General features: G+C 37.6%; 1 protein-coding gene across 1 annotated transcript; it reads right to left on the bottom strand.

The window, feature by feature from the left end:
* Window positions 1-20,415: 20,415 nt before the first annotated feature.
* Window positions 20,416-60,541, bottom strand: LOC105445796. Its single transcript, XM_030993388.1, has 15 exons — window positions 60,169-60,541; window positions 42,001-42,281; window positions 40,401-40,466; window positions 36,474-38,068; window positions 35,332-35,873; window positions 31,326-31,368; window positions 29,368-29,903; window positions 28,993-29,032; window positions 28,221-28,744; window positions 27,189-27,237; window positions 25,514-26,034; window positions 25,139-25,178; window positions 24,385-24,890; window positions 23,550-23,655; window positions 20,416-21,140 (listed from the first exon to the last, which is right to left on the bottom strand). The coding sequence occupies exons 2-15, from the start codon at window positions 42,275-42,277 to the stop codon at window positions 21,042-21,044; spliced, it is 4,944 nt and encodes a 1,647-aa protein (XP_030849248.1). The 5' UTR covers window positions 42,278-42,281; window positions 60,169-60,541; the 3' UTR covers window positions 20,416-21,041.
* Window positions 60,542-72,089: the final 11,548 nt, after the last annotated feature.

The raw sequence follows: 72,089 nt of genomic DNA, 5'->3' as shown, positions 1-72,089 counted from the left end.
CGTGACGAACTTCGGATCACTTCCAACTTTGTATCTGTTAGAGCTATCTAGTGTTCTAGATACTAAATGAAAGGGGTTAATCTCCTAACAGTGTTTTTTTTTAAGGTCACACAATCATAACTTGTTAAAAAAAACCTCTGAAAACAAATGGTCTTCAACAAAGCTTTGAAACGGCATCAGATGAGGTTTTTCTCATGTCTTGTTTTAGGTGCTTCCAAAGCTTTCGGGCAGCACAACTAAAAGCGCATTCTCACAAAGTTCTTTGAAATCCAAATTAAGATGTGCAATTGGGGTATTTCTTCATTTTCAAGTAATTTTTATTTGTGTTAGGTTATAGAAATTACATGACAAGTGCTAATGTGATGAATAACTGTTTATGTAGGCCTACCGTTTGGTTTTGAATGGTATAGAGTGCAGATTTAGTCAAGGTAACTGTTACTTTGTTCTACATGTATAATACATACTTTCGAACAACCTGAATTAACAATAACACCACCAAACAGACAGACTTGACAACTTTACATGTATATGGACATAAGGAACAACTTTGTCTTCACTTTGTTCTAAAGAGGCGTGATAGCTCAGTCGGTAGAGCAGTGGTCTCGTAATCCGGTAACCCGGGTTCGAAACCATGGCGATTCACTAGTGCCCTTTGGTAAGGTATTAATCTTCATTACCAGGTCTCTCGGAGAGGACCTTAAGCCGTCCGTCCTCTGGTTGCTTAATAATAACAAGCATTTATGCTTTCTTAGCAGTCAGGTAAAATAACCACCACTACAACTACTACATAACCAATTGATATGCTTTGATTTTCTCACATTCCTTAAAATACAACCGTCTCCGAAAACCACATGTACAAACCCACACCCAAATTAACAGACGCACACCAGCTTACAAAAACAATGCCCTTAAAAAATTGCTCATAATATACGTATTATAAGATTGATTTATATATCACAGCTACTCATTTACAAAAATACTCTATTGTGGTGTTGTTGATATTATTTGCAAACATTTTTTAAGACTATCTATGAACTACTCGACTAGATGAATTATAATTTTTTTTAAATCTAATATTATTATGATGGTTTTTGTTGAGCTTATACTCTATAGATCTATTTAATTTAAATTTATTTAATTCATTTCATAAACTTTTTATTTTCTTCCTTATTATTTTTACCCCAAATATTTTGTTGTAGACCACTAAAAGCAAAAGTTAACAGGGAGCCATGCCTAATAGCATTTGTATGTATGGCGGGCATCTTATCAAAAGATCAATTATTTAACAAATATGTAAACGCCCACTCCTCATTATCGAAAAATTCGGAAAATTCGGAGTAACTAGGAATCGATTTCACATAGCCTATAATAAATAAACAACATTCTGGTGGTTTTAAATATTTTCCCTTTGATCGAGTGCATACAAGCGCGTTTACCACATGAATTCACCTACGAGAAAAGAAGAAAGGGCGTGTTTACGATGACAAAGATGACAAAAAGGCACCTTTGAGAATGGAAAACGGGGCATTTGTCGAAGAAAAAGGAGCACTTATAATATTTTAAAAGGGGCATTTACCTAGGCTTAAAAGGGGTATTTATGAAAATGGGAAAGGTCTCTTATAAAAAAAATGAAAAGGATCCACTTGTCAGGAGGAAAAGGGGTACCTATTAGAAATATAGGGGCCACATATAGGGCTCTTATAAAAAAAATTAAAAAACCCGGGTGCACTAATCACAAGGAAGAAAGGCACTTATCGGAAAGGAAAAAAGGGTCGTGTCAAAATAAAAAGGGCCAATTATCTAAGGTGTAAAGGGGTACTTATTAGTATTGGAAGGGGTGCTTCTTACAAGTAAAAAGGGCACTTGTCAAAGTAAAAGGGCATAGTCAGAATTGAATAGTTCAAGTTCAAGTTTATTTATCTTTCTTTCATAACACATTACAAATATGACATGAATATAACAAGTTAACAGAATATGGCGTTACAATAGAAAGATGAGCTGACCTTGGTTGAAAGCAAGGTTTGTGGATTTAAGAGGTCCCTCCTGAGTAGCTAATGAGTTTGTCTAAAAAGAACAAACTCGTCAGATAAGAATAATGCGTACATTTAAATGCTTACAAACTTAACTAACTAAAAAACTGACAAAAAAATAAACATAAATAAGTACAATAAATTCTACTGACTACTAAATAATGGCTATAAACAAGAGGAACAGGAATATACTACGGCCAACAGGACAGACAGATGAATAGATGTGAGAAACGGGAGTAGAATTATGCTGACCTATTATAGCAAATAATTTTCTTAAATATTGATCGCAACTATAAATCTAGACGATATCGACTCAAAAAAAGTAACTTCAGTTTGCGCTTAAATACATAAATACTGACCGGTTGCGCTAATCTTGGTTCAAGGGAATTCCAAAACCTAGGTCCAGTGGACCCTAAAGTAGTTAGAGCAAATTGCGTTAGAGGTAAGTGATATGCTTGCGCCTGTCGTGTGGAATTACTATGACCTTGGAAATTTTTCTTCAATATTCTAGCCAATTAATTAACGGTCACCGTATTTTTTTTTAAAGTGGAGCTAAATTGGTATGGTCGTATTGGCTAAATTTTACACATTTTGGGGTCTAAAATTACCTTCATAGCAATTTTAGGTCCCAAATGGCACCAGAAATGTCATAGATAAGAATAAGACCTATAAGCATGCACTTTGAAGGCATTTGCGGTCTGAAAACAGAACTCAACTATTCCTCTAAACGTATTATGTCCCATATGCAGGCCAAAAAATGAAAAGGTTGAATTCCAACGGCATTTGAAAAGAAAATACTAATATAGAACTTCCCTAAAAATTAAGTGGGACTTAATGACTATTAGTTGTCGAATCGACTTAAGAGCTATAGAGCCAGAAAGTAATGGTCTGATTTTCAGACTATTGGACCGAATGGTCGTACGTTTTATGCTGAGCAAAGATTCAATCAGTTTAATTTGGCCATTACAAGAAGTGGGTTATTGATCTAGACAAATGCTCATGTACCCTTTACAGCTCATTTCATGTATGTTATTACCAGAGAAGAACAAAGCCAGTCAGTCACTTAATAGTGTCTGAGAGTGAAGTCTAGCAAGTAAACGGGTTTCCTTGCATAATTCGAATATTAGGACGCCTAAATTTCACAGATTGGACATACATGATATATTCATAATTTCTGCAAAGTTTTACATAATTTGATGTTGGCTGCAAAAGGGACATAGTATCTTTAAAGGAGGGCGAGTGTCATAGACATTTCCACAAAAGGTGTCCGCCACCACTCACACACACACACACACACACAAACACACAAACGAAGGGTGTGGGAGTTTGTGTGTGTCAATGTGTATGTGAGAGATGGGTTAATATTTTGTCTGGGCAGCCTTCATGGGCACAACCACTGCCATGACTGCAATTTTCATTGATAATATCAGCTGCAACTTTAATGATATATAATTATATATAAATATTGGGTGAGGCTTGGGCGGTGAAGGTGGGTGCAGGCGCCATGCATGATATGGAGGATGGGGTTGAATGAAGGCGGGGACGAACTGATTGTGTGCGTCAATGGAGGAGAGAGGTAGAGGGGTAGAGTGGGTGATATAGAGATAAAAAAAGAGAGAGAGGGGGGGAGAAACGGTTAAATTAGTAGATGTGAATAAAAGAAAGAACAATTAGAAAGAGAGAGAAAAACTAATGAGCAAGTGGGAAAGCGAAAAAGGAATTAATTTGTGAGTGGGTGAAAGCAAGAGAGCTGTTAAGTAATAGAGAGATGGGTGAGTGAATGTGAATGAGAAAGAGGGGGAGAAAGGTAGTAACTAAGAGATTAAAATTATCAAGTGAGGGAGAGTATGAAGGGGCGGGAGTCAGAAGAAGAGAAACAGAATGACTGAATGGATGGCTGAAGGAGGGAGAGAGAGAGACTGTCACTGCGTACCAGTTATGCCAAAAGCGATAGAAATTGAAATATGTCATTTTCAAAAAGTTATGAAAACGAGTGTCAATATAAGGGTATTATCACTACCTCACTGCACTACACTATACAAAGAATCAACTACGCGTGAACTATTTGAAGAGCTATTCTTTTCAGGGGCATTGCTGCTTTTCTATTCTTCCACACTGCGGCCAAGTAAAAATGATTCCTAGCTTTTCGTTCCTGCAACCATTTTCTTGGCGCCCGCTTCTTTTTTTCTTTTTTTTTAATTTGTAGTTTTAGTTTAAGATGAAAAGTTAATTCGGTAATATCTTGGATATAGATCTAAAACAATTTTAAGGGAAAAGGCATAGAACTGATAATTTAGAAGAAGAAACAATCATATTCCATTTCATGTATCAAATTATCATTTGTAAGTTTATTTATCGGGAAACTGAATTTAAGTCTCAAAACATGCTTGGAACTTATCACGGTATCATGAGTGGCCAGTCCCATCTGTGTCAAATGGTGTAGTCTGAAGCAAATCTCCTGAAATCACTAACGGTTTGAAACTGAACCCTGATTATTAATATTGATATCATTATTATTTTTGGGGGTGAGTTTTGTCTTGAGTGTTTTTTTTTAAACAAGAAAATGATACAGATGGTCATAATTAGTCTTAAAAAGCTGTAAAATATCTCAAACTTCAGTGCAGCGCATCGCCGACGACCCGCCAGCGTCTTCCGCCTTAGCTGTAGGGTGTGCGAAAGAGGGCGTTACAGACTGAACTTCAGGGAGGCTCTTGATTTGTTCACACGACGTGTACAAACCACAACTCACATCAACACACACACACGCACACACACACATTTACTTACAATAACAAAGCCTTCTAAATTATTCATAATAATTATACATGTACTACTAATACGATTGATTTACATTTCGTTTCTACTCATATACACTCTATTGTGTTGTTGTTATTATGATTTGTTAACTTTTTGGCAACAGTCTCCAAGACTATGAACCACTCATCTAGATATTCATAATGATGATCTATTATTATTACAGATCTTCTTAATTTAATAAACGTTGATTTTTTGTTTCTTTATTATTTTTACACCAAATATTTTGCTGTAGACCACTAAAAGCCAAAGTTAACATGGAGCCATGCCAAATAGCACGTTTACGTGCGGCCATCTTATACAAATATAAAATATAAAAGAATATGGAAACACTCACTCATTATTTTCGAAAATATCCCTACGAGAAACTAGGAATCGATTTTACATAGCATGTACTAAAATAGACCTGAATTTCTTGGTTGCAAATATTTTTTACCTTCGATCGAGTGCATGCAGGCGCACTCACTCAACGAATTCACCTACCAAAACGAAACAACAAAAGAAAGGCGTGTGTACGGAATGGAAAATGGGGCACGTATCAAAATGAAGGGGCTTTTATCAAGGTGTAAAGGGGTCTTGATGAGGAAGATTTGGAGCTATTATCAAAAGGTAAAAGGGGCACTTATCAGAAGTAAAAGGGGCCCTTATTAGAAAGGAAAAGTGTTGCGAGTCAACGTGAAAAGGGCACTTATTAAAGTAAAAGGGGCAACTCTCAGAATTGACTAGAGTCCATTAATAGAGGTAAAGGCGGCACTTATCAGGGTTGGTAAGTGTCATTTATGAGAATATTAGAAGAAAAAAATTGAAAGTTATCTTATGTAAAAGGGGGCACTTTTCATAACTAAACAGGTATGCACTTCGGGGGTACATTTTAGGGATATCCCCCCCCCCCCCCCCCCCCGGTTGGCCGCCTCTGAAGTTAGCGTCAGTAAGTCTAGTTGAACTTGATCCAGTTGAGGAAAATAAAAGAAATATAACAATGCCTCGCTCGATATGTGTTTTCGTGAATGGTATCGATGTGGAACGGCAGAGGGGGCGGAGTCTTTCAAAGTGGTAGTACATATATCAAAAACGGGCACTCACTGCAAAAAGAAGAGAGCACCAAGAAAGGCTAACCTCAAAGCAGAAAGAAACCATGTCTTAGACATTGGTGGACACCCTTGCATTGTATCAGGGATAATCTTCAGAATGTTCTCTTTACTACTTCAGCACCATACTTTGCAGATGTGTATGATTGTCTGAAGTAGGTGAGCAAAATTCATAGATGAAACCCCCAATCCTGATGGGGTTTTAAGCACAGTTTTATAATGAGAGAATAAATAAGACCTTATAAAAAATGGTATTAATGAGATAGGCATACCATAATAAATTATTGCAAGCAAGCTTTACACAATCACACAAACGATCATACTAACGAAGGATGCGGGCATGTGTGGGTACCAATGTGTATTTAAGGGGTGCATTACTAGTATTTCTTTGCAGCCATGCACATGGCACAACCTATGCCATGATTGCAAAGTGCGATACACCTTTTTTCCGAGGGGGCGGTGAAGGTTAAGGTCTACACCGGCGCCATGCATGATAAGCTGGAGAGAGGCGAATGAAGAGAGGGATTAACTAAGTGTGTGCATCAACGGTAGAGAGAGAGAGAGAGGGGGTAAGTGAATGTGAGTGAGAGAGATAAACAGGGAGAAAGAGAGTTACTAAGAGGGAAATTGGAATAGTAAGTAAGAGACACAAAGAGAAGGGCCGGGAGACAGAGAGAGAGAGAGAAAGAGAATGAATTAAAGGATGGCTGAAGTAGGGAGAGAGAGATAGACTAATTGTCATTGTGTACCAGTTATTTCATAAATATGTCATGTCAATACTTATGGAGAAGAGTGTCAATAAAAGATGTTATCACTACCTTAGTACACTGCACAATAACCAATTATGCGTGAACCATTTGAAGAGCTTTTCTTTTCAAGGGAATAGCTGCTTTCGTATTCTTCCACACTGACATGGAAGCGAAAAGTATTCCTGGTTTTTCGTCCCCGCAAGCCCACCTCCTTTTTTTATATGTTTTTTATTGGTTATTTGATATATTTAGTTTGAGTTAAAACAAATTATTGGGTGATTTCTTACACACGGATAAAAAAAAATACGCGTAAATGAAACGGCATAAAACTGATAATTAAAAACAAAATATAATTTTATCTAATAAACTACCATTATAAGTATTAAGGTATTAAACGGGGAACTTCATTAAAGTCTCAGAACATGCATGAAGTCCATCACGATACCATGAGTGGTAAGTCCCGTCTGTGTCAAATGGCGTAATGTCAAGTAGATCTCCTGAAAATACTAGCAGTTTTTAAACTAAATCCTGATTATATTTTAAATTCATTTGGGGGGATTTCGGAATTAGGTGTCATTTATTTTAAACTGTATATGTATGCCTACTGTTTGGCATTGAATGGTCCAGAGTGCAGATAATTTATTACTTTCTCTATAATACATACTTTCAAACAACCTCAAATTATTGTAACAATCAACACCGCAAAACAGACAAGCGTGAGAACTTTAAATGTAGGGTAATTGGAGGGAATTGGAGACCCTTAAGCACATTTTTTATTTTGTATTTATTAACATTTATTTCCTTCTCAACAGCACAATATAAAACACAATGTATATATACATGATATATGTAACAATTATTTCAACATAGAGTATACAGTAATTAATTCAGATACGGAAGGAGGCGAAAACCCGGAAAGCGTAGCTTGAGTTGGGAACGCCCATAATAAATTAACACAGTTACATACTGTACATACACATGAACAATGTTACACATACAAACAGTTTTGTATTCTCTTCAGTAACTTCTTCTCTTTATTTGGTATCAAAATTGTGGTCATGATGTAACTGATTAATAAGATAACAATGATTAATGGCGTTATCACCAAAGGTCTCTTATTACCTACATGTGCAGGTAATAAAGGACAGTTACAAATCAAGACATTTTAAGTACAATTTGAATGAAAATGGAATTGTTATAGAATAGTTCAAACAATTTTGAAAGAGATACATGCAGCCAATGATTTTGAAACGATTTTAAAACAATGTGACCTACTTGGGATACTCCCAAAACCTGTTTTGTATACAAAGGTTTACAGTCTATATAAACCAGCTCACTGATCTCACATTTGTATTCGTATTGTCCAGAAACCTCGTGAGTCTTCTCATTCTACAATACATCCAAAGTTGGCCACCTAATATTCAAATGTGCATCTTCTTTTTTTATCTTCATATATCAAATTGAAATCCAACTACATTGTACCACATACATCTGTGAATCTTGGTGTACACCCCTTCTTTCTTTTTTCTTTTCTCTCTCCCCCCCCCCCCCCCCCTCTCTCTCTCTCTCCTCTCTCTCTCTCTCTCTCTCTCTCTCTCTCTCTCTCTCTCTCTCTCTCTCTCTTTCCCCTTTTACCAATTTTTGCTCCACCATATTCATATTATTATTTATCCATTAAGGGTAGTCATGCTATCAAGTTTGCTTACTTTGTCAACCCTCCTGTTTGATGTTTTCGATTAGTTACTTTATTCGACATTATATTCTTCTGAAATGTGTAAAATTTGCAGTGTTTTGTTTGTTATATATTTGTAATAGGTCAAAAGAAAAAGAAAATCAAACAGAAATAAAATAAAAAAATCAAATATGGCCCAAAATATTTCTGTACATGGACAATTAACCAACCAGCATCGGGTCATTGACTGTCCTCGGCGTACTCGACATTCACAACAAACGACCCCTATCTTGAACCTGATGTCCCCCATTGCCTGTACACATTTCTGATCAGACACCATTCATAATGTGCATTGCAACACCCATTCACAACAAACAATGGCCATAAGTTTTCTGTGATGGGTGGCACACTTCATAAACTTCCTTGATAAGAGCCACCTCTAAATATCTGCATACACCACAACTTTCAGTGAAAATTGTGTTTTATGGTCAATTTTGCCAATTTTCTCGGAGAAATAACGCATTTTAGTCTTCGAAATGAATTGGATATATGCAGTAGTTTCGTCAAAGGCAACACATGGCTCTATAGCAATATTGAAGCCAACACGGACAGACAGTGATGTGTTCAAGCTTGGTGGTCTCCAATTCCCTCCGTTCTCCAATTTCCTACACCTACCCTATTTGACATAAGGAACGATTATTTTTCTCTCACTTTGCTCTGAATTGATATGCTTTGATTTCTAACATTCATGGAAACACAGCTGCCTCCAAAACCGCATGTATAAACCCCACACTCACATTAACGCACACACCGATTAATTTACAATAACAAAGCCCTCTAAAGTTTAGGTGAAAAGGCCACTTCTATTCCCTAAAAATATATCATATTAAAAACTGTATGAACTACTCACTTGGTTTGTATAATCAATCGATGTAAAGAAACTGTCTTGAGTAATAGTTGAACTAAGAACAACTGGCTAAGACGTCAAAGGTTGTCGTCCGTAATAACATTCCGGGTACTAAAATTCTGATCAATGCGTATGACGTTCATTAAACGGCTCAAACTGGTGTAAAGTGTGAGAATGAAGAAAAACTTAAACAAGAGTCTTTCGAATCAAAATTGCAGCCAAATTCTGAAGTGTCCGATGTTGCTTGCATTGAAATCTGCTCAATCGCCAACTGTGATGTAACTTGCTTTTAGTTGAGAAAGTATGAAAGTTATCAAAAGTCGACTCCCTACATGAAGCGGCCTACGAGGAAGTACTAGCATACAGCGTAAACAAGTCTAGTTGAACGCGATCAGGTTGAGGAAACTAAATAGAAATTTAACAATGCCTCACCCGCATAAACAAACATTAAAGATATAAATATTCGTGATGGGTTTCAATGCCTTTTACTGCAGGGGTACCGGAGCGTTATTCAAAGTGGGGTGCACCAACAACAAAAAGGGCACTTTAAAAAAAAGAGAAGCACCTACAAATGATGTGCATGACTCTAATTTTATTCGGTATAATTTACATATAATAAATATTATGGGCAGATTGAAAAGGAAAAAATTAGACTGACAGGTCGTCTTCTGTGCACCTGTTTAACTAAATGCAGTGTTTTACCCAGATTCTGGCGATTAAAATGGGTAATTTTCTGAATAAATCAGGCTTTTACGACCACTTTTACGGAACTAATTTTATGAATCCGCGAACTGCCGAATTCTTTCTTCCCTTTTCCTTTCCTTTCCTTTCCTTTTTTTTTCGGGGGGGGGGGCGGGCCCGTCGGCCCCCCCCCCCCCCGTGGATCCGCGCCTGACAGGTGTAAACTAATTCATCATCAGTTTGCACACGATTGATACAAATATCCTATCTTGCAAATATCACGTTTTCATACTCACTATGGTTAATCATGCACTTGAAAAGCCAGCCAATTACAAACCTGGGAAAGGGTAAAAATGAGAAGCATTGAATTCATAATCCTTGTTTTCAATTTAGTATTCATTGTAAGATCTACTCTTTGGAATAAGCTAGTTGTTGTAAGTCAGTGGCTCCGCTCAAAAAGGGTGGGTGGAGGCATCAGAGAATGTGCATTTCTCCGATTCTATTGCGAGAGAGAGAGAGAGAGATAGATTAATTTTCATTGTGTACCAGTTATTCAGTGCGCCAAAAGTGAAAGAAACTGAAATATGTCATTTCTCGAATAGTTATGGAAACGAGTGTCAATATAAAGATTTTATTACTACCTCACTGCACTACACAAGGAATCAATTATGCGCGAACCATTTGAATAGTTATTCTTTCAGGAGACTGCTTTTGTATTCTTCCAGACCAAGGCCAGGTGAAAATGATTTCTGGCTTCTCGTCGGATTTTACGATCACACAATCATAAATTGCTCAAAAGCCTCTGAAAACAAATTGGTCTTCAACTGTAAACGGCATCAGATGTTTTTTTTCTTCATGTTTTACGTGGTTCCAAACCTTTGGGGCAGCAAAACTGAAAGCACTTTCTCCAAAGGTTACTTAAATTTGGGATAAAGCTTTAGAAGCAGATTGTCCTTTGCACTGCGTAACTTATTTGAATATTGATTGTATTACATCGAAAGTATTTCAGCCATTTTTTTTTTTTTTTTTTTTTTTTTTTTAAACAAGCAATTTTATTTTGAATGCAATTCTTGGCTTTACTGGCGACCAATTTAACTTAATCGAAACGGGTGTAAAATGGGAACATATTGAGGAATTTCAATGGACACAAGTCTTGCAGAGGCATTCTGAACACGATACAACATCATTATTGGTGATTCTGGCAAACCAATCGTAGTAATCAACAGCTTTCTTTGTTCATATTTGGGGGGGAATACTACATTCAATATATTTGGTTACAGATTTGTCATAACATATTTTTGGTAAGATAACTGAAAATTTCTTTCAAAATTCAAATTAAGATGTGCAATAGGGGTATTTTTTCGTTTTAAAGTCACTAATAATTGTGTTAGGCTATAGAAACTACATGACAATTGCTAATGTGATGAATAATATATGGAGGCCTCCCGTTTGGTTTTGAATGGTAGAGAGTGCAGCTTTAGTCAAGATAATTTGTTACTTTTTTCTGTAAAACATACTTTCCAAAAACCTGAATTGTAACAATAACACCACCAAACAGACAACTAAACAACTTTACATGTTTAAGGACATACAGAAGAAAAAAATTGTTCTGAATTGTTATGCTTTGATATTTTTCACATTCATTAAAATACAACCGCCTCAAAAAAAAACACATATCCAAACCCACACCCAAATTAACCAACACACACCACCTTACAAAAACAAAGCTCTTTTAAAAACATTTCGTAATAATGTTCTACTAATAAGATTGATTGATATATCGCAGCTACTCATATACAAAAACACTCTGTTATGATGTTTTTAATATGATTTGCTAACTTTGTTGTAACTATATGAAGACTATCTATGAACTACTCGACTAGAAATATCACGATGAAAAAATCAAATAGTATTATGTTGTTTCTTTACCTTATACTGTATAGATCTTACAATCTTAAATTGTTTTAATTTTACCCAGGACATTTTGTTGTAGACTACTAAAATAGCATTTGTTTGTGGCTTTGTGCGGCCATTTTATCAAAATATATATATATATTGTTTATAATATGGACACAACCACTCCTCATTTCCGAAAATCCAGACGAGAAACTACGAATCGATTTTACATAGCCTATAATAACTAGACCAGACTTTGGTGGTCGTTCATATATTACCTTTGATCGAGTGCCTGTAAGTGCGCTCACCCAACGAATTTACCTGACCAGGATTTTTTTTTAAAGGGGGGGGGGTATACGTACGTAGTTGTTAATTATATAGCTATTATTACTACTAGTGCTAATTCAAGTCAATTAGTAGTATTCTATGTTTTCTTAGATGAGAAAAGGGGCAATGTTGAGAATGAAAAAGTGACATTTGTCGGAAAATGGAGCACTTATAAGATTTTCATAGAGAAATTTACCAGTGATGAAAAGGGGCATTTATGAGAAGGGGCAAGGTCTCTTATAATTAAAGATAGGGGCCATTTGTCAGAAGGAAAAAAGGCTCTTATCAGAGATGTAAAGGGGTATTTATGAGAAAGGGGTGGAGCTACTATCAAAAAGGAAAAGGGGCACTATCAGAGTGGAAAAGGGGCACTTATTAGGGAACATTCGTAGAAAAAAGGTGATCAAAATCAGATTTCAATAAGGGCATTTATGTGAGGAGAAATTTCGTCTTATCTGAAGTAAAAGGGGGCACTTTTCCGAAGTAAAAATGTGATTTGGGGGGTACCCCCCCCCCCTCCCCCGAGTACCGCCTCTAAAGTATTAACAAGCAGCGTCAGCAAGTCTAGTTGAACGTGTTCAAGTTGAGCAAAATAAAAGAAATTGAACAATGCCTCGCTCGCATGGATGAATATTATAGAAATGTGAATTCGTGACGGGTATCAATAGGGACTTTTAGATTTGTACGTCGACATAGTGGACTGCTACGTGTGACGTCCTTTTAAGGCAATGTTGCGTCCTTTTAAGGCACTTTCAGTGCCTTAAAAGAACGACACCCGTAGCAGTCCACTATGTCGACGTGTAAATCTAAACGTCCCTAATGTTACGCAGTAGGCCTGGGTGCAGAGTCTTTCTAAGTGGTGGTGCACAGTTTAAAAACGGACACTAACCGCAAAAAGAAGGGAGCACCTTCAAAGGGTGACCTCAAAGCGGAAGGAAAACAAGTTTTAGACATTGGTGTACAACCCTGCATTGTATCAGGGATGATCTTCAACATTTTCTCTTTACTGCTTCAGCAAAAGACTTTAAAGATGTGTGTGATTGTCTGAAGATACAGATGCTACCGAGCGAAGCAGACGAGAAAAATCATAGATTAAAACTTAAGATGAGAATGAATAAGACCTTACAAAAATAAGAGGTAGGTCTAGCAAGCTAAGCAAGCAAGTTATGGGGAAATTCGAGGGAAAAAAGCTCTTTCTCTCGCTTGACATTAGTGGCATAAATATTATGTTAAGAAGGCTATGAAGTTATGAACAATCTATTGTTTCGGGGAAGACGAGGGGTGATAAAAACACCTTGTGATAGGACAATTGGTAATTATGTCACTTTTTACCAAGAATGACATTTGGTAATGTATATGCAATTGACTTGAATTTGAAAATCCATCCATATTGGTTAAATCTATATATTCTTGAACGAAGGGCAATGGGTTACCTTGGCACTCAACGAAAGTCAAAAGGACATGGGGTTAAAAAGATTAAAGTTTGCAAGATCCTTTTTTTAGCATTTTGGTAGAATATGTGATCATAATTTAAAGGGGCACAACCTCATATACTAATCCTAATAAGTAGAGGGAACTGGGCATTTATTACAAAGGGGCAATTGTCAAAATAAAAGGGGCAGTTATCAGAGGTAAAAAGGGTCACTTCTCATACCTAAAGATATATAATATAAAACAGAGTGAACTACTCACCTTATTTGTATAATAAATCAGTAGGCCTTTAAGTGCAGGTCAATGACGTCACTTTCCGCTTTTAGTTTAGGTGTGTACTAAATCCCCGCTCAACTCGTAAGACGGTCTAAACGGCTCAAACTGTTGTAAACTGTGAGTAATGAAGACAACTTTAACAAGTGACTGTCAAATCACAATTCCTGCCTAATTATACGGATTTTGCTCGGATTAAAATATCCTCATTCGCCAAATGCCATGTAACTTGCTTGAGTTAAGAGAGAATGAAAGTTCTCAAAAGTCGACTCCCTGTTCCGAAGAGACCGACATGCAGCAGCCTATACGAAAAAGTAATACATGTATGTAACCTATACCAGCGTCAACAGGTCTATTTGAATGCGATCTGACAACAAGTATTGAGGAAACAAAATTAAAATGCCTAGCTCGCATGGATTAACATTAAAGGGATCCGGTAACTTTGTCTCAGATTCTGAAACAAAATTCTGGATTTAGCTCATGATGCGATGATAACTATAAACCTTTAGGTCAGTCAGGAACCCCATGACTTTTACAAGCCGATCGCCTGTCTGATTATCAAGATATTTATGATTGGAATTACAAATTTTGAAAACCGTTCGCCTGACGGTTTTCATAACACTACAGTCTACTGGGGAAAACGAGTATGGTAAAACCGGTCACTCAAAGATTTTTACTTTTTGAGGCACTTCTTGATCATTTTGAAGCGCAATTTTTTTAGGAATTCAATATTACAACATATCACAGACACTGATAACACGTAGGGCCGTGTATCTCAGATTTAACATTGTTAAACGATCCCTTTAAAGAGATATGTATTCCCGATGGGTCTCAATGTTGCACTGCAGAGGCAGCAGGTCCAGGGGTGGAACCCTCGAATTTTAGCAATTCATAATCTTCAAGATAGCCGCTTTGATATCCTCCTTGATTTATCCCTTGAAATTTGCACTACCCCTACGGCTTTTTAAACTCATATCTGTCTCTCACACGATCTCTCTCTCTCTCTGTCCAATGTTACACGATATTTTGTATTAACATGCCTCATTTTCACAAAAAGGAGGGTAAAATTATTGCAAATAATCACAATTTTTGTTCAAAGATGATCTTTGAGAAGGGGCTTATTTATTTACATGTAGGCCTATATTTGTCAGAACATGCCTTTCTATACAATCAGACGATGACGAAGTGTCGATCGCTGGCCTCTTTACGAACTCCTGTGATATTTATCCGAAATTGTCGGTTCGAGCCGCAGGTTTTCGCAGATTTTCTAAAACCTTTTTAGAAAGTATATGGTAGCCTGCACCTTTGACAATGAATAGGGTGAATTACACAAAAATTACGTCCGGTTATTCGAGAATTAGGACTTGACTATTCACGAAAGTTCTTGTAACCGGAATACTCAATGGAACGAAGTAAGCCAAAATATCTTATCGTCCCTTTAATTTTTGCAAATTCACCAGTAATACTTGTTTAAAGTTACCCAATAACATATTATATTCGGAAAGGGTAGAGGCCTCAGCTTTGAGCTGTTACTTGTCATATTTAGCATATGAAAGCAATTGAGGAGCCATGCTTTTCAGGGAACATTTTTTCTCTGATGTTGTTCAACACTTGCATAATAACAATAATATAGCTCACAAATTATTGTTCACCTTTCCCCAGAACTCAACCTTCTCTTTAAATACTCACCATGTAATATTTTCGTAGTTTTTTGCTCTTTTCTTCTTCGAAAATCTAATCGCAGCCTGATCTTTCTAAAGCGAGGAGCATAGTAAGAGGGCGCTCGACAACAATCCCTTTGTAGTGCCGTTGATTACAGGGCAGTATGGCCAACCCGGATCGAGTTGGGCCGAATATGGCTAGCACACAACAAAAGCACTATTAAAAACCAAGTTGGTCTAACTCTGGGTATAGATGTTTGTTTTTTTATCCTTTCAAAATATATTTTTTAACATTGAGAAGTCCCCCTTTGTGCGTTTCCGAATAATCAGCTTATTCAATGCCCCCATGCCTTTTCCCAGGCGCGGATCCAGGATTTCTTAGGGGGGGGGGACCCAAATTTAAAATCAATTTGAAATTTAGTGTGCTGAAAAATCACGTTTTTTACACGTTTTTTCCCCAGGGGGCCGCCCCCCCCCCCCTGGATCCACCACTGCCTCTTCCACCCCTCTCTCGGTATTCGTACATATTCACTCCTGACCTGTATGTATGAATAATGATTACCTAATTTTCATGACCACAAATCCGTTATCTCTTTGCGTTTGGAACTAATAATATTTTTTTATATTTTTGCACAGATAGTATATACGGACAGTAAATTCAGCTCCCCCCCCCCCAATCACACTCTGGATGAATTTATTTATTACGTCATCTCTCCAATATGGGAAAGGGGAGGGGGTCCAATCCTCATTTGTGTGACAGTAGAACAATAAGGCAGTCTGAATGGTGAAAGTTTAAAATATGCTATATGCGATTCTCATGTTGGCAATTTACGTAGTTAAGGACAAGTGTCCCGTCTGTCGTGTACACAATTTTATTTCATATCTTTTTCTCCCATATGCCTTCTCCCTTGGGGCACTACTAGAAATGTATAATTGAAACGAAAAAGTTCCTCTGAGTTCTTCATTTGTTTTCTTCATATTCTTTTCGTGTTTGAACAAATGGGAAATGTGTTCACTACTACATCACAGTCACATAACCGGTGCAGCCAATTTGAATTTTCATTAAGTGTAGTGATTACAACTCTCAAAAATGCACAACTGTGATATCTTAAAAGGTGATATGGAATGCACCAGTTACACGTTGTCTCCTGGGTATCAACTGCTTAGTTTTTCATGTGTGTGTGTGTGTGTGTGTATTTGGTTTTTTACAGACGTGTATCAATCAGATATGATTATTTACGTCTGGGGACCGACCTTTAACGTCACCATCCGAAAGACGTGACTCAGTTTCGAACCTGCGTCCTCGGCTGAATCAGTTTGTAACTTCCACTGTTAGCTGGATTACAGGCGCACGCCACAACGCCTAGTTTTATTACTAAATCAGCCACAAGGTGGCGCTAGAACAACTCATCCCTTCATAATGAAAGAGTCATCAATATTATTGTTCGGACATCTGTGAAAGCATTCATGTTGGCTTTAACCACAATTTGGGGAATCAAGATCCAGATTGATCACTTGCCATAACCTGATAACTCAACGTGTGTATATATATATATACGTACAAATGTCATACATGTTAGTTTTAACTGTCGTAGAGTTATAATAAAACCAATGTTTACTAATTGAATGATATATTTATGTCTGTGCAATTATTTATCCATTCCCCTGTTTAAAGACACATACACATTTTTATTCATGACATTTTTTTCCTTTAAACACCGCTGTAAAAAGAACCATATTTTGTTCCAAGCCTTGCCCTTTTTTTGTTTTGGTTGTTGTTATTGTTGTTGAACTGCATACAAAAATAAACTTCATATAATATATTTCAGTCGTTGAGTGAGTAGAATGTGTACTGTATTTGTGTTAATAACAAATGAAGCATTCTTCTCTTTCTAGAGGGCAATCTCCATACATGGAACAAGTGTCATTGTGTAGACCTATATATTCATTTATGTGTGAGTTTGTAATACATGGTTTATATCAGGCACCCAATTATCAGTAGATTATAAAAATCGCGGATGTGTCAACCCACGTGCATTCATTACCTGTCATCTTGATATAAAGTGGCATACACGGCCCTATTAATTACTTTGATGTTGAGTTATTATGAAAGGTGCCATTTTTATATTATTCCAGTTCACGATAAAATACTGGTACTCACGGTACCATAATAGACGTATCGTCCAGCACCATAGCTGAATGGTATAACCATGGCTCCCCCCCCCCCCCTGTTCTAGGGTAGAAGAATGCTTTAGTAACTTGTATTCATAAATGAGGTACCGATGGTAAATGGGTCACTTTTTTAACCCGGGGGATAGGCCTTTTTAAGAGTCAGTTGAGGGACATTGTCATTTTTGACTTAAATCCACTCTTATTATAGCGGAATCCACTCCAATGCATTACTTTTCTTGAGAATGTGTTCGACCATTTGGTGGCTGATTTCCTTTCTCAAACGAAGTTATGCCTAACACAATTACAAGAAGAGTGGATTGTTAGTATTGTATTCTTTGACTTTACATTTTTCTTTTCTTTTATAAAAATTCAATTTATTTTTATAAATTCATTTCAATTGAATTTCCACTCCATATTAGATAGTAAATTTGCCTGCTTGACTTGTATTCCCCTCAGTTACCCTGTGTTGATTTCAGCTACACATCCATAACAACAAAAACGTATTCTTCATTCATACAATCGTCTCTCAAACCAATTGAACACAATCGTACAAGACATGAGTGAGAAACAAGACATTTAATCATCTGCGGGTATTCATATTTGTGATAAAATATACAGGTGTGTAAACGTATTTACAATGCAGTCATTCAAAATATTAAAGAACTAAAAAAGAAATTATATGCATTCCTAAACTCTTCAAGGGAGTATTTCATAATTATAGTGCTATATTATCGTCGCAATCCATAATAAATTTATCACCATTATACTGCTTATTATTAAAACTGTCCATTAACCTGTCTGTTATTAACTTGAAGAAGGAAGATGCCTTCCAAAAATATGTGTACTTGTCAAACTTGAATAATAAACAGTTTAATAAAGAATCTTGCAAGAATGTAATTGTTCATTAAACTATTATAGATTCATATGAAATATTCATGCGTTGATATACAACTATATTATAAATATAACTAGCAATCATGAATTATGTCTAATCTACTAATATTTATCTGCAGGTATTCGTATTTGTGATAAAATATACAGGCGTGTAAATGTATTTACAATGCAGTTCTTCAAAATATCAAAACACGAAAAAAGAACTTGTATGCATTCCTAAACTCTTCAAGGATGTATTTCATATTAATTATCGTCGCAATCCACAATAAAGCTATCACAATTATATCAATTACATATATACTGTTCATTAATCTGTTTGTACTGCTTATTAAGCTGTCCATTATACTCTCTGTTTTTAACTGAAGAAGGGAAATGCCTTCCGAAAATCTGTGTACTTGTCAAACTTGAATAATAAACAATTTGATAATATAAGCATGAAACTTGCAAGAATGTAATTGTTCATTTAACTATCATAGATTCGTATAAAATATACATGCGTTAATATACACCTATATTATAAATATAACAAGCAATCATGACGTGTTTCTAATAAACTAATATAGATCTGCGGGTATTTGTATTTTTGATAAAATATACAGGCGTGTAAACGTATTTAAAAGAAGTTATTCAAAATACTAAAAAACGCAAAAAGAACTCGTATATCCCTAAACTCTTCAAGGGTGTATTTCATAATTATAGTGCTATACTATCGTGTCAATCCACAATAAAGTTATCACAATTATATTAATTACATATATACTGTTCATCACACTGTTTGAACTGATTATTAAACTGTCCATTATACTCTCTGTTTGTTTAACTGAAGAAGGAAGATGCCTTCCAAAAATCTGTGTACTTGTCAAACTTGAATAATAAACAATCTGATAATGTTAGCATGAAACTTGCAAGAATGTTATTGTTCATTGAACTATCATAGATTCATATACAATATACATGCGTTAATATACACCTATATTATAAATATAACTAACAAACATGATTTGTGTCTAATATACATCATTACGGCAACAAGTATTGCTGAATTGTTTAAGGTTTAATAGTGATTTGGAGTACTGACAGTGAGTTCCATACTTTATGGAAATATGAGAATACGATGAATGGTCCGAAAAAAAGAATATACATAATTAATTATAATATAAGGCAAACAATACATTCTTTCCGTTCGAGAAGTATCCTACTTGGCACGGACCAAACAAAGGTAAACAAAGTAACTGAAACATTGCACTTAAAGAACCATTAATCTCTCTATGTAAATGAGCAATAGTTGATTACTACCACTGCTACAACCTTTTTTCTTTCTCCTTTCTTTTTCTTTTTCTTGTTCTCCTTTTTCTTCTTAATAATAATGATAATAATAATAACATTTCTTGTTTACCCAGGCAAGCCTCATCAGTATTTATACTGTTCTCCCTGAGGGCCCTACAATCATATTATTACCCCGTCATCGGATTCAGGCTTACCCGCACACAATATTATTATCATAATATTTAATTATCATTAGTATTACCCGTTTTCTTCTTCTACTACATTTCCTCTACAACTGTTATTACTACTATTACCAACGTTTCTGCGATGGTAAACTATAATGATCATAATACATGATAATGCTATAAGTCTGGGTTTGAAAGTCAATTCCGCTTGAGTTCTATTTCCCTTTTCATAAGCAAACTGTGAAGATTGGATACGTTTCATCACTTTAACAAAAGGAAGAGAGGGGAAATTGCTTGGTATTTTTGTGGATATCACGTCTGCAATTTCGTTATTTTAGCATTTAAGAATTTCTTTTATTTTCCAAAGCGATTTATTATTGATTTTTGTATATATTGTTACACAATCGAAGATATGAGAGTTGTGCTCGAACATTCCTAGTCTTTGGATCACACCCATTCATTACTTCAATAGACACTTCCCTAAAGGTTTTCTTAAAATTCAGTTATCTTACAGTATGTTGATCGATGCTTTGATGAATTTGAAAACTTGTAATAGTTATTAAACAATTCCAATTGATCTTGAGAAGAGGATATCAGCGAAATTCAATATATAAAAAACGCTCAATTTCTGGTCTTACATTATGTGAATACGAGTGTAAAATAATCTTAACTGCATTAATCACAGTATTTAACATTATCGAACAAAGTGAGAAAAACGAAAACTGATCATAATATATATTTTCATTTTTGACTCATCTGAGAAAATATAAGCTGAAGCTGGGAGAACAAGCGCGCGTTTATTTTTGCGATTCACTCCGATGAGGGCAAGACAAGATGTATGTTATCATTTCTATTGATTCGATTGTGCAGTAACAATTATCACCTTAAACATTGTGACGTATATCCGCTTAACCGGGTAGTTCGTAGTCATCAGTGTAACCTAACCAATGTAAGAAATGATGTATGAGGTCATCCAACGAGCATAGTGATGTATTTCAGGTATAAGACAATGGTACATGGCAGCTTGGCCGGTAATACACTGGATCTCCATCATAGTGAGAAATGTAATAATGTTTTTCATCCCGTATACCATCCTGAAGAAGAAGACATATTGTTATATTATAATATCAACAAACAACACATGCATAAACCATAATTAAATCATTCTGGAAAGAAAGAAAACAATGCTAATTAATATTTTATACCTCTCTTTAGTATGTTGAATAAATCTAGTCCTCTCATTTATCGAAATTGTAGTCGTGGTTTTAGACATGCCCGCCTAACGGTCAATAGTTAATGAGAAAGATGCCCGTTGCCCGCATAGTTAAATTTGCTGAGATCACCATTGGTTTACGTGTAAAAACAATCTGTGTGCGAGCGCGGATACAATACAGCGTGTGTGCGATTTGGGCGCTACATTTTAGGGTTTAAAATTGCACAGCGCGCGCAGCGCAGACGACCGGCGATCTTGATTGTAAGCCTACATGTAATCTCCGATTTTGTTTAGTTTTTTAACTTTAATTTATGTCCAAAGGAGGCAATAATGGCTGAAGCAACTCTTCCTAGATTTGAACTTCTCGATGATGATCAATAGCAAGACTTGATTATTTCTGCGGAGAGCAAGACCACCAAAAGTTCCGTGAGATCTTTTGTAAAAATATATAAAGACTACATGCAAGTTATTAACACAGACCTCGATAGCGTAAGCTACTGTAGAATTTCGAGTTGGACAACGTTCTCCAAAGGTTTTACGCTGGTGCTAGACGGAAGAACGGTTCCTTTTACAGAAAGAAGTCAATGTTATCTACTATATTCGGACTTCAGCGTCACTTTCTCAAATCAAAGAATATGGACATTATGAAGCATGAAGATTTTTCAAATTCGATGAGAGTTTTCAAGTGTTTTACAGGAATGCTTTAATAAAATGGAAATGGAGTTGTGACTCAGAAACCAGCTATCTCACAAGAAGACATGAACGAAATCCAAGGTTCGCTTGATTTGGATGATCCTCTAGGTCTTCAGGACAAGGTATTTATTGATCTTATGTTGTATTTTTGCAATCGTGGGAGGGATTATTTACGCGAAATGACACCAGCAACAAGCATCAGCGTTTTGACCAATAATGGGCTGGAGATAAGTATTTATTACCCTTTGATCTTGATGACTGGAATATCAAGCCCGAACTCCTCACTCTTTATCAATAATTATTATCCGTACAGCATTCATTTGTTTTGAGTCTATCTGTTTTATTGTATTTGACTGAACTTGTCTTGATGAGCGGGTATGTCAAAACCCTCTTTGCCATTTTTAAATCGTACTCCGATTTGTCATTATTGCTATGAAGCATTATGTTTCTTCCCATTTATTTTGTGTGCCAAAATACATCTTTTAGGCGGGTGGTCGGGCTCTGCTCTGTTGATCCTAAGCAATAATTGAACCATATTTTTGTTTACATGGTCTATTTATCCTTTTGACCATTTTTTGGGTCAGAAAACAGAAAAAAATCAGTGATAATATTCAGAAAAACTGTCGGAAGGTGGTAACATATTAAACTGAGAACCGCAATTAAATAGAAGAAAAAAATTATAAAACGAAAGAATATTCACCAAAATAAAATCAAGGTTATCGGCTCATGTATTAACGATAGTAAGACAGAAACAAACAAGTATGAAGAGCCAAATAATGAAGTTATTAAAGAAATGAATAAATCATACTTAAAATCCTAGCATCGAAACGAAAAATATCGAAAACAAGGAAAGAAATATTTGAAGTGATAACAAATATATTGCAGCAAAATTCAGACAGAAGAAACAAGAATCAAGAGAAGAATTATGTTGTTTAGCAACGTTTCGATTTTATGTTGATCATTTGATGTGTAGGAAATGGGATAAAAATAAACAACAATCAAGACAGAGACCCGGGACATATTCAACAGAGCTGAATACGAGAAACAAAAATGAAGTTTTTAAACAACTTATGAAGCAGAAATAGTCGATTTTCCAGAAAAAAGTAACACAAAGGAAAAGTTAACCTAGAAAATGGGCCTAACAATGGAAATAAATTTGTAATGAATTACTGAAATCGAGAATAAAGAACAATATTAGCGTCATAGGGTGGTATTCTCTTAAGTTAAGCCGGGACTAAGTCCAGACTAAACAAGAATTTTAGTTCGCACTTCTATGGAATGCTAGGTTTTATCTTCCTCCTTCAATATTCATGACAAAGATAATCTACCAAGGACTTTGTTGAAATTTATTTTATACTCATATTATCTTTTACTTCCTATTTCAGTGCAAAATTAATTTTTTGGACACTTTTCATTGAAGGATTAAAAAAATCTGTTCAGGGTAAATTAGTTCACAACAGGCACTCCATAAAAGTGTGAACTAACTAAGCACGCGCTAACTTAGTACGCGCTACCGGAATACCACCCATAGTTGTTATACACATTAAAATAACAAAAATGAAAGTGTACCGTGCACACAACGTGGGGCAATACTTACATGATAAACATTAACACGGAGCTGATCGTTGGCTCGAGTTGGTTTGCCAAGTTCAATGAGATGAGATCCCAGTCTGCCGCCCTCTCTACTTCCACAGTTGTCTAACCTATGTTCAGAAAACAGAGTGATAGAGGTAAGGTGCGTTGGATGTTCAGAAATGTCCATGGGAATTTTAGTCGTTTCCTCAGCCCTTGCATTGTTTAAGCATTGAAAATGCACAAAATTAAGAAATAATGATACGTATGGTGATTAATATGATAATAAAGTTAAATTAACAAATGATGATAATAATAATCGTAACAACAATGATAACAAACTTTAGTGATAATCATAATGATACTGATAATGGTGATGAAGATGATCAGGATGAGGATAATGATAAAAATAGCGGTAATACAATAGTTGTAACAATAGTTATAGTGATGATGATGGTGATGATAATGATGATGATAATAATCATTAAGAAGTATGATAATAGTTCAATGTCGAAATAAACTATTAAAAAATATCAACTGAAGGAAGATTATATTAGCTGCCGACGGTTCATAATAAGAATACATGCAATTGTAAATTGAAAATTTGCAATTTCAATAAAGGTATTCAGATAGTTTTCATTGCGACTGCACATTGACATTTCTTTTGTAAAATAAGAATTACAAAGAGTCACGCAAAACCAATCCTAAAGTACAGTCAAAGTCTAGAGGCTTCACCAACGTCTAAACCTTTCTATCCCTTTATGCATTCGATTCATTATGCTTTACCACTGCAGACTAACTGAATAGAATCATCTAATAGGATTTAATTTATTTAATACAAGATTTTAACAAGAACCTACCGCACATATGACATGTTCTTTACATAGCTGCAGTACTCGATGAGGTAAACCAAGTCTTCCTCGTCTTTGCACTTCACTCCGGACAGATGTAGCCAAACTAGGTTGGTTTGTCCACTGATCAGTGCTGTCATCGTCTCTCTCGATACATGGTTCTTCTCTGATGGGAGTAATGGCGGTGCGCTAAGCTTGATGTGTGTGAGCTGCTGTCCTCCGGTCCGACGAAGACCAGCCGTGATCAGAGGTATGTCTCTCTCTGCATCATCGATAGTGATATCGATATCTCCCAAGCCAGGAAGCGATGAGAGCAGACCTTCATAGCTTTGTGACGTCACTCTCTCGGCTGATAGCTTTGTGACGAATTGAAGCTCCGGAGGAGATGAAGGGAAACTGAGAGAGGAGTCTGAGATGCTGAGATGGTCCAGTGAGGTGAAGGATCTGAGACAGGACCAAATTCTGGCAGTCATCTCAGTAGATAACAGACATTGCTTTATCTGAAGCCTAGTATTCTGCAATGAAATGCAAACAGACGAACTTGTCGCGTGTATATGTATCGATCGAGATATTGAGACTAAACACGTGGAGATACGTAGAATTCCATATCGTTGAAGCTGGAAATACAAGGCTTGAATCAATGCTTTCATTAAAACAATGCAGCTGTGTTGCAATTTTCTTTAATAGTTCTATTCAAAGGATATCTCTTTCCTCAATATTTGAAAGCAAAATGCATGCACACGTTTAACAAAAGTCTACTCACTTGAATGGCGTACTTTTCGTTTAGAGAACCACCTCCACTCCTACATAGAATATTTGAAAAGGAATGAGAGACAGAACGTGATTCAAGCAAGTCTTTTAAAATAACATTACATTAATAAAGAAAGCAAGGAAATTGTATATCCCCTCTTTACATAGGTAATATGAAAGCAATACTAACAATAGCAATAATGAAAATAATCATATCATAATAATAATAATGATAATAACAAATATAATCAGGATAATGATATCAATAATAATAAGAATATCAATATATTAAGATGTTAATAAGATCATTGTGTTCATGTCTTCTTAAAAAGCGACATGAACACAAAGATCTGTGAATGAATTAAGATCTAGCTCTAGATCTACTTACTCCGAATTCAAGTACGTTAATTGTTTAGTCTTGACAAACATGCCAACCAAGTCTTCTTCGTCTCTGCCCTTCACTCCAGACACATGCAGCCGATGTTGATTTATGGTTTGGTCTTCAAATAGAAGACTAAGCTCTCCAATTGACTCTCCTGAATCAATCTTCCTGTCTGTGGTGAGTCCTTGCCAGGCGTGTAGTCTGATGTGAACGAAGAACTGTTCATCCCTAGCCCTGGGCTGACCCATGGGCCTGAATGCGGTGGTGATCTGAAAAGTGTTGCTCGTCTCTGTAACATCGATAGAGACATCGATCTCTCTCACACCAGGTAGCGATGAGAGCACTCTTTCGTAGCTTTGTGACGTCACTCTCTCGGCCGATAGCTTTGTGACGCATGGAAGCTCCGGAGGAGATGAAGGGAAACTGAGAGAGGAGTCTGAGATGGTGAGATGGTCCAGTGAGGTGAAGGATCTGAGACAGGACCACATTCTGGCAGTCATCTCAGTAGATAATAGACATTGCTTTATCTGAAGGACAGATAGCAAAATAAAGAGAGACTAGATGGTTACATCCACCCAATGATGTTAGGCGAAACTGGAGAGATAATGAGACCGCACCCCCCTCCCCCTCCTCCCTTAGTGTTAAAGCTTCATGGTGGACATTAAATTAATACAATAATAATGATAACCAAAGTAAAAAAAATATTGGCTGCATTCGATATTACGCGTCGAGCTGTAGACGAATCACACATGTGTATCTGTAAGAGATGTTTATGATTTGGTTGGTAAAAAAGAGAAAGTTTTCTTTTTTGTTTTCCTGTAAGATGAAATCATATACTGCTTTCTTAAATATTAGATGTCATATAGTCAGGGTTGGCAATATACCTGGTAATACCTGGAAATACCTGGAAATACGGGGAAATGCGGAGAAATACTCATACGCATACCACTGACATTGCAACAAGCGAACAAAGCACTTATGGCAATGGGTTATTTAATCTAACTAAATTTCCTTTTCAATTGGAAATTTAATAGGTTTCTTAGAACTAAAATGGCTTCTCTGAACATTCTTTTCACATTTTAAGACATCTACTCGCATCCTTTGGCATGACATAGTTTGTTAACATAGTTTGAAAGCCATATCATTCCCTTTAACACTTTGTAGAGGTAACGTGGTCGAGTGGTTATGTCACCGGACTGTGGATCACAAGGTCCGCGGTTCGAGTCCCGCCGCGGCAATAATGTCCTTTGGCAAGGTATTAGTCTACAATTACCACACTCCAGTTGAGGTTAATGGGTACATTGTAGGATTCTTCCTTGATTCCTTGATTCCGGCTGCCGGAGCTATAAAGCTAGGATAATCATTTCCGGAGCTCTTTGGTAGCGCATAGGGACGTTATAATGTGATATGCGCTGTACAAGAACGGAATATTATTATTATTATTATCTTATCATGACTATAGTAATAGGAATTTTTTTAATTGTAATTATGCGTTTAATATTGATTGTTGCTCAATAATCTAAACATTCCAGAATCTATAGTGTTTAAACAAAATTGAGTAGGCCTACTTCCCTGTATTTCCCGTTTTTGTCCAAATTTGCTTGGCGGTATTTAACAGTATTTACTGCCTGTATTTTCCGGCCCACTTTGCGTATAGTATTCATTTCAAATATCGTCTTACCTGGACATCTATTTGTCTATCGTAGTGGAATGACCCACCTTCAAGAGACCTATAGTATTTCAAAAAGAGAAATGAATGGAGAAAAAAAAAGGAAAACAAATGGAAATATTTATATTGTAATAAAGTATCATTCATTACATACCATTGATATGGTTCTAGGACAATTACCCCCTTGGCAATCATCCCCCGGAAAATTACCAGCGGGACAATTACCCCCCGGAAAATTACCCTCCGAGGGCAACCTAACCCCCTCCTCACCGCCCCCCCCCCCCCCACCCCGATGACAATTACACCCGAAAAAAGTCTGCTTTTATTAAAACCAATGAATTATCAGGGTGGACTTCCCCATAAATGAACAGAGGTGTAATTTTCATGGAGGGGGGGGGGGAGGGGGCGGGGGATATAAATCCACTCGGGTGTGGTTTTCCTTGGTTGTCCTGGGGGGATTTCTGGAGAGTGATTGTCCTCAGGGGGGTGGTTGTCCTCGGGAGAAATATTTTCCGTTTTTTTCGGGGGGTAATTACCCTGGGGGGGGGGGGTTCCGGGGGTTGATTTTCCAGAGGGTAATTGTACCGATACGCATTGATATCCGCTCTGCATGTGAGAAGCACACAATGCAAAAGTTGGTGGTAGATTTAAGATTTGGAGTAAGGCTATGCTATGTTAAATGCCAAGCCTTGAAAAAAACACACATATAGTTTCAATATTTATTAGAGCTACAGGAAACAAAGTACAGTGATAGCGACACCCACTTCTGCGATAGGACATAGAGCGGGCTGGAGATGGCGGGTCAGAGGATGTCTATTACATTAATACATCGACTCGATCTTCTATGTTAATTGCCCCATCGTTCCTCTAATCAATTTCACTTTTTGTGTTTGTCGTAACAGGTTATTTTACACACGTTACTAATCTTAAGTAAATATTTATTCTTTGATACAAAGGCATCGCCCTTTTGGCTCTGATAAACAAATGATTTTAAAAAATGATTTCACAGTTATTTTGGTTAATTTTCTTTATATCCAAACTCACTGTAAATGCAGACTATCCAAAGATTTTAAAGATGCTGACGACTCGACAAGTTCAACCAAGTCTTCTGCGTCCAAGCACTTTATACCGGACAGACCTAGCCACTGCAGGTCCTTGGTTTGTTCTCTGATCAGAAGACCCAGGTCTCTCATCGTCTCTCTCGATACATGGTTCTTCTCTGATGGGAGTGATGATGCTGCTTCAAGACTGATGGATGTGAGCTGCTGTCCTCTGGTCCGACGAAGACCAGCCGTGATCAGAGGTATGTCTCTCTCTGCATCATCGATAGTGATATCGATATCGCTTAAGCCAGGAAACGATGACAACAGACCTCCATAGCTTTGTGACGTCACTCTCTTAGCTGATAGCGTTGTAACGGATGGAAGCTCCGGAGGAGATGAAGAAAAACTGAGAGAGGAGTCTGAGATGCTGAGCTGTTTCAGTGAGGCGAAGGATCTGAGGCAGGACCACAACTTCACGGTCATCTCAGTAGATAGATTGCAGTGCTGTATCTGAAGCCTAGTATTCTGCAATGAAATGCAAACAGACGAACTTGTCGCGTGTATATGTATCGATTGAGATATTGAGACTAAACACGTGGAGATACGTATAATTCCATATTGTTGAAGCTGGAAATACAAGGCTTGAATCAATGCTTTCATTAAAACAATGCAGCTGTGTTGCAATTTTCTTTAATAGTTCTATTTAGAGGATATCTCTTTCTCTAATATTTGAAAGCAAAATGCATGCACACGTTTAACAAAAGTCTACTCACTTGAATGGCGTACTTTTCGTTTAGAGAACCACCTCCACTCCTACATAGAATATTTGAAAAGGAATGAGAGACAGAACGTGATTCAAGCAAGTCTTTTAAAATAACATTACATTAATAAAGAAAGCAAGGAAATTGTATATCCCCTCTTTACATAGGTAATATGAAAGCAATACTAACAATAGCAATAATGAAAATAATCATATCATAATAATAATAATGATAATAACAAATATAATCAGGATAATGATATCAATAATAATAAGAATATCAATATATTAAGATGTTAATAAGATCATTGTGTTCATGTCGTCTTAAAAAGCGACATCAACACAAAGATCTGTGAATGAGTTAAGATCTAGATCTAGATCTACTTACTCCGAATTCAAGTACGTTAATTGTTTAGTCTTGACAAACATGCCAACCAAGTCTTCTTCGTCTCTGCCCATCACTCCGGACACATGCAGCCGATGTTGATTTATGGTTTGGTCTTCAAATAGAAGACTAAGCTCTCCAATTGACTCTCCTGAATCAATCTTCCTGTCTGTGGTGAGTCCTTGCCAGGCGTGTAGTCTGATATGAACGAAGAACTGTTCATCCCTAGCCCTGGGCTGACCCATAGGCCTGGATGCGGTGGTGATCTGAAAAGTGTTGCTCGTCTCTGTAACATCGATAGAGACATCGATCTCTCTCACACCAGGTAGCAATGAGAGCACTCTTTCGTAGCTTTGTGACGTCACTCTCTCGGCCGATAGCTTTGTGACGCATGGAAGCTCCGGAGGAGATGAAGGGAAACTGAGAGAGGAATCTGAGATGGTGAGATGGTTCAGTGAGGTGAAAGATGTGAGGCTAGACCACAACCTTTTGGTCATCTCAGTAGATAGCTGGCACTGCTGTATCTCAAGCCCAGTATTCTGTAAAATGAATTGCACACATCACTTTTTGGACTAAAAGAGGGGAAAATAGAATTCCATATCAGTGAAGTTGAAAATACAAGGTTTAAATTGCACCATTGAAATTCATAATCCGATAAATGATTTAATTTTTTAATAAGAAGAACAAATGCTACTTTGCTAAAAATTTCCTCAGTTCAAGGCAGAGAGGATATTCCTATATCGAATATGCGAAATGCATGCACCTCTAAACTATTCCAAAGATTTGAATTGGCAAAATTGTGAAACTAGAAGAGATTATTTTATTAATATGCTTATGTTCCGATGCATACATGGTAATGCTCCAATAAGACTATGTAATGAATTTGAAATGTTCTGTGATAGACATGGTTTCAACTCTCGCAATTCTGACTCACTCAATGTGGTCTTACCAAAACCTAATACTGAAATATTCAAGCAATTGTTTAGACATTCAGGCCCGAAAACATGGAATTCTCTCCCAAATTAAATGCAAAATCAACATACTCTTTCCTCGTTCAATAGTGGTTACAAACGCAAATTTTTCTAAAATAACAAACTTCAGTTTCACAAGTTCTGGCCGGCCGTATTTAATAATCATAACAATCGTTGATCGAAGTTGCAGTTTTTTTGTAGATGCAATTTTATATATTATATTCATATGTATTTATTGTATATTGTTTTGTAGATGCTGTTTTATATGTTATTTTTATATGGATTTATATATTTGTATTCGCACTTGTTACTCAATTCTAACCATGGGGACTTCTAACCGTTTTTATTGCTGTTATTATTTCTTTCCACTCAACAATTATGATTGGTTGTTTCATTAACTTCTTCCAAAATCTCATTTATGAATGGTTGCCAGACGTTTTATTAGGATTTTTTGTGTGTACTATGCTTGTACATTATTTTCCTTCTCTTGAACTCGTTTGTATAGGTAAGTGAATACATGAGGGTGTGTGATAGTGTATGTGGGTGTGTGTGTGTGTGTGTATACATTGGAGTGGGTAGGGTGGTGTTCACACACGTTTGTGAAATAGTATGCTTGAGTGCGAGTGAAGATATGTAGGAGTTTCACGTGCGAGTATGAGTGAGTATATAATGCGTGAGTGCGAGTATATGAACGAGCCTTTTTTTGAAGATCTGTGTTGTTCTGTATACACATATATTTATTACATTTTGTATTACATGTTTAGTTAAATCCTCGGTCTGGCAACTATTTTTCATTATTTTTTCTAATTTTTTTTCTCCATTAAAAGCCGTATTTTTTATTTTATTGATGTAATAAAGAGAATCTCATTGGTTAAAATTGGAAATGTTTAACCATGTTAACAGGACATCGATTAAAAACAGCTTTGCTAATTCGATTGTTTATTTGTTATCCTGTATAAATATGTCATACAAATAAATTAATCTACTCACCAGGATGGCATACCCGTCGCTGTTAAGAGAACCACCTCCACTCCTACATATTTTTCGAAATCGAAATGAGGGTGAGAACGTGATTCAATAAATTCTGGGGAAATGATATTATATAACATTGATAAAGAAATAAGTGAACTGTACGTCCCTCTAAACAGGGGTAATGATCATGACTATGAATAACAACAACAACAATACTGATAATGACAATAATAATAATAACTTTATATGCAATCGTGTCACAGTGATATGCGTGCAATGACAAGTGTGTTTCTACGTGTCAAACATAAGAGCTTCTCTCGGACTATCCTAAGCAATTTGTAAGAAGTATGTAGCTTCTGTGATGGTGGAGATGGTAGGGCGAAAGAAAGGCCTAAAAACGGCCCGATTAAAACGGAAAAAATGGCGCCTGGACGGTCGCACATGAGTGATTTTACATACGAAGAGTTCAGTGACCTTGATGGGATGCTAGAGACTACGCCTACGAAGTTTGAAAGGAATTTGGAAAGAGAAGGAGACCTAGAATGGGCTCGTAAGCACTGCGTTCAAAACGAATGGGATTGTGGTAAACGAAGAACACGTGATGACGCATGCTGTGGCACTAACGGCCGTCCATACTGACATACACTGAACCATGACTGTACGCAGCGGGGGGCTAAGGTAGGGGGCTGTTCTCACAAATAAAAAAAAATACAAAGAAAATGCAATAATTTTTCAATAATTGATTGCATTTACCCCCGGTCCCAAACAGAAAAAAAAATCTTCTCTGTGCCCATGCCTTGAGCCATAATGCATGGTCGTACAGAGGATTGAGAGAAGAATGACATGAGAGAAGATAGAACGCTCTTATATGACAAAATGAGTGAGAGCTGTGAGTGATATATGTGTGCATGTATGTTTAATTGACACGCGACAACACGCATCTCCATACACAATGGTCATCTTCACTGTCTACAGTGGCTTATGCCGAAAGGGTGGGAGGGGGGCGTCGCGGCGCGTTGACTTAAACGCGACCATTCGTCTAAAGCCCCTCCCCTCCCCACAGTTTTGCCGAAAGGGTGCGTTGACTAGTCTTCCACATCAGCCGTTAATAATAGAATTTACGGAATAGTATTTTAAGTCGTTTAAATTCAAATAATCAAGATAAAAACAGATTAAAAATTAAATAAAACTATTTTTACGTAGTCTTTTAGATCAGGCGTTTATAAGAATTACATCAATTAATGAATTCAATAAATATGTTTAAAAGGCCAAATAAAAAATATCAATTTCTTTCTAGACCTATGTATATAATTCTTTGTTGATATAAACTAGTCATGCTTAACAGTCTTTACAAATGAAATAACAAATAAATAAGTAACGGAGTAGGCCTACCACCTAAACGCACCGTTTCGGGATCAGCGGGCGGGGGGGGGGGGGGGGGGAGGGTGGGGTGCTTTCTGAATTCCATACATAGAAATAAATGGATATTATTTTTAGTTATTTTAATTATTAAACGACTGATATGCAAGACTAGGTAAAAACCTTTATTAGACATTTTAGATATCATAGTAAATTATTTGATTGTGTTTCTTGTTATTTATTGATTTAATTCGTATAAACGCCTGATCTCCAAGACTACGTAAAAACTAGTTTGATTTAATTTTTAATCTGTTTCTATTTTGATTAGGCCTATTTGAATTTAAACGACTTAAATTTATATTCCTTAAATTCTATTATAAACGACTGATGTGGAAGACTAGTCAACGCACCCTTTCGGCCAAACCCGGGGGTTGCTATTTTTTTCTGCGGCACAGATTGGGGCTTTTTTTTTTAAAGAGGTCTTGATTTAAACCTAACCCTAACCCTAAACTTTCCCATAGGCTCAACACGCACCTAACCCCAATCTGTGCCGCCGAAAAAAATAACGCACCCGGGGGGGGGGGGGCATTGGACGAATGGTTGCGTTCAAGTAAACGCGACGCGACACTACCCTACCCTACCCACCCTTTCGGGATAAGCCGTTTACAGCATACGCTTCTCTGTTCACATAGCTTACTCTCATCGAAACGTTCCAGCCCGCGACTTTTGTATACATATATAGCTAGCTTGATGACGCGTGCTGTGGTACAAACGGCCGACCATACTAGTTATTAACACAATTATGCAGAGTATAAAATGTCGTCTTAATTGGCCCCCAGACGATTTTCAAAAATTCGGCTTCGAGGTACACTGCGTATTGCAACTCGGAATATCACTGCAAAATTTAAAGGAAAAAAGGGACGGGAAGGGGACGAAAACCATTCTGAAAAAATGACGCCATAGCCGACACGTGTTATAACTATGCGAAAACTAAGCAGAATTCGTATAAAGACCCTTGTTCAAACGCAATTTACTCAAATATTTCTGTGATAACATATAACGTGTTTGGTATCATTCATTCAGTTTGACACCATTGTCATCAATGTACTACAAGCATTAAACGCCCTATTATGTAATGCATAGTAAATTCATCATTTTTGGCGATAACTTTGCGCTGAAGTCATCGAATCTTATTAAACTTGGCAGACAGTTGCCACGTATGTGGATACAAGTGTATGCAACGTTTTATTGACGTAGGTATAAGAATCGTCATTTTAGAGCAAGTTGAAGTTATTTCGGAACTTTCTTGAAAATGGCGAATTTGGAGGGCAATGTTCTCAAATTTGGTCAGTGTTAGGGTATATAATTTTGTAAATGGCTGGAAAGGGCATATCTTCAAGTATCTAAATCCAAAAAAGGGTACGGCCTCAGTAAGAAAGCCAATTCCCAGAAATTTTGGAGGGCGCTATTTATTTTTTGCATAGCGATTGGAACGTGAAATTTGGCACGGCTTCGTGCAATTATGACATTAAAGTGACTTGGTAACATTGTTGAAGGTTGATGAAAGAAATTGCTCAATTTTTTTATAAAATGTTACTTACTGTCTTCCTGCTACTGTACCAACCCTCTGACATGCAAAAAAATCCTGAAAAAAATTCTCAAACCACAAAGATATCCAAGGTTTTCTTTGAAAGCGTCGATGTAAGACACCCTCTTACGGTGATTAACAGTAAATTTTCCCAACCGTTTTTCCATGAAAAAAAAACCATAAAACAGGCTGTAAAAAATCTGTCAACACTTAAATGTCTAGAATGGAATGTAGAGCCATTTTCTTGCTTCGTGAGATTTCCATTCCCCTAAAATATAATTAAATTGTAATAATATAGTTGGGAGAATTAAGGAATTGATCAGATCAGTTATTCCCAATTTGTACTATGAATAATGGTCCATTTTCACTCAAATTTTCAGATTATCTTTAATTGTACGTCTAGCATTGAGGTCACTACCTTAGCACCACTATTTCTCATCTGAACAATGTTACCAAGTCCCTTTAAGAAACTGTGAGATTTAAATACAAAACGGATTTCATATGAGAAAGTTATGGCAGTTTTAGATTTTTAGGGGTCAATTTTTCAAAAATTTGAGAGATTTTTGACGGAGTCGGTTTCAGATTTGAATTTTGAGTACAAAAATGGCGTTTTGAAGGTCAAGTTATAGGTCGCAGATGAAAGAACAGCTCCTAGACTATCTAAAGGAATTTGTTAGAAACTTGTAGGATCTAGGATAGTGGAGATAGAAAGGAAGAAAGAAAGGCCTTAATATGGACCAGAAACGGACAAAATGGCGCCTGGACGGGTGTGCATGAGTGATTCCGGAGAACAAAGATTACAGTGACCTTGATTGGATGCTATCGACTACGCCTACGAAGTTTGAAAGAAATTGGGATAGGGGAACGAACCGAACTAGGAATAACAAGCACCATGTGCAAAACGAATGCGATTTCCTGACGATAAGGAAAACGAGTGTAGAATATTAATGGGGCAGAATGTGAACGAAAACAAGGCAATGACGACCGAGAACATCAATAATAATATATGTTAATAATTATGTTGTCTTCAAAGGCGACATGAGCACAGTGTTTATATTAAGATCTAGATCTACGTACCCCGAATTCATGGACGTTAGTTGCTTAGTCTTGACAAACAGGTCAACCAAGGCTTCTTCACTTCTGCCCCTCGCTCCGGACACAAGCAGCCGCTGTTGGTTTTTGGTTTGGTCTTCAAATAGAAGACTAAGCCCTCCAATTGACTCTCCTAAATCAATCTTCCTGTCTATGGTGAGTGCTGGCGAGGCGTGTAGTCTGATATGAACAAAGGACTGTTCATCCCTAGCCCTCGGTCGACCCATAGGTCTGGAGGCAGTGGTGATCTGAATAGTGTTGTTTATCTCTAGCTCTGCAACATCAATATAGACATCGATCTCGCTCAAACCAGGTATCGATGGGAGCAAACCTTCGTAGCAGAGTGATGTCATTCTCTCGGCTGATAGATTTGTGAATGATGGAAGCTTAGGTAGAGATGGAGGGAAACTGATAGGAGAGTCTGAGATTGTGAGGGTATGCAGCATCGAAAATGATCCAAGACAAGACCATATTCCATTCGTCACGTCGTTGGTTAGAGTAGATCCCTCGAACTGCACTGCCCTAACCTGTAGTTTAGAAAGAGAGGGAGAAAGAGAGAGGCAATTACAGAGAGCTTAATAGACGAAGAATATAACATTAATAGTTGATAACATGTTAAGCGTGTTAAACATTAAATAAACCGAGACTTTGGCATGATCTAATCCGAGAATATTCGGAAAGCAATGGAAGTTCCCTCCCCGACTCCTTTACATTCATTATAAGTAATATATTTATATTCTTCCATGTTGAATGTACAGATCCTTTGTTTTAAATACGCTACATGTTTTGATTGACTGATTCTTGTCATTTTCCTTACAATTTTTTGTTATTATTATAATTTGTGAATCATTTTGCTTCATTCTTGAATGAAATACCTTTATTGAGGCCACAGTTTAAGTGAACATGGAATAATAATCATGATGAGTCATACATCTTGATCGTTATGTCATGCAGTATGATATATCAAGAAGCCGTTAATCATAAGTAATTAATGAATACAAACTTAACACTAAATTCTTACCTATTTGACTTATAGCAGATAGTTTAATGCACAGAAATAAAAACTGAAAGAATCTTTATGAAATTATTATTGTAAACACATTTTTGTAATATGAAAATGAACATACCTCACGTTTTAGTTGCGTTGGAAGATTTTTCATTCCAATGACGGTGTAGACAGTTGGTGACTTAAGAACCATACTCCGTGCTGTGACGCATCTTCGAACCAACGAAGACAAATTTCCTTCAGCACCCGAAGTCTCTGATGAGCAGTCAAGGAGAATGCGATATCGCTCGCTCTCATCCAAAAAGCTGTTGGAAAGGAGCGCCTCCATTATTCGCATACAGAGGCTGTTATCCGTGCCAGCCGCGAATCGGATGAGATTCTCGTAGTCACTGATGTTTGCTTTGATCTTGAGCATTACTTTGTCTAACTCAGAAATCTTCAGACGCAACAGGATGTGTTTTGTTTGATCAGCGAGGAATTTCCCAGCTGAGTGTTCTTGTGCTAGTTTGTGATAAAACTCAATGGTAGTGGAAGTGGTTTCGTTGGACTGAGGGAGTCGTGTTGATGAAACAGTCGTCTTGGATACTATCCCAAGCTCACATGCTCTTTCAAGGATTGCGGGAACTTTGCGAAAATCATTAGGCGTGAAGACTAGTTTTTTAGCATCGTCGAGCAAACCTGTAAGAGCCACTTTGCCTAATTTACAAATGGTTTCCCTCAACTTTTGGCGTGTGATTGTCACTCTTGACTTTGATCGGACGTTGGCATGGTGCATCAAAAAAACATTCACGCTGTCTAATAATTCTGTTTGAGTTGCAATTTCAGTGTTCAAAAGCCCCTCGCTCCATAAATGACAGACCATGAGACAAAATAGAGGTGTTTTAACAAGTTCATTAATGAGTGGTTGTTCATCAAGGTAAACCTTCAGACCATGACCATGTCTGCTATAATTATTCGAAGTCGAAGCAAAGAACTTGTCGATGTACTCACGTGAGTTCTCTCGTGAGAATCCTTCGATCCCCATCTTTGTGTATACCCTTGGAAGATCATCTTGATTGAAGAAGTTCTCTAGGTGAGGACGTGTTGTTACAAGAACTCGACACTCTGGAAATTCCTCCCAGCGGATAACACTGACCATATTGCTCTCTGAGCTTCGGTTTGAAGAAGAGATACCCGCATACTCATCTAGCCCGTCTAGTATGATGTGACAGATTCTCTGATTCTCTCTAATGAAACTCTCCAGACCCTCTGGTTTAAGATCATCAACATCACTTAAAAGCTGGGTTTTGATAGCTTTTCCGATTGATGTAAGCTGACTTGTGTTTCGGAATTTCACAACAAACAGAAGTGGCAGGTGTTCTAGTGCTGACCCCTTTTCTCTGTGAACCCATTCGTAAGCCATCTTAGCGACAGCCGTGGTCTTCCCTCTTCCAGCGGGGGCCGAAATGAGGATTCGAGCTGGCAGTTCTCCGTTTACTTTCGTTGAAAATATATCAGCAACAGAATCCTTGAGTATTTCCTTCTTTTTCGTGTCTTGTCCACTAGCGTCCTTCTTCACAATTGTGACAACCGTGTGCATATCATCGAACTCAGCATAATCACTTTGATCCCACGGTTTCATTTGAATTTTGCACAATTGTTTTCGGTACTTATTCTCCAACTTTTCGCGACATCGCTCAACAGTCAACGATGCCGAGATCTTCTTACCGTAGATACCTGGAATGATACAAGCATAAAACCAATGTATTATTTTTACTCACATGATATATGAACCCCTTCGCAAGGTTTTGGGGGATGATTTTTGTTTTCTCGTTGAAATACATGAATTCCGACGATTTGCCTCAGTTTTGCCACGAAGTAAAGGCCTAAAAACGCACTAAACGCTGTTGTTATCGTTGATTAGAATGTATGGATCAGTCAGGAAAACTTTCTCTCCAAATCGATATTAAAAATCGTTGGTATATTTTTTCCTGTTTATTAAATAACTTTTTCAAACAGAAATTGAGGGAGAGAGATGTACAGGGTGAAGGAAAGTCCAGTCATGCAGCCACTTCCCAAGACGCCAAGTTAATAATTTCAATCCATCTTGAGTCACGAATTATGTTTATATATCGAATTATTTTTTAATAAGTATCAAAGCTTGACCGGCCTATTCTTTTACCAGACATTTCTATTTTCAGAGGGTTCACAAAACCGACATTCTTGATATATGCCTTATGTATTTAATTGTTTTGTCAGTGTCGTTGTCTATCTGTCTCTTGGGCCTCATACTCGTGGGCTCTGGGTCTCCTGGAACGACCCCGTGCTCTCAGGGGCGTTGCAAGAGGGAGGGGAGGGGTTATGGGAGTTATAGGCAAATGTGTCACTTCTTCCGGCAAAAAAGGGAAGGAAAACATGAACAAAAGAGGGGGGAAGATTTAGGAGAAGGGAGAGCAAGAAAAGAGAAAGAAAAATTATGAAGAAAGAAAGAAGGAAAAATGAAGAATTCAAGAAAGAAAGAGAAACAGGAGAAAAGAGAAATTAGCGACAGGATAAATGAATATGAAATTCAGAGGGATGACAAGTAAAATAAAAGAGTGAGAAATGAGAAGGACGAGGAATAAGGCAGCCCAGTAAAATATTTCCAATTAAGATTATACAGCATCGTATTCTCCATAATTATACGCATATAGCTAAAAACTGGCCAACGTACATGGAGCTCTACAACAGGAAAAGCATAGCAAAGAATGTATTTCCTACGAAATATGAAGTCCTTTCCTGTGGATAGGACAAATTTTAGGTTTTTGTTATGTTTCGATAGTACAGAGCGTTATGTTAATATATTGTATAGTTTGCAGGTTGTAGAAAATGGGATCTTGCAAAAGTGGAAAATAATAGCCAAACATGCTGAAATAATCAATGGCGTAAAGCAGGACTTGGGGGGGGGTGTGTATCAAGAGAATCGTCCAAATAGCAAAAGAAATCATGACAAATGACAATGATCCTTTATTTTATTTTCATGAATTTCTCAGATCAGGAAGAAGATTGAAGTCACTGAGATGTAGGACCCAGCGATTTACAAACACATTTGTTCCGTATTCAATCAGGGCATGTAACACACAAAACGCTTTTTGTAATCCAAAGTTTCTTCTTCTTTCTTTAGAATATTTTTCGTTTGGAATTGAGTAAAATGAATATTTAGTGAAAGTAATTATTACGATGTGGTACACAGTAGTCATCTACAAATATAATTCAGTGTGTATATTTTCAATTTATCAGATTCATTCCGATATACTAAAATTCAGCTTAATTTTTTAATAAAGTTTGTTTTAGTGGTAATAACTGTTATTCATAAATATGCATGGATTAGTTAAACTACGTAACTTGCGGAATCGAAACAAGCCATAACTAAACGAGAATCAACATTACGTATGATAATTATTTGTCATCACCAAAATGTATCTATGTAATTTATGTTCTTTGTAAAAATTTGTCTGAGTCTTAATTGTACATTTGAGCGAAACAAATATCCATGTTAACCGTGCTTTAGACAAAAAATTACATTGAACAATTAACAATGAACATTTTTACTAGCGAACTAGCCGGGATTTTGCAGTTACACGCATTTTCGGTCTTAACGGCAACACAGTATCGGACTCACACGTCACTGTCAATATGACTAAAAATGAGAAAATGTAGTTTTGCCTAAATCTCTGATAGCGTCAATTAATTTTAAATATTTGTCTTCGGTATTTTCAAATATATGAACCTGTTACGAAAATTCCTAAACATTCCTTATAGTAGCGTACGATATTGGGGCAATCAGCTAAACTCTTTGACAAAAGTCTGCCGGAGCACAGACAAGTCTTTTCAACTTTTACCATTGTATGCCCTATATGTCAAATCGACAATTTTGTCCTTCGAAGTGGGCATTAAAGTATCGTTAATATTCCTTTCTCTTCTAAATAACTTAGGGGTTATGCCTAAGATATCGTCTGGTTGGCATATTGTTCATCTCCCCCCCCCCCCCCTTCCAAGGAGAATAATCGCTGTTTTAAAGCCATCATACCTGACGTACTTTGCGGTGGAGTCGCCTCTTGTTCACGTGGGTCCTGCTGCTTTGGGAGATATTCACCTACAGGAAATGTATACATAGTCATTTCTGATGTTATTTATGCATCCATGGCTCGAGAGATTCGAACATCAAAACATATTTTACATTCAGATACGAATAATATTTAAATTTCATATATCAAACAATACAGCTAGATTGCTTGACTGATCAAATTTACCTTCAATTTGATAACGAAATCATACAATATAGATATTATTCATTTAGTAGCATTTAAGCAGGAGAAAGAGAACGCGACATGATGAATTTATAACAAATTCAGAGGGATGACAAGTAAAATATAAGAGTGAGAAATGAGAAGGAGAAGGTACAAGGCAGCCCAGTAAAAATATCTCCAATTAAGAATCATACAGCATCGGATACTAACAGGCCAACGTACATGGCGCTCTACAACGAAAAAAACATAGCAAAGAATGTATTTCCTACGGAATATTAAGTCCTTTCATGTGGATAGGACAATTGTTAGGTTTTGTTATGTTTCGATAGTACAGAGCGTTATCAATTTAAATTATATTGTATAGTTTGTAGGTTGTAGAAAAGGGGATCTTGCAAAACTGGAAAATAATGAAAAAATTATTTTTTTTTTCAGATCAGGAAGAAGATTGAAGTCACTGAGATGTAGGACACAGCGATTTACAAACACATTAGTTCCGTATTCAATCAAGGCATGTAACAAAATATTTAAAAAATTGAAATCCATAGTTTCTGCTTCTTTCTTTAATAATATGTTTCGTCAGGAATTGAGTAAAATGAATATTGAGTGAACATACTTAATATCATGTGGTACTAAGTAATTGAAAATAATATCGCTAGTGATATTCGTTTGTCTCGCAATGTGGTCAATAAGGAATCTAAAAGATCACGACGTTTCGTATGCTACTGCGATACTTCGTCAGGTGATAAAAACTATTGTAAGCAAGGGTCTTTTATACTTTACGGGAGGACCGGCGGAGCGGTCTATAATTCGATCGATAATTGGAACAATAACGCCCAATGCCTATTGGTCGACGCACACGGTGATCGACCAATCACCAAGGCCGCTGGTTCGGCCGCTGGTTCGAATTATTTACAAATATAATTCAGTATGTATATTTTCAATTTATCAGATTTATTCCGATATACTAAAACTCAGCTTATTTTTTTTTTATAAAGTGCGTTTTGTGGTAATAACTTTTATTCATAAATATGCATTGATTATTAAACTACGTAACTTGCGAAAATGAAACGAGCCATAACTAAACGAGAATCAACATCACGTATGATTATTATTTGTCATCACCAAAATGTATCCATGTTATTTATATCGTTTGTAAAAAATATTCTGAGCCTTAATTGTTTATATGAGCGAAACAAATATCCATGTTAACCGTGCTTTAGACAAATAATTACATTGAACATTGAACAAAAATATTTTTATTAGCGATTGTATGCCCTATATTTCAAATCGACAATTTTGTCATTCGAAGTGGGCATTAAGATATCGTTAATATTCCTTTCTGTTTTAAATAACCTAGGTTACATTTAAATTAGTGTTTACCTTCGGACAATTTTGTCCCTAGTCCACCAAGCTCCACATCTTGAAGCTTTGTCGCCAGGATTGATCGTGATTGGCTTGTGTCTGCTTGTTTAGTATTCCACTTGATCAGAATATCAATGATAGCCTTACTGTAATCATTTAGATGAGTTGAGAGAATTGATTGATTCCAATTATGGGGGTAGCCCAGGTGGATACACAGTTCTGAGTAACTCGCATGGGGTATGGCTCTGGAAAGATGAATCATCTCGACTTCCTGTAAATATGGTAAAGGCTCCATTGTTCTGTGAAGGGCATAAAGTAAAAGCATTACACGGGTCAACTTGGTGATTAAGTCAAACCAAGGAGTTGCTAGGCGACCAGAGAAGTGTTGAACAGGTAATCATCAAATATATAATCATTTCAAAAAAGTGAAATATTTCACAGGGTTGAGATTAACTACTTGAATAGTTTTCCTAACTAATTATTCAAAGTTTACTCGAGATACTTAGGAATACATTTTTCGGAAAACTTGACTAGTAATGGTCGATCATAATTACTGTGAAAAAACGCCAAATGTTGTCATGGTGTAAAAGAGTCTCAACTGTTCCAGGGAGGATGACTGTAGTTAAAACTGTTGGTACCAAAACTGAATTATTTATTGCTTTCACATCCAGAACTAAACTCGCAATTTATGAAAGACATAAATCTTTCTTTTTATGCATTTCTATGGGGTAGCAAATATGACAAGATCTGTAGAGAACAAATGTGTCAACTATACAATAGAGGCGGGGTTTAAACGATTTAATTAAAAATGTCATCCATACTCCCTAAAGATATAATGGATAAGAATATTTAACTGATTCCCAGGTGCAAAGTTACATTTGCCACATGTTACATTCTTTCTTTTGCCAGACTTATTCTTGTCACTTGTATATGGATTTTATTTACCTAGAACATTTGGCAAACATGACCCCTATTTTGGAAAGAGGTTCTTTTTGCTTGGTCCTTTTGGGTTGAACTTCGTATTGATGTGCATGTCAACCCCTCTATAACTACCCCCGAATCAAAGCGAATTATAAAGTAATTTATCTTAAGTATTGGAGAAGGGCGGTGGAGTGTCTTTCAGAGTGCGGGTGCAACAACAAAAGGACACTTCTGTAGAAGAAAAATAGGAGGCACTTGCAAAGGATAAACTGAATGGGATTTAAAAATATATATATATTTAGACATTCATAAATACCCCTACATTGTAAAGAGTACATGATCAAGGATGATCTTCATCAAGTTATCTTTACGTGATCAAAGATACTACTCCAGCTAAATACTTTGCAATTGTGTTATTAACTGAAGATTAAATTACGAGCCAGCGAAGCGAGCGGGCAAACATTTAAGATTTGTCAGGTCGCATTGCAACTTATTAGATCTAATTATTTAGACGATCATCAATCATGATAGGATTTTAAGCACAATTTCATTATGGAAGATTGAGAATTTGCAGAATTTACGTAATGCTATACTATAAATTCAAGCGAGCGTAGCAAGCGAATTTGGTGGAAATTTGAGGGGAAAAGCCCTCCGTCGCTTTAGAGTAGAGGTACATGTTAAGGAGGCTATGATTTCTTCATTGTTTCGGGGGACATTAGGGATTATAAAGGGTTATAAAAACATCTTGTCAAAGCAGGTATAAACATGCTGCACACATTTTGTAAGTGACAATGTGATATATAGTTAAAAAATAGGTCCTTATCAAAGGGCAGTCATAAAGAAGAGACTGTTCAAAAGTAAAAAGGAGAATTTATCTTCTTTAAATGGGCACTAATTAGAAAGTAAAATGTTTTCGTGTCAAAGTAAAAGGGGTAGTTTTCAGAAATAAAAAAGGACGGTTATCAGAGGTGAAAAGGGGAAGGGAAAGGGGCAAATGAAAAAAGGGCAGTTATTACGAAAGGGAAGGGCACTTATCAGAAGAGCCGGAAGAGGCCACTCAGATAATGTTGTAGCCAACTGGCACACAAAACCCCTGATTAACCTTTTTTTCTTTTCCTCGTCACAAAGGATTTATGTAAGTTTGTCCCCTAAATTTTTGTTGTATAAGGCTCAGTATCAATTTTTATTCGGATCATTTGTATTATGCAAATAGGAAAAGCCTGAACAGATTATTAATCATGTATATGGTAAGATCGAAATAGCAGCAGGATAGAGAATACAGCTGCAAGTTAATGTCAAAACTAAATCAAAGTAAAGAGGTCGAACGGATGAAAAGAGATAAACAACATACATGTTAAGTATATCCTATATATGTGGATACGATGCATGTATATATGCTTAGATTATGCAATAATCACGTAATTTCAAACTTTAATAGGCAATTCAAATTTCGCTTTTCATCATGAAAACAATTAAAAACAAAAATAATGAATAATTATAATAAAGTATATATTTATGCAAAAGTTTTTAGTATGTTTTCCTCACCATGTTAGTTCTTTGTATACCGCAAGTCTAAACATAAACTCATGATGGCTTATCAATATCCGGGCAATCAGTATTGCCCGGCACCCACCCGACGGCTAAGGAGCAAATTTGATTGTAGAACAAGTCGAATAATTGTCGTTAAAATATACAGACAACATTATAGATAACATCAATGTGTCCAGATCGTGGTAATAAGGAATTACTAAAAGATGGAAAAGGAAAGCAAGGAAGAAGAGGAGGAAGAAGAAGAGAGAGAGAGAGAGTATGGCCTGGTGTTCAAATTCGGCTTCCTTTAAAATCCTTAAACCCGATACTGATGATCGTTTATAAGCTATATTCTATGAGACGCATTATTAATTGTCATCAAAATATTCAAATAGCATTGTAGAAGACTAATACTAATCGTTGAGAAGAGCAGAGATGGCCGCAATTGTACTTGCCCTAACATGGTTATTACAACTCCCAGGACTCTACACCGGGGCAGTCATCTTTTCTGATTCTTTGAGCTCACTCCAGGCCATAGAATCTCGTAAAGACGAATCTTTCATTCTTGAAATTTTAACCATGTGTAGTCAACTAAAATACAAGGGCACCCAGGTCAATTTCGAATGGATTCCCAGTCACTGTGGTCTACAACACAATGAGATAACAGATAAGTTTGCTAAAGCAGGACTAAATAAAAATATAAAAATTAACAACGCTCTTACCAGAGCAGAATGAAATTATGTTATAAAGAAATACTACATAGAGATATGGCAAAAAGATGGAATGAAACATCATCCCCCCCTACGGGAAACGCAAACTCTAGTATCAACAATATTTGTATGTTACTTGAACAACAGATACATGAAACTATTCTTCATCGCCTAAGAATGGGGAACTTAGGTTTAAATGCAAATCTATTTGAGTTGAATCAACATGAGACCGGTCATTGCTCAAACTGTGAGCACGAAAAAGAAACCGTTATGCAAATGCCCACTCTTTCTTATAGAAAAAGCCATGCTTATAACAGAATCTGGCATAGAAAACGAAAAAGTAATCCCAATACTCCTGAAATCAACAGACATTAATCACCAACAGGCTCTGGTCAACTTCGTAATTAGAACTAAAAGGGTACACCTGTACCCCTACTAACCACCTTGCACCGCACATAATTATTTGAGCCCAATGGCCCGAATTCACAAAGCAAGGTTTGAGCTTAGACCAAGGTTTGAGCTCAAACCTCCTTTTGTTTCGCCAAACCTCCTTTTGTTATTTACAAAAGGAGGTTTGGCGAAACAAAAGGAGGTTTGAGCTCAAACCTTGGTCTGAGCTCAAACCTTGCGTTGTGAATTCGGGCCAATATGTTTCGCTTTTTATAGTTAGTAATACATGAAGAAGAAGAGTGAGAAAGAAAAAAAAAAGAAATTAGAAGAGAGAACTGCCTATATTAACATTTAAAATCTTCATGTATATAATCTGTTTTTTATTGGTTTTCGGACAAAATTTTGAAGAAACGCGGTGGAGACGACTAGACATATTGGTGGACGTCGGAGGGCCTAGGCTCAGCATTAGGCTAAGTTGAGAAGCTTGTCACAACGCACCGTGTCCGAGCTGGTCCTTGGGCGTCCTATATGGCCAATAAGCCTTTTGCTCGCCAGCCACTGAATTCTTCAACATTAAAGGTGAAATTCAAAGAAAATCACAAATATGTCAACTAATGTATCACTAGAAACTGTAAAGCTAACAGATGGCCATCGTACAAGTTTTAGGTCAACTACAAATCGGGTGATTTAAAAAAATACAAATACAACCACCTCCATAGCAGCTGGGATATACGAGAGATTCGCCGGAAAAAAAACGAAGTTTTAAAGACGTCACTATATGGACCAATACTGCCCAAGCAGACGACATCCCATGAAGAATGAACATAATTGCAAAGCATTATTTGTCAAATTATAATGAGTTAACGGGAGCAATATCTTTAATATATTGCACTAGAGTGTTATCGTGACTATACAACAAGGCTTTTTTGTATCAAGAAGCAAAGCTTGCCGACTTCTAACTTCAACTTCAGTTATTGGTTTCCAAAATAGACATTGCTCTATAATTATTTTGCCCCCAATAACCATCATATGCTACATATGAAAACGTTTGCTTGGGTTTTTCTCATAAAAGAAGTTGACCACAAACTGACTTCCACACGGTGTTGAGTGCTCAGGGGTCACGGGCCACTGGCTTCATCGGGCAGGTATTTCCATTATGTGAATGGGTAAATTAACTTTTTAAAAATGAGGGGACACATTACATTGTACAATAGGGACACACATTGTTTTTATTGTGCAGAACATACTCTTTTATTGACTTACTTATTGAATGAAACTATAAAACCAAAATGCATTTTGTAGTCTAACAATTAGAGTACAAAGAATAATAACAGGTGAATGAAATGCATAAACACCACACCTGGGAAGGAAGCATTCATACATTTGAATACATATAGTTGATATACGACTCCGCACGAAACTTTAAAACCAAAATGTAATGTGCGTTCTGGTAATTGGAGTACAAGAATGATAGCAGGTGTATGAAATGCTTCAACAACACAAACACCTAGGAAGAAATAATCCATAAATTTGAATAATTTAGTTGATAAACGACTCCGCATGTGGACGTTTGGTGGAGACAACACGAACCCATTTAACAGAATGTCGGAACGTAAATTAAATTTGGCGCAGTTGGAAAATGCATCTTTCTACCCTGCGACTTTAACGGTACGACCCAGTAAATTAAAACAGTAAAATGGCTCTTATTTAAAAATTACTCATTAAATAAAACCCAAAACTTTAGTGGTATCAGAAAAAAAATGTTATATCTTAATAATAATTAAAAAATATGTATAAACATTGTGAAAGTGTAACATTTTACGATAAAAGACACCGATTAAGCGAAGATGACGTCATTATAACCTGTTTATGTGCGCTTGCATCAGGGAATTCAAGGTCAAAAGGTCAATTCAGACGCTGATAAGTTATTGGGCAAGTCTTTTTCACTATGAACATGACAGACAAAGAAAGCGGACAAAATATACAGTTCCTCAGGTAGACAAAGGAACGTCCCTTCACTGCTATTATGTAAAAAGGTGAATATGCATGTGACACCTGTTCTACACATTTTTACATATTAGCAGTGAAGGGATGTTCTTTTGTCTACCTGAGGAACTGTATATTTTGTCCGCTTTCTTTGTCAGTCATGTTCCTGGTGTTTGTTTCCTTTATTCCGACAAAATTATACAATCAATCAAAACAAGTTTAATACCAGAAGAAAGCTAACAATTAGTATTTTCATTAACCGCTTGCCCAAAAGTCGCTTGACCACAGTGAAACGAGTGAGAGCTTGCGAAAGCGGTCAAAGTGTGATTGAAACTCGCTATTTGCTCTTCTCCAACGCAAAAAGAGACGACATTGTGCTGGATAAATATATCTTTTCCGACAAAAGTACAGAAAATTTGCATGTGGTCTTTTTATATTATACTTTATGAAATGTTACCCGAGTGACTTCCGGGCAACCCAATGTTGGAAAGAAACGCACAATTTAGAAAACTTCACTTTTTCATGGAAAAATGCTTATTTGTTCTATGCACGCAAGTCAGATTGATAGGATGATACAACGTTTCCATATGCTCTTCATTATATAGCTATACGTACAGTTTACTTCATCATCCTTGTTTCAGGGTTTCTTCATTTTTAGGTTATTTTGTTTATTGTAAGACTTACTGCCTGGAACAAGCTAGATAATGTTGTAAATTAGCGGCGTAGCTCCAAGTGGGTCGGGGGGTGGGGGAGGGGCGGTAAGAGGGCAAGTACATGTCTCCAATCGTATTTCAATAGACGATGTAAATCCTAGTACCCTACCCATCCCACAATGTGGGACCGACCTGGAAAGTATGTTAACTTAATATGCATGATCGATTTCAGCAAAGCTTTTGATCATATCAACCATGTCACAGCAATCAGAAAAATGATTGACATAGGAGTTGACCGCTCCATTCTCCCGACTATTTGTATAGTTTCCTGTCGCAAAGAACGCAAACTGTTCGTTATCGCCGGGTACATCAAATCTTTCCCACCTCACTTGTGGTGTTCCTCAGGGAACTAAACTAGGACCCATTATCTTCCTGATAATGGTTGATGATGCCGCGTTGTCTACAGAAAACCGCTGGAAATACGTTGATGATCTTCAACAAGTCGGACATTCCGCAGTTACAAACACACATTGATTATCTGGTTGATTGGTGTGAAATAAACGACATGAGGCCCAATCAAACGAAGTGCAAAACCATGCTGATCTCATTCTTGCGCATTGCACCGCCTGCCCCTCATTTGGAGATCAATGGTGTTCAGCTTGAAGTGGTATCTCATATGAAATTACTTGGTATAACAATCCAAGATAATCTTAAATGGGATCAACACATCAAAACCATCGTCCAAAACGCATCACACAAACTATATGTACTGAGTAAACTGAAAAGGAACGGTGTCAACCAGGCGCGTACGCAGGGGGGGGGGGGGTTATAACCCCCCTCCCTTAAACTTTTGTTATGTGTGTGTTTTGGAGGAACCCCCCCCCCCCTTTTTTTTTTTTATTACAAAGTTTGGTAATGGGTGACCAAAAAAAGCATAACTCCCATGGTCGGAAGGGAACAATTTGGTTTTGTAAAGGATGCGGGCACAAGAAATGCGATATTTGTGGTTAGAAATATAACGGAGAGAGCAGTCGAAATGCAAAAGGATGTGTACATGTGTTTTATTGATTATTCAAAGGCTTTTGATAAAGTAAGACATTCAGAACTTTTTGAAGAGCTGAAAAAGCTTGATATATAAAGGAAAGATCTAAGACTGCTACAAAGTCTATATTGGAATCAGTTTGCATGCATCAGGGTAGAAGGAGAGTGTAGTGAATATATCAACATCAGACGGGGAGTCAGACAGGGTTGTGTTATGTCGCCAGACCTGTTCAATATGTATAGTGAAATCATTTTAAGAGAATTGGAAGATGAAAATGGGATACAAGTGGGTGGTCATTCAATCACAAATATTAGATATGCTGATGACACTGTTTTATTTTCTGAATCAGAGAGAGATTTCCAAAGACTCCTGAATGTAGTTGTAAAAGAAAGTTAGAGAATGGGACTAGGGATCAACTATACCAAGACAAAGTGCCTGGTGGTATCCAAGAAGAGCAGTCCAAAATGTAACCTGAAACTGAAAGAACAGACTATTAAACACGTCTCCTCATTTAACTACCTCGGCAGCATGATTACAGAGGATGCCAGATGCGAGACAGAGATCAAGAGAAGGATAGCTCTCGCTAAATCTGCATTTTCAAAGTTAGGCAAAATTCTGACAAATCAAACAATGTGTATGAGGACCAGAATAAGGGTATTGAATTGTTACATCTACCCAGTACTTATGTATGGTAGTGAAACGTGGAATTTAGCCTCTGATACTAAAAAGCGTTTGGAAAGTTGCGAAATGTGGTTTCTAAGAAGAATGATGAAAATCCCCTGGACTAACAAAATTAGTAATGAGGACGTTCTTACACGAGCTGGAGTGCAAAGGAAAATGATACGTGAGATGTTGATTAGGCAGTTGAAGTTCATGGATCACATTACACGTAAAGAAGGCCTAGAGAACCTTGCTTTGACAGGGAAAATTGTGGGAAGAAGGAGTAGGGAAAAAGGAGGATACTGTGGATGGACAGTCTGCAGAAATTGTTGGGAGAGAGAGGAGTGAAAGAACTGGGAGTGGTACTAATACAGAAGGCTAGGAGCCGAGGGTTGTGGAACAGCATGATCGCCAAAGTCAAACGATATGGCACTTAGAGGCTGTTCACACCGGCAGAGATAGCGCGCGCTAGACCGCGCTATCTCTGCGGTTTGGAAGGTACAACGTCGTTTCGGTCCGCCCAACAGCGAGCCACGGCGAGCCAAAATGGCGTGCCACTGGAGCACCTCTTGGGGGTGGTCCACGAGAGAGAGAGCGCGGTCTAGCGCGCGCTAGAAAAAAGGGGGTGCTACGATAGACCGCGCTATATCATTGCAGTGTGAACAGCCTCTTAGAGAGAGAGAGAGGATCACTGCAGCAAAAACATAGCTCGTTCGACGTCACTCCCAAACTAGCCAATCAGCTGTCAATGACGTCATATTGAATGCGGCGGCAAATATATTTTGTGAAATTATCGAGAAATGGACTATTTCTAATTGCAAACTAGTTTTATTTTTGGATGGAAACGCAGCCATTGTTATCTTGACATTCATTGAAGTCATCAGAATAGGGTAAGTTACGTCTCAGATGATTCACGAGGTCTATTTTGTAGATGAATTTTCAATTTCTTAGAATGTTCCACTGTGTTGCAGGGTGACGGGTGTATGCCATTGGGTGTGATGTGTTCGCGCGCAATGGCGCGAATTATACATTCTTCTTCTTCTTCGCTATAAGTACAGGCCACCGCGCCGTCGGGTGTATTCTCGTACTGAAGTAGGTGCTGTGCAGGTGTCCATGTAGTATCTCAATAAAAGGTCTACAATGAACTATGTACAGTTAAAAAGACATCTGTAGCTTAACTTTCTTTTCCTTCTCAATACAATAACTTTCACCTGCCATACCGCCTCGCGGAATCGTGGCGTCTCGCCACTTCCATTACGTAATCATTAAAAGGATCCGCATATACAACGTTTTCCTGCTATACGCTGTACCGCAGTAAAATACAAATCTCCCTGGTATACCTTACAGTCCAAACGATAAATATGTGCCTTTAACGAAGCAGGCGACAATCGGCGTAGCAGACGACACTTGATAGTAATTTTGTATGTGAGATTGCTTTGCTAAATATAAATTACTTTGTTAATAGATATCAACTAAAATCTCTTTTACATATCTTTAAACCATCATTGATATTTAATAATGCATGAGTGAGTAAAAGAAACATACCAAACTATATAATGATATGAAATACTTGATGGCAATTAGGGGAGTTTGACGTGATGCCCGATTGCACCCCTCTGTTAATAACCGAATAGTCCATGGTGTGTCATGAATATTCATGTTTTTGCTTACATTGGGGAAAATGTTTGCTTTTACTAAATGAACAAATTACGGTGGGGGGTTGGATGAAATGGACATAATGAACCAAGCAGAAGTGAATAATGATAATTCATGCTTCTTATCCTTCGTGTGCTTGACCTATAATCTTACAATCGCTTGGCAGACTGAGTCCAAAATTCGACTTGTTTCACATGTGTATTATAGGCAATGGCGAGCTTGCAACCTATTTTGAAAAATTACGGTGGTTGAACTTTCAAAAGTCAATGAGTCATGAGGGCTCCAATGAAAGAGCTAGTGATAAACGGACGTCGGGTTGGATGTGCTTTTCGTGTAAACAAAATATGAATTATTAACTCTTATCCTGCCACACGGCTAATCCCCCCAGTGCCAGATTTATAACGAGATAATCGGATTAACGCGATGGTACTACCAATAGCGCGTGCAAAACACTAGGCACAGTCCAATGGGCATGAACAATAACTGCGTTGTCTACGTTGTACGTATAGCTATTACTACTACTATTGCTACTACACGTCATTAATAATTATTATATCACTCTTGAGTACAAATGATCATATTTCCAAAATATAAAACAATACGGACTACTCGTTAAGCGTATAATCAACTGGTAGGCTTTTAAGTGCAGGTCAGTGACGTCATTCACCGCCTATAACGCGTTAGTTTAGGCGCACGATGAGTTGCTTCGATGTAATGATAATTGAGTAATAATGACTTATAAACAACTGATTAATACTTCTAAGGATGTTGTCCGTTAAAACATTCCGTGTAATAAAACCCCGCGTAACGCGTACGACGTACTAAAAACGGCTTAACCTGGTGTAAACTGTGAAAATGAAGAACACTTTAACAAGAGACTTTGGCATCATTATTCCAGCCGAATTTAAGAGAGTCCGGATTCCTCCATTGAATTCTCCTCATTCGCTAAATGCGATGTAGCTTGCTCGAGTTTTGAAAGTATTAAAGTTCTCAAACGTCGACTCCCTGTTCCTAAGAGAGAGAGAGAGAGAGACGCAGCAGCCTTCGAGGAAGTAGTAAGACACAGTGTCAGCAAGTCTAGTTTGAACGCGATAAAGTTCAGGAAATAAAATAAATTTAACCCTGCCTTGCTCGCATAGAATAACATTACAGAGATATGTATGCTGTGGGGTGAAAAAATCACCTTATAATCGCGCGTATGATAGTTATGTCTTTTTTATATAACATGAACGACAATTTGTAATGTAAATGCAGATGCCATGAATTTGAAACCCATTCATATTGGCTAAATCTTTATATTCTTGAACGAAGGGCAATTGTATAGTATGATATTCTATGAAAGTCAAAAGGGCATGGGCTTAAAAAGATGAGAGATTGCAAGATGCTCATGTTAGCAGTTGGGTAGAACATGTCAAGAGACAAACGTTTAGGGTAAAAAGAGGGTATACTTCTTATATTACAGTTACTTATATAAAAATTATAATAGTATAGTATTAATCACTGCTTTGAGAGAATTAGTTGTTTTTATACGCTCAAGGGAAGGTTAGAATTGTGCTATTGACCGAGGCGTGCCGAGGGCAATAGCCCAATTGTAACCTTCCCGAGAGCGTATAAAAACAACTATTTCTCGAATATTAAAGCAGTCATTAATAATGTTATATGCCGAAAACAAAAGAGTCAACTAATGACACCACCTTGGCCTTTCTCTAGTTTATCTGCACGGTTGTTTTTTATGAGTGTATCTTTGAGAGTAGACTAGATCTAGATTCTAGTCTAAGCAAGATATTTTTACAATTTTGGGGGTGGGCCGGCCCTGTGGGGAATATGGAGAAGAATCTGCGCTTTCATATGACACCTCACTTATTGAGTATCACCTTCAGGATTACAACAGATTATAAAGGTTTGTATCTCGAATTGAAAAAAAAACTTGACCTTTTTTGCATGGTCGCGGAATGCACGTAGGCTGCATAGAGACTGCATTGCGTACAATCTCTATGGGAATAATTTTAACACACAACATGCATCGGGTGCGCGATCAGACACCCTGACAACTAGATCTATTTTCGTATCTTTGAGAGTAGACTAGATCTAGATTCTAGTCTAAGCAAGATATTTTTACAATTTTGGGGGTGGGCCGGCCCTGTGGGGAATATGGAGAAGAACCTGCGTTTTCATATGACACCTCACTTATTGAGTATCAGCTTCAGGATCACAACAGATTATAAAGGTTTGAATCTCGAATTGAAAAAAAAATTGACCTTTTTTGCATGGTCGCGGAATGCACGTAGACTGCATAGAGACTGCATTGCGTACAATCTCTATGGGAATAATTTTAACACACAACATCGGGCGCGCGATCAGACACCCTGACAACTAGATCTATTTTCGTCTAGAGTCTATACGTCTATGCTTTTTCAGCAACTAAACGAACATGTTTATGGATAATTTCACGTACCCTTTTTGTTGTTCTTGCTGTCAGCGAGTCTTGCATTTGATAAGTTGAAATCTTGGGAGAGATTCTTGAGCCATTTTTGTCTTGTTTGGAATTGTCTTGTCTTGTCTGAAAATACCGACCAATTCTTCGCACACGTACGGTATCCTCGATCGCTCAAACCATTTTTTAACATGTAAACCTATGGGGTAACCATGGAGACTGACCTATTTTCCCAATAACCATGGTTATTGGGATTTTAGAACTGTTTTAACCATGGTTACTGGGAATTTTCGGGAACAGTTAAAGTTTATGAATGCAATTTCGACCAATCAGATTGCTGGATTACTTAAGTGAGGTATATAATATTATTTAATTGTTATATAGCGCTTAATACAAATGTCTCTAAGCGCTTTACAAATATACTATTACCCCGGTCATTGGATTCAGTGCTTGCCCGCACACAATGTGTGCACAATCTCCACTCCCTGAGGAGCATTCCAGCCAGGCGTTACATGACGCTCAAAAACTGTTTGACCAACAATGACGGTCGCATCCTACCGGGTACCCAATTCACACCTGGGTGGAGAGTAGCAATTGCAGGTTAATATCTTGTCAAAGGATATTAGTGCTGTGTCGGGATTCGAAACCTCGACCTTCGCATCTCCAGTCAAGCGCCTTAAACCACTCGACCACGACAGGCCTTTGAAGGCCATTTGAAAGCGTTGAAAACAAGCACGATTATATTCTAAAAGGGGCACAGTTCGTACTTGTGAAATTGATGGCATTATGCATGCTTGCTCGGCTTTTACCTATCTTCGTGATGGTAGAAATAGGGAACGTGTTATTACACAAACTACTCCAATTCTTCGAAACTAAATAATGGAAACTCTTCACAACAATGAAAGGAGCACTTAATAGAAAGGAAAATTGGGCACTTATCAGAAAAAAAAAGTTCACTTAGAAAGGAAAAGGGGAACGTGTAAAGTAAAAGAGGCAGTTATCATTATAGTCTGTTAAGAGCCAGAAGGGTGTAACTCTGTGTTAAAGAATTTTAATTAACGCCCTTTTGGTTACAAACAAATTACTGTACATACTTTTTCTCTAATAATTGACCCTTTTCTCTCTCTCTCTCTCTCTCTCTCTCGCTTTCTCTTTGTCTCTCTCACTCTCTCTACCCATTCCTCTCTTTCTCTCTCTCTCTCTCTCTCTCTCTTTATCTCTCACACACACTCTCTTACTCGTGTCAAACATATGAACACAACCATGCACACTCATATACGCTCATGTAAAGGCTGGCATCTTCCTGACATCATTTACAACTTGGATTTAAGTTGTATTTAGCGAGCCGTTGCTACGGACAACCAATATCATGTATACAGTGAATGTAATGTAACATGAAATTCACACCACTTTGTGTAAACAAGAAGAACAGAACAAACCAAAACCGTATTTATCTTCATGTTAGTATATGAAGAGTATATATATTTATAATCCAGGTTGTTCTTTCCCTTCAATTTAAGTCTATTAACAAACAAAAACAAAAGAGGGAGGGTAATAGGGCCTATGACAAATTTAGAATTAAAAGGGGTCCTTGATTGAAAATGTTACTGTCTGGTGGGGGAGGGGGAGGCAACAAGGCAAAATTGAATTTCATTGAAGAGGGGGCACAATATGAAAATATGAAAATATCACTTGTTTAGTGGCCTAAATGATCGGTGCAATTTGATTAATAATCATTGATAAACGAAAAATAAAACATACCAGAAAACAAGCGGTCCAAAATAAATTAAGGTAAACGGTGAAATGGGGACATTATTGTTGCCTTCATAATTATACTGAACTTCAATTTGTTTATGTACTTTTCATCCTGGTGACATTTTCTGTCCCCCAAGTTTACCCTTTTAAATCCCCCCCCCCCCAACTCAGCCTTATTTCTACACGGCTATTTCGTTTGTTTTCTCGATATGGATATTATTTAAAACTTGAACGGGATTTTTGGGGGGTAGTAACCACCCAAAAAAAAATATACACAGTTGGTCATAATGGTGGAATATTGTTTTTTACCTCAGTTAAGGGAAGGATTTTAAATAATGATTTATTTCTAATAGATCTAGATAATGGCACACATTCTCAGATTGTATTGAATATTAATTTGCGAGTGTTTGTTTTGCGTGACTGCTAAATCATATGTGTGCTACTATGCTAATCAGTTAGGGAACCTACGTCCTTAAGTCATGATTGACAGTAATGAGGATTAATGCCTCACAAAAAGCCACTAATATAGCTGATCGACACGATTTTTATCCTGGGGCCTCACAGTAACGAGGCCATTGCTAAGCCCCTGAATCATGATGTACGCAGTGGTTGCTAGGGTACGCGGCCGCCCCCACAAATCCCCCAAAACGAATAAAATACATTAAATTGTCAAAAATTCATTGCATTTTCCCCCGGCCCCCAACAGGAAACATTTCTCTGTAGGGCCATGCATTATGGTTCAAGGTAAAAATAAATATTCCACCACTATGACCAACAGTATATATATATATATCTATATATATATATATATATTGCTCCCCGAAACTTAAGAATCGCGCCGACAAATATTTTGCTCAGTAGGGGGTGGAGGTGTAGTGAGTATCAAACAAACAAAAAAAACATTTTGCCCCCTATATTTTAATTTAAAAAAGGTTTTTTTTTTCTCTTTTCACGTGGCAGCCCAAGTTGGGGGGGGGTGGGGGTTAAACCGCCGAACCCCCTCCCCTAGATCCGCCCCCGAATAGGATACTTTGTTTGCGAGGTCATGGTTGGTGAATTTCCCCATATTTTCAAGGAGTAGGCCTAGGCCAAATACGAAGTGGTGTTATTTCCTGTTATTTTGAACTCTCATGATCTTTCTTTCCTCTTCCGGTAGCTGAGGTCACCGCATGATCTAGATGATATTACAGTCTACAAAGTTCCAGAGAACTATTTAAAAGGTATATATATATATATTTTAAAAGAGAGAGAGAGAGAGAGAGAGAGAGAGAGATTGAGAGGGGGAGGGTGGAGAGAGAAAGCTATAAAGTGAGAGTGAGATAGAGGATATAAAGAGAGGGTCACAGAGAGAAAAAGAAAAAGAAAGAGTAAGGAAATATTTGCCCGACAAAGTCAGCGTAATCAGAACAAATTGATATGGGTTGTATTCCTTTATATTAAATGTTATGATCATTTATTTGGCATGATAAACAACATTACAAGTCGTAAATACAGATTAAACAATAGGCCGGGACCTCTAAGAAGAAACTTGTGCTAGTAGTTGAGGCCCTATCAAGGAATACAGAATATTAAGTTAAATAGCGAAATAAATACAACTTACGAGGTATACGTGCATTAAGAAGAACGAAAAAAGGACCGACCATTAACTATCATATAATATATATGCACTCACCCACAATTACACACAAACACACCCGAGCAATACCAAAAAAGGGAGAGTTCAGAATGAGAAGGATAAGAAAAGGAGGAGATGAGGAAGAGATAAAGAAGAATAGGAAGCGCTTGGAATGGTAAAGAGAAGAAAGGGAAGAGGTGAGAATGTTAATATGCTTATTTAAAAGCCTTCATGTCAGCGAAGAAAGAATGTCTGAGAGACCTGCCAGTGTCACAAATAAGATATCTAAATATGATTATCTGATCGTAATTTAATGCCTAAAAACCCCTTACTTTCGAGGGCTCGACCCCTTGACCCAAGTAGGGAAAATTGTTATTCTGCCTTCCCCCAAACGTTTTTGCTCATTACGCCACTACCCCTGAAAGGTGAGCCCCTTAGAATGTTTCCCCCCGCCCCCCCCCCCCCCTCCATCCCAATTTGCTTCCGGCGCGCCCAGGCGCTTACACAAAGGGGGGGGGGGGATGTTTCGGAGGTCAAACACACCCCTCATTGTTTCTCTCAGTGGCGGATCCAGAGAAGGGGCCGGGGACTCGGACTCCTTCCTCTCCCAGCCAAAAAAAGTAAAAAACAAAAAACAATGGTAACGTTAATTTTACCTCTAAAAAAAATACGCCCCTCCCCCCAAAAAAAAAAAAAAAAAATAATAATAATTCTGATTTTCTCAAGGGGGGGGGTTGATAAAGAAAAAGAAGTAGACACTACCCCCACCTCTCCCCCCCCCCCCCTGACAAGCAAAACAAAAATTAATGCTCCTCCGCCCCCCCCCCCCTCGGCTTATTCGCCGCTAAATATTTGTTCACGAATAATAATAATAATAATTCTGCTTTTCTCAAGGGGGGGGGGGTGCTGATAAAGAAAAAGAAGTAGACACCACCCCCACCTCTCCCCCCCCCTGACAAGCCAAACAAAAATTAATGCTCCCCCCCCCCCCGGCTTATTTGCCGCTTAATATTTTTCACGAATTTGGAAAACAAATAAGTGCTCTTCCTCCCCCCCCCCCCGGCTTATACGCCGCCAAATATTTTCTCACGAATTCGGATTTTTTTTTTTTAAAGGTTATTGACCCCTCTTCCCTACCCCCCCCCCCCCTTATATACCGACCTGCTGATTTTGCCGCCAAATATTTTCTCACGAATTGGTCCCCCCCCCCAAAAAAAAAAAAAAAAAAAAAAAAAAATGAGGTCATTACCCCTCCATCCCCCCCCCCTCTCCATTTATTCGCCAGCTGGCTGATCTGCCGCTAAATATTTTCTTGCGAATTGAGCAAAAATAAATAGAGGTCATTTTACCCCAATCATCCACCCCCCCCCCCCCCCCCCCAAGGCTTATTCGCCGGCTGGGTGATTCGCCGCCATTTTTTTTTTGTTCACGATGAAAAATAATGAAAGAGTCATCAATATGGTTGGACATCTGTGATAATTTATGTTAGCTTTTAGGATTTTGTTTGCTTCATATCTCATGAATGACGTAATTAATGACAATGACATTTTAATAACATGTGCCATATGCAGGAGTATTTATCCTGACGAAGATATCTTTTGATTGCTGATGCGTGACGTCATCTAGGCGCCATTTTGTTACCCTCAATCTTTCTTTTGGATTGGATTTCATGTATCATGTTTACTGTTAAAATACTTTGACGTCAATATTGTGCAACTTAATGGAAAAAAATTGAATTTAATTAGATTGGGTAATATTTGCTGTTGGCAAAAAATATATATCTCTCGTTCGTCCCTTGTGTGATGTCTCCCATATATCATTATGTTGTAGCTAGGACTTTACTCTACAAATATACAATGATTACATTTTAGATCTCAAGTATGCTTTCAGCACGCACCCGGCCTAGCGGAATATGATTTACATCCGCTTTAAAATGGACTGATATACAGTGTGTCCCAGAAAAAACGAAACCGAGAATTATCGATGTTTTATCATAAATTAATCACATTTATAATTAATAAATGACACATATTTGAAAAGCTTAGATCCTCCTCTTTCATTTGATGCAACTCATTATGATGCATTTTTCACGCATGAGTCATTAAAATCAATTTGAAGAGAGGAAACCGAAAAGTCGTTTGGCGGGCGGTATCTAAATTTCAAAGAGAAAATCACATTTCTAGAAAGCTGGGTTTCTGCCCTTTCATATGAGACCTCAATCAGGAAAAAATGAGCAAGGAATGACAAAGTTCTGTTTGTTTAAAGTAGCCCTAACATTTTCATAATTTTAGCAAACAAATTCGTTTTCACTGGCTGCCTGCCGTAGCAAAAAGCAGAATTGACAAAAGACTTTTGGAATAAAACGAAATATTTGTTATCGAAATGAACAACAAACACGTATATGCAATACAAAGTGCGATTGCTTCCTAATGTGTTTGACGCGTATATGTATAAAGGAATAATCAATTTCGGTCAAAAGTGTATTGATCACCTTTCAAAATAAGCTCTTCATATACATGTACACTGTTGGTCATAATGATTTTGACAATGATTTATTCCTAATAGATCTAGATAATAGTATATCTTCTCACCTAGGTCACCTAGTTTAATAGCATAGTAACATAAACATGCTTTGGCAGTCACGCAATACAAACACTTACAAATTATTATTCAATAAAATCTGAGAATGTATACTATTATCTAGATCTATTAGGAATAAATCATTGTCAAAATCATTCCATAAATTGGGGTAAAAATAATTATTCCACCATTATTACCAACAGTGTATATATCAGAGACAAATTAAGTTACATACATTTTAGATATGTACTCACTTAGTTGGAAGTTGGATTCTGGCCAGTGCAGTTGATGGTTGTAGAATGTAGTAAAGATTGTAGCTTTCTTTCAGCTCTCTTCATTAGTAAAAGGTTCAGTATTTCGGCAGGTTTATTGGCAACCAGTCATACAATCTTGGCTGAGATTGATGACACACAAAAAGGACTTTACCAGGCCTATTCTGTAAAGTAAAGTATGAAACGCAAACATGTACAGAAATGTTGATAAATAGTAGTCCTTTATAATGATTTCCTCTTCATGAAATGAGAATAATACAAAATTGTGTCAGTGCAAGATTGTTACTTCGCAGGTAAGATGGACGTATTTCTTCGATCTTCGGAAGACCTGTTAACCGCTCATGAAGAAGACTTATGCGGCAATGATAGTTGCTAAATTCGCTGTGCTAGATATTAACACCAGACAGTCACTTTTCAACGCCCAATAAATAATCTACATGGTATTATGCAAATGAGATCTCTTCCAACAACCAATCAAGATTGATTACCGCGTTTCCTTGACTATTTACTGCCAGTTTTGTACACGGTTTTATGTCACATGGCACCAGGGCAACATTGATAGTTGTAAAATTCGCTGTGCTAGATATTAACACCAGACAGTCACATTTCAACGCCCAATAAAACATCTACATGGTATTATGCAAATGAGATCTCTTCCAAAAACCAATCAAGATTGATTACCGCGTTTCCTTGACTATTTATTGCCAGTTTTGCACACGGTTTTAGGTAACATGGCACCAGGGCAATATACCTACCTTTGATGCGAATGTAAACGAATATAATTATAATTGTATAGGTGTCGTGGTATCGTGCATACGCCGTCTGACTGTAAATCACTTGGTTTGCGATTCGAGTCCCACCGCGGCACTACTGACCTTCATTTGCCTCTTTCCACCCATGTGTTGAATAAGTACCGGAAGGAAGGGATTCAATAATTTCAGTGAGCACTGAAATCGATAGCCTAGCAGAATTAGTATTGGGGCGTCTTGAACTCCCTGATTGGTTGATATGTGTCATATAAAAATATCCATTATTGTTAGACTATAAAATAATCTAGTGACATAAATTTGCAATATCAATGTTCGCGGAGGGAAAATATATATTTGTGGTCAATCATGCCCAACCTACAAATATTTAATCAATGAACTTGTCCTTAATTTAAAATGAACAGCCACAGTTTAGCTTGTATTTTCCCCCCTTTTTTTAGGAGTGGGGGGGGGGGGGTGGGAGCTTCGCTTAGAACTGCCATATCTCCAAACTGATATATATTTCTGAAATTTTCTGATAGTCAGAGAGTACACTTGTAAAGAACTTTCATATCAAACGCTTAAAATATAATAGTACTAAAAATAGGTTAAAATGTAATATACCAACAAGGAAGTGGTACAGCTGTGAAAGAGAATGACAACAAAGGTATAATACGCGTTTTTACTGAACTCTGTGCTTTAAAAAGAAGAAATGTGAAACGTATTACACTTCACGGCATCGCATACAAAAAGGAGGGAGCCTTTTCCCTTTCTTTGTTGGTCGATTGTATTTGGTGAGGAACATTAAACAGCACCATCAACAACGATGATGACGAAGACGACGACAACATATTTTATGTGCCTGTGCCTGTGCGTGTGCGTGTTTGAGTGTTTAAGCGTGTGCGTTTGTGTACGTGTGTGTGGGTGTGTTTGTGTGTGTTTTTGTCTGTCTGGCTGTCTTTGTTCAAAACACCATTTTATTCCTCACCCAGCAACTTGGCGCAAGTTAGATCTGGCAGTCTTGTAAAGAATGTCATATGTTCAGTCATGCATGGAGAGATTCAAATGAAAATGTTACCCTAATATACTGGGAGGATAACTCTATCAGGACATATCATTAAAACCATGAATAAATATTCATACTTCAAACAATACAACTTTTAAAAAGTGGGACATTTTTTCGGACTCACTCTGTATAGCTACGATGCTGACTAGTCTTGACGAAATAATCCGTATATATGGTCGAAGAAAATGATATGTGCGTATACCCAAGTAGGAAAAATAATTTAGCCCCCTGGCCCCGGGTTTATGGGGTGAAATTTGTAGACATTGGGACATTGGCATTAAAATATCTGTCGGTAATTGGTGGCTAGTTTTGTCGGTAATCGGTGGCCCCTACACACCCCCCCCCCCCCACCCCGCCCCCTTTAAAAAAGGTCTAGCGACGCCCCTGAGTATGCCATGACGTCTGAACTCATTGGTCTTTGTCAGGGGAGGCCATACTCGATTATTAGTCGACATCAATGACTGGGTGATACTCGAAAATTCAACATGAGACATTTTTAAAACTTAAATCTCCTGGAATATGTGTTTTCGTTATGGCCAAGGTGACAAATTAGAAACTAGACAGTTTTGTTGTAGGCCTCTAAATCGAAATTTTTTTAAACCACAATTTATAGTTTTTGAAGGTAAACTGTGGTCTGATTTTCATTCTAATTATGTTAGGAAGAGATTGATCAATAAAGTTCAGGGACCCGTTTCATAAAGCCTTTTTTCAATGACAAATGACAAATCTGTTGATAACCAATCAGAAGCAAGGATTTCAGAAGCTTATTACACAAACTGTCATTTGTCACTGATGAAAAGTTTTGTGAAGCACCCCCTGAAAAGATATAAATCTATGAAGAATAAATCATAGTGTCAAAATGATGTCATGGGCAACAGTGTATAAATACAAGAAGAGTGAATTTCATTGGTATAATTATTTGACTTTGCATATTTTCTTTTGATGGAAATGTTGAATAAATCCAATTCAATCTCCACTCCTTCAAATTAGATGGTAAATGTTCTTGCACGACTGTTCCCTCCTTAGTTACTTCTACAGTGTTTATCAGCTTCACATCCATGAACGTCTTTTTGTATGCTCTGTATGTATTTTACTATTATTATGGTCACTACCCCTGCATTATGCACATCGTGTGCTCTCTTTCTCTCTCTCCTTACTTCTCCTCTTCACCTCTCCCCTCTTTTTCTTTACTCTTCACATATGCAGCAACATTTTCTATTCTTTCATTTCTCTCTTTCCTTGCTTAATTTTTTTTTAAATTAGTATTATACATTTATGTCTTATCTGTCAGTCGTTATTGTCTCTTTTGACCTTTCTGGTGTTCACTGTACTATATACTGTCGTAATAAGTTGTCAAATGACGGATTTATAATTGTATTATTATTCTGCCACTTTTTGGTAATCAAAATCTGTTGCTCATAAAGTTGGAATATTTTTGTTTACCCCAATTTATGGAATTATTTTAATAAATAATAATAATAATAATAATGTAACTTATATAGCGCCAAATCCACTCTGTGGAGTGCTCAAGGCGCGTGTAAACAGGAAAAAAAAAAGATCAAGACTTGAAAAGAAATGTTTTGAGATGAGTTTTGAAAGAATCAGAGGATAAACATTTTTTGATGTCTTCAGGAAGTCCATTCCATAATTTAGGACTAGAGTATGCAAATGATCTTTCCCCCCACATTTTGGTAATTTTGGCAATGATTTATTCCTAATAGATCTAGATAATAGTATACATTCTCAGATATTATTGAATAATAATTTGCGAGTGTTTGTTTTGCGTGACTGCTAAAGCATGTGTATGCTACTATGCTTATGAACTAGGGGTCCTACGCCCTTAAGTCATAAATGACAGTCATGAGGATTAATGCCCCACAAAAGGGCACTAATATAGCACATCGACACGGTTTTGATCCTGGGGCCTCAAAGTTACGAGGCCATTGCTTTGCCACTGAACCATGACTGTACGCAGCGGGGGCTCGGGTAGGGGGCAGTTCCCACAAACAAAAAGAAACAAAGAAAATGCAATAAATTATCAATAATTCATTGCATTTTACCCTGGTCCCCAACATAAACAAAATCCTCTGTACGGCCGGGCATTATGGCTTAAGGCATGGGCACACAGAAGATTTTTTTTCTGTGGATCCCTCCATTTCCACAGGTTTATCTTTAACAAACTTTAAACAAAAAACATTATACAGGATATTTATGTAAAATGTAAAATGTTTCATATTATTGAATGTGAATTGTATATCTGATTCCTTGTCAAAATTAACGTTCTGTTTGAAATGATAAATAAAACTAAACTGAACTGAAGAAACAAAAATCAATGGGCCCTTTAATTCACCACCTTTAAGGCTTAAGTTTAAGCACAGGATGAGTTGCTTCAGACTAATACAAAATTGATTAATACATAACGTATAAACAACTGATATATGTTGTCCGTTATAATACTATATGTACTAAAACCCAGCCTGTCGCGTACGACGTTCTGTAAACGGCTCAAACTGGTGTAAACTGTGAAAATAAACTTTAACAAAAGAGTCGTCGAAATCATAATTCCCATCGAATTCAAGAGAGTCTGGATGCTTGCATTGAAATTTCCTCATTCGCCAAATGCGATGTAACTTGCTTGAGTTTAGAAAATATGAAAGTTCTCAAAAGTCGACTCCCTGTTTCAAAGAGACAGAGAGAGACAAGCAGCAGCCTTCGAGGAAGTAAAAAGACACAATGTCAGCAAGTCTGGTTGAACGCGATAAAGTTGAACGCGACGCGACACTCCAAACGCACCTTTTCGGCCAAACCGGGGGGGGGCTTTGGACGAATGGTAGCGTTTAAGTCAACGCGACGCGACGCTACCCACCCTTTCGGCACAAGTCAACTTGAACTATAAGGATTTTGTTGGGGTAGTAAGCACTAACAAATATATATATATTAAGCTCCCCGATACTTTACATTCGCGCCGACAAATATTTCGCTCAGTAGGGGGTGGGGGTGTAAGTGAGTATTAAAAACAACCAAAAACATTTTTGCCCCCGATATTTCAATTTTAAAAAGCTTAATTTTTCTTCTCTTTTCACTAGGCAGCCCAAGGTGGGGTGGGAGAGGGGGGGGGTAAACAGCCGAACCCCACCCCCCCCCCCTAGATCCGCCCCGAAGAGGATACTTTGTTTGCGAGATCATGGTTGGTGAATTGCCCCATATTTTTAAGAAGTAGGCATAGGCATCTCTATCCTCCACTCTCTCTTCTCTGACCACCTCTCTCCTTGGAATGTTATCTTTAGTCCGCTTATCTGGACATTGCAAACATGTGGTCATTCTTTTTTGCTTCTAAAACATTGTGAGGGGAAGACGTGTATTGGTCCTGGCTCCCTTTTATAGGTAAGAGAATGATATTCTCACTACTAATTCTCACATTCTCATTCTTTAATCTAGAGTGATGTATATATATATATTTGTATATTGCTAGATAAATGTATTTCACTTCTTAACAACTTTGTTCACGAGATGAATATCATACATTCCCATTCTCTGTCAGATGATTTGTCAATGTAGGGAACTTGTGATTCACTACATAGTCTTAGCATATTCTCTGAAGACCTGTTTATTACCTTGTTTATAGTCTCTTGAGTGAGAGTTATGTCGGTCAATGCATAGACATATAGTACATCTCCTGTGGAGTATAGTTGTATTATACGTAAATAACTGTTTGTTAAGAGCAGCTCTTGTTAATACAGTATTAGATATATTATTATCCTGATTTGGAGAAGCTAGGCATACAGGGTCTGAATGACCTAGACTAGATGCCAGTTGGTCAGTAGGACACAGGAGTAGTACAGCGGATAAGCTCCCCATATAACGAGAATTGTGCACTTTTTGAGAAAAGCATGAAACTTCTAGCATAGTTAGTTTAGACCATAAGATTTATTTTCAGATGTGGAGGGAAGTCAGATTTGACCTCTGATGACCCTGAGAGGTCAAATTCAAAATGGCCGCCAGTCCGCATGGTCTAAATTTCAAACACGCTTAACTTTTGAACCAAATAGTCCAGAAAAACATTTAAGGTGTCGCTTCCAACTAATTTGGGGATGCCAATGCATTTGGTAATAATTTTGAGATCGCCAGATTTCAGGGTTTTGCATTTAGGTCAAGGTCAAGGTCAAAATTGACTAAAAATAGCAAGTTTTCAATGTTTACAACAAAACGAATCCCATCTATTTGTCATTTGTTCGCCCCTATGTTCTCAAATTTCTTTAAGAGTGGTTCTCCTGCAGACCATAAGATTTCATTTTCAGATGTGGAGGGAAGTCAGATTTGACCTCTGATGACCCTGAGAGGTCAAATCCAAAATGGCTGCCAGTCCCGCCTATTCTAATATACTTAACTTTTGAACCAAATAGTCCAGAAAAACGATTAAGGTGTCATTTCAAACTAAATTGGGGATGCCAATTCATTTAGTAACACTTTTGAGATCGCCAGAATTCAGGGTTCTTAATTTAGGTCAAGGTCAAGGTCAAAATTGACTAAAAATAGCAATTTAAAATATCTTTAAGAACGGTTCATCTGCATAGTCCCCCATCTTAAACCTTTCAGTTAGTTTATTTCACTAACTAGCACCAAGGTAGCAGTTCATCACTTGAACCCAGGTCAAATTCCTGTCCTTGCCGCTGACCAACCCCTGTATGCTCTTGCCAAGGAAATTCAGTGGACCTGGCCAGACACTCACGGAGAGGATCACTTTGTGATTATGTTTGGTGGTCTACACATCGAGATGGCCATGTTGAAGTTGCTGGGAGACTGGTTGGAAGACAGTGGCTGGATAAAAGCCCTGGTTCAGGCCGACATTGCAAGTTCCGGGACAGCAAATTCCTTCATTCGTGCCAGCCATGTCACCAAGACCCGCCATGCCCACCAGGGCACAGCTGCGAGCCTTTTTACTCTCCTCCAACAAGCTTACATTGAGGAATGCACATTCGATGATACTGATGCCATTCAACCAGATATGCCGCTTTTTGAGGAGTGGTGCGTACGGCGAGCAAATGCCTGTGTCTACTTTGACTTCTGGCTTAAGACCCTGTCATTAGAGCTTCTGTTGCTGCGGTACATCAGGTCTCTTCGTGAAGGTAACTTCAAGCTGTACGTTGAATCCCTGACGCAGATTATGCCCTGGATGTTTGCCCTAGATCACACGCACTAATCCAGATGGCTTTCCGTACACATCCGTGACATGACAACTCTCGCTGTAAAACACCCAGATGTACTAGCATAATTCATGTCTGGACATTTTGTAGTGCACAAAACCAGTAACAAATTTACTGCCATGGCAATTGACCAGTGTCGTGAGCAGAACAACGCAACAGTGAAAGGTTCTGGAGGAGCTATTGAACTTACTGGCAATCCAGGATCACTCCGACGCTGGATGGTAGCAGGGCCAGAAATTGCCAGGATCACTACAGAGTTTGAGGAACAGGCAATAGAGCAAAATAATGGTTCTGCTTACACTGGACAACATCACCATGACCAGCAACCTGGAGTGCAGGCAGCATTCCTGAGGGATGTTACGGCACTTGTGAAAGTACTGGAAGAGATGGGGAATCCATTTCTAGAACAAAGACAAGACCTACTAGTCATTGACACAAGCGACATCATGGACACCCAAGTGGCTAAAACGGTGAGAAGGATTGAGACCCTCGGTGAGGAGCAGTACACAAAGTTTGTGACAGAAAGGCTAGAGCAGTGTACAACACCTAATACACAAACACTTCCTAAGAACAAGTTGCCACTTTTCAGTCGGCAGCCGGCCAAGGTTATGTCAAAACAGAAGGCACAGCTCGCAGCACTTAAAGATAAACTTTAGTACTGGTAATGCGATTGCATTGTGAAAGAAAAGGTGACTCTCCCAGTCTTTCATGCGTTCACCGGGTGTAGCAATGTTTCTGCATTCGCTGGCAGAGGAAAGAAGACTGCCTGGGAAACTTGGAAGTCTTTCCCAGAGGTGAATGATGCTTTTAGTGAACTACTGTGCATGCCAAGTGAGGTCAGTGAACGATCAAGGTTACTGCTAGAGCGAATTGTAGTGCTGATGTACGACCGAACCAGTGAGAGCATGGAAGTGAATGATGCCAGGAAACAGCTCTTCGCACAGAAATCTAGAAACCTGGAGAACATTCCTCCAACCCAGGCAGCACTCAAGCAGCACATCAAGCGCACTTGCTACCAGGCCAACTGTTGGAACCAGACATTGGCCAAGAATCCAGAGATGCTAGAGCCATCTGACTGGGGCTGGACAAACGACACAACTGGGTGGCAGCCTCTTTGGACCACTCTCCCGGAGGCATCAAAATCGTGCCATGAATTGATAGACTGTCGCTGCAAGAAAGGGTGCACTGGACGTTACAAATGTGCCAAAGCTGCACTCAAGTGCACTGCACTGTGCTCTTGTTCTGGAGACTGTTAGATTTTGATTTTGTGGACATGCAGTGCTAAATTTATGTGGATACCTATAGCTGTGGTAATGAGCAGGTTCGTATTTGGAATAGCTTTATTTTGTCTTCTGGGCCCAGGTTCATAAAGCTGCTTACCGGTAAGCAAATTTTCGTGCTAACTGTAGCAGACAAATTTGCTCAAGCAGGTTAGCAATTAGGTCTCACATGTTATCAAGAAAACAAGGTGTCCACCTTGCGCGTTCACAATGGATTTGCATTAATTGTTACAAAATTCATTTTCCTGAAGTATTAAAGCACCGTAATGTTAGTATGCATTTTCGTGTGCTTATACGGTTAGCAGCGCTATAAAGTAGAAACTCGTACGTAAGCACATAATCGGCCGTTAAGCAGCTCTATGAAATTTTGCCCTGGGTAGTCAAAGTGGTGGTACATGTGTCCTTTTTATTTATTTTTTGTAAATAATGACTCCTTCAGTGTCAAAATTGAGGCAAAGTTAAAAAAATAAAATTTAAAATTTAAAATCACTTTTTGGGCCTAATTTGACCTTGACCTTGACCTTATTGCAAATCCCTGAGTTCAAATGATCTCAAAAGTATTACCAAATGAATTGGCATCCCCAATTTAGTTATAAATGACACCTCAATCGTTTTTCTAGACTATTTGGTCCAAAAGTTAAATGTATTAGAATAGGCGGGACTGGCGGTCATTTTGGATTTGACCTCTCAGGGTCATCAGAGGTCAAATCTGACTTCCCTCCACATCTGAAAATGAATCTTATGGTCTGCAGGGGAACCACTCTTTCAGAAATTTGAGAACATAGGGGTGAACAAATGACAAATAAATGAGATTTTGTTGTTGTTGTGAACATTCAAAACTCAATTTTTACTTGACCTTGACCTTAATGCAAAACCCTGAATTCTGGCGATCTCAAAAGTATTACTAAATGAATTGGCATCCCCAATTTAGTTGGAAATGACACCTTGAATGTGTTTCTGGACTATTTGGTTCAAAAGCTAAGCGTGTTTTGTACATTAGACCATGCGGAGTGGCGGCCATTTTGGATTTGACCTCTCAAGGTCATCAAAGGTCAAATCTCACTTCCCTTCACATCTGAAAATGAATCTTATGGTGAAAGCTAACTATGCTAGAAGTTTCATGCTTTTCTCAAAAAGTGCACAATTTTCTTGCTAAGCCGCTGCACTAATTGTATATCTGATTCCTTGTCAAAATTACTGTTCTGTTGGAAATGATAAATAAAACTGAACTGAGGAGGGAAAAATAAAATCAATGGGCCTTTAATTCACCACCTTTCAGGCTTTAGTTTAAGCACAGGATGAGTTGCTTCAGACTAATGATAATTGAATAATACATAACGTATAAACAACTGATATATGTTGTCCGTTATAATACTTATGTACTAAAAACCCAGCCTGACGCGTACGACGTTCTGTAAACGGCTCAAACTGGTGTAAACTGTGAAAATAAACTTTAACAAAAGAGTCTTTGGAATTATAATTCCAGCCGAATTCAAGAGGGGTGGATGCTTGCGTTGAAATCTCCCCATTCGCCAAATGCGAAGTAACTTGCTCGAGTTTAGAAAGTATGAAAGTTCTCAAAAGCCGACTCCCTGTTCCAAAGAGACACAGAGAGACAAGCAGCAGCCTTCGAGGAAGTAAAAAGACACAGTGTCAGCAAGTCTGGTTGAACGCGATAAAATTGGACGCGTCGCGACGCGACGCGACACTACACTCCCAACGCACCCTTTCGGCCAAACCGGGGGGGGGGGGCTTAGGACGAATGGTCGCGTTTAAGTCAACGCGACGCGACGCTACCCACCCTTTCGGCACAAGTCAACTTGAACTATAATGATTTTGTTGGGTTAGTAAGCACTAAAATATATATATATATATATATTAAACTCCTCGAAACTTTAGATTCGCCCCGACAAATATTTCGCTCAGTAGGGGGTGGGGGTGTAGTGAGTATTAAAAACAACAAAAAACATTTTTGCCCCCCGATATTTCAATTTAAAAAACTTATTTTTTCTTCTCTTTTCACTAGGCAGCCCAAGGTGGGGGTGGGAGGGGGGGTAAACAGCCGACCCCCCCCCCCCCCTAGATCCGCCCCCGAATAGGATACGTTGTTTGCGAGATCATGGTTGGTGAATTTCCCCATATTTTTAAGAAGTAGGCCTAGGCCAAATACGAAGTGGGTGTTATTTCCTGTTATTTTGAACTCTCATGATCTTTCTTTCCTCTTCCGGTAGCTGAGGTCACCGCATGATCTAGATGATATTACAGTCTACAAAAGTTCCAAAGAACTATTAAAAAGGTATTTATATAAAATAAACAGAGAGAGAGAGAGAGAGAGATTGAGAGAGGGAGGGTGGAGAGAGAAAGATAGAAAGTGAGAGTGAGATAGAGAATATATAGAGAGGGTCACATAGAGAAAAAGATTTTTTTTAAAGATTAAGGAAATATTTGCCCGACAAAGTCTGCGTAATCAGAAAAAAATTGATATTGGTTGTATTCCTTAAAATAAATGTTATGATCATTTAGTTTATTTTGCATGATAAACAAGATTACACGTCGTAAATACAGATTAAACAATAGGCCGGGACCTCTAAGAAGAAACTTGTGCTAGTAGTTGAGGCCCTATCAAGGAATACAGAATATTAAATTAAATAGCGAAATAAATACAACTTACGAGGTATACGTGCATTAAAGGTACTATGTCCCATTTGCAGGCCCAAAAAAATGAAAAGGTTAAATTCCAACGGCATTTGAAAAATGATACTAATTTAGAACTTCCCTAAAAAAGGTGGGGCTTGAAAATGTCTTCAAGTGGGAATAAAACGATTATTAGTTTACGAATCGACTTAGGAGCTATAGAGCCAATAAGTAATAGTCTTGATTTTCAGGCCATTGTACCGAATGGTCATACGTTTTATGCTGCGCAAAGATTCAATCAGTTTAATTTTGGCAATTACAAGGAGTGGGTTATTAATGTATACAAATCCATTACAGCTCATTTTATGTATGTTATTACCAAAGAGGAAAAAAGCCAGTCAGTCACTCAATAGTGTCTGACATTGAAGTCTAGCAAGTAAACGGGTTTCCTTGCATAATTTGAGTATTATGACACTGCTAAAGTTTAAATTTCACAGATAGGACATACATGACACATTCATAATTCCTGCAAAGTTCTACAGAGTTTGAGGTTGGCTGTAAAAGGGACATGGTACCTTTAACCCTAATAAGGCCGGGGGGGCCATTATGGCCCCCCCCCCCTCCACGATTTTTCTGATTGCTCGAGAACGCATATGGATGGCGCCCCGCCACTCGCTGACTTTTTTCTTTCGAGTCTTGCGCAACTTTTAAAAGAATTTTTTTGAAAATCAGACCTACGGTTACAAGGTCACGTGACCTTTTGTCTTTGCATGTCAGCCCGAAAATCGCTCATTTTCGTGATTTGTGTACAAAACATATGGAAAAGTCATTTTTCCTAAAAACAGATCCAACATGGGTTATTGGGTCTAGTTTAAAGTTTAGGTGGTTGTTTTGGGCGTCAAAATAGTTGAATTGTAGTAAGAAATGAAATAAAACAACAAAAACAATGAAATACATAAGTTAAAAAAACAAT

Source organism: Strongylocentrotus purpuratus, unplaced genomic scaffold (assembly GCF_000002235.5).
Source record: "Strongylocentrotus purpuratus isolate Spur 01 unplaced genomic scaffold, Spur_5.0 spur5_scaffold_20, whole genome shotgun sequence".
Classification (NCBI taxonomy): Eukaryota; Metazoa; Echinodermata; class Echinoidea; order Camarodonta; family Strongylocentrotidae; genus Strongylocentrotus; species Strongylocentrotus purpuratus.
Note: the sequence above shows the minus strand (reverse complement) of the source record. Positions and strands in the feature narration are given on the sequence as shown.

Coding starts and splice junctions, on each gene's coding strand:
- LOC105445796 (XM_030993388.1), bottom strand. CDS start 42,277: ATGGAGCCTTTACCATATTTACAGGAAGTCGAGATGATTCATCTTTCC. Junction 40,467..42,000: donor AGGGACAAAATTGTCCGAAG/GTAAACACTAAT, acceptor CATTTCCTGTAG/GTGAATATCTCCCAAAGCAG. Junction 31,369..35,331: donor CTAACGTCCATGAATTCGGG/GTACGTAGATCT, acceptor AAAAATATGTAG/GAGTGGAGGTGGTTCTCTTA.